Source organism: Magnolia sinica, chromosome 16, assembly GCF_029962835.1.
Source record: "Magnolia sinica isolate HGM2019 chromosome 16, MsV1, whole genome shotgun sequence".
NCBI lineage: Eukaryota > Viridiplantae > Streptophyta > Magnoliopsida > Magnoliales > Magnoliaceae > Magnolia > Magnolia sinica.
This window is the reverse complement of record NC_080588.1, coordinates 48928233-49000321: the sequence shown is the minus strand read 5'-3', so window position 1 is coordinate 49000321 and position 72089 is coordinate 48928233. Positions and strand designations below refer to the sequence as shown.

The 72089-nt window shown below is 40.7% G+C and overlaps 1 protein-coding gene across 1 annotated transcript; it reads left to right on the top strand.

Moving 5' to 3' along the window:
• The first annotated feature begins 27961 nt into the window (after positions 1-27961).
• LOC131228541 (DNA-directed RNA polymerases II, IV and V subunit 3-like) lies at positions 27962-51513 on the top strand. The gene is made up of 3 exons (XM_058224266.1): positions 27962-28522; positions 39126-39363; positions 50954-51513. Exons 1-3 carry the CDS (start codon positions 28062-28064, stop codon positions 51227-51229), a joined length of 975 nt encoding a protein of 324 aa, XP_058080249.1. The 5' UTR covers positions 27962-28061; the 3' UTR covers positions 51230-51513.
• The last annotated feature ends 20576 nt before the right edge of the window (positions 51514-72089 follow it).

Genomic DNA, 72089 nt, shown 5'->3' with positions numbered 1-72089 from the left:
GTCGATTTATGTAACGTCCTAATTTTCAGAACCCGAGTACATGACTTGCATTCCAAAAACCCAAGAGTTAACAGCTAATAGTGGTAATCAATAAGTCAAAGTGCATAGCGAGAACAAAACTTAGTATAAATGTGATTCAAAAATGGGAACAATATTCTAGCCTACTTAGCTAGAGGCCAATTACATAACATCAAGTTTCTTAAATTCCAAAAGTACTGAAAAAATAAAAGGCTAATCTACTGGGTCAGCCCAAAATAGGCAGCCACCTCCTGCTGTGGCTCTTCGTCGTATATCTCCTCATCGACGGCCACCGCCTCCAAGTCTGCCACGTACTCATCGACTCCTATACCTGTGTCCTCTGTACGGTTGAACATTGATGAATGAGTGGCCAGCTCAGTGTGATCTCTCCTCAAGATACACACGTCGCCCTAAACAACTAAACGCATAAAGACATACAGACAATCCAAAACATAGTAGATACAGTCTTGTAAAATGCATGAATGCATAAATGCAATCATCGGCCCGAGCAAAATATCTAGATAGCCTGTGTCCCGGGTAAAATATTCAGACAGACATTGGGCTCGTCGCCCATGAATATGACGGGTCATCAGTGCAACACTCAGCGTAATCACATGGGCATGATGATCCGAGACATCATCATAAATCGAATGATTGGTCATTAGTGCAACACTCACCGTAATCGTATAGGCATAATGATCCAAGCCATCGTAATATACCATGTATGCATGATTGTCAACCCATTATTAGTCTAATTACAATCAGCCAATTTAAATAAGCTCACGGTCACTCTTGGGAGCGCATGGCCCAGCATAGGACAACAGCTCGGACATAGTATCCTATGACTACCATCCCCGGCCCATGAGGCTTCCCTCTTAGGGTGTGTGTAGTACCCACCAACATGTAGTCAATCAATTCAACATGAAGGAGGCTAACACCAATGCCAACTGGGAATGAAATGTTGAAACTACTAAATGTGTCGATTAAAACATGAAAACAAGAATGGTTGAAAGAGGAGTAAACGACGGTATTAGAAGGTTGTGAAGTTCAACCCAAGTCAGTTAGGTGAAACCACACAAAGATGGTGAACCCCATGGTCAAATACCAACAACCAAAACCTCAATGTCAAGGGCCTACCTATATCACAACTAGTCCGATTACACCTAAAGCACGGACTCTTCTTTGCTTAGAACTTCCCATGAAGAGATTCCAATAGTATGTGTGTCATAACAACATAGATCATAATATAAAAGGGGAATAAGAAATAGTTCATGCATTTCTATCAGTACACACTAACTGAGTTTAACATAAGATATATAACATGAATGACTAGATTATTCACCTAGGCAGTTCAGAGAAATCAAGAATCTAAACGATATTAAGCATGAGAATCATTATGTTAAATAGATAGGTCAAGTGAATGCAGTCTATTTCCACACACAGTTTATCATTAGCCTAGCTAGCATTTACATTAATAAAGCTACTATTTCTGGTCTAGTTAGGGATGGAAAGCTTAAGGGGAGGAAAATCATCACCAGGAATGTTGCAGGTTCTTTCTTAGTTCCAGCATTCCTGAGTACTCTTATGCTCGGTGTCATGTGAGTGGATTCCTGGAATCATTCCCAATCACCACAACTCATATTAAAAGGCATTCTCAACCTTGAAATGAATAGGATTGTAAGGTCTTGCTGCTAAAGGAGGGGGCATGGGCCTAATTTGTGGTGGCCAGGCCCACCAACCTCATGCCCAATAAGGAGACCTACTTGGGCCCGCTTTAGCCCGATTGTTAGGTCCAAGAATAGGCCCAATGGGGCTGGTCTATAATCACATAGTGGGTAGCCCACCCTCTCATATGGTGAGGCCCACGGTGACGTGTGGCGTAGACCACTTGAAATGGTCGTGGCCCATCCAAGCTTGCAACACTAGGCATAGGTTTTTACGTGCGGCTTATAAAATTACAAGGTGAGGCCTGCTGGCATCTACCCAAGTGCAGCCCGCCAGACGTTAAGAGCGTGGTGTGGCCCGCCAGTTGTGCAAGGTTCGGCCCATCAGGTAGTTTACATGGTGCAGCCCACTAAGCTACAAGCCCAATCCGCTTGAAGGCTGTCCCAGGTGGAGGTACAGCCCACTTGCAAATCTAGGTGCGGCTCACCAGGGATCCAGGTGAGACCCACGGTTATACATGGTGAGGCCCACTCGGTTTGGCTGTGTGGTGCGACCCTTTTGAGCTTCCCAACTGATGCGGCCCACTGAGATTTAAATCTCAGGCGGGACCCACAGCTATATATGGTGCGGCCCACCTACTTTTAAATAGGGCGTGGCCCACCCCTACTTCCTTGCTGCAATCGGCCTAGTTCTGGGTTAATTTCTGGCCCAGTTCTGGGCTGGTTTTCAGCTTAGTTCAGGCCCTACGTTAATAGCCCCTTGAGCTAGTGGTGTGGCTCATTTGAGCTTTAAAATAACTCCAATGTTTCCTGAAACTCAGGCCGATGCAGCTGTTTGATAAGTTCGGCACAACTGCGGCCCATCTGTATTGTTGGAGGTCTGGGTTGCTGCTTGGCCAGGCCTGCTGCTGTAATAAGATCACACCATGGCCAATTACAGCTGATGGTGATTTCAGCCCATTGCTGAAATGCTTCACCCTAGGATGTGGGTTGATCCTATGGCTTGCAACTGCAGTAGTTAAAACTATCCTCACAGCCTGAACTCTGCCTTCCTTCCTATCCAATGTGGGGCCCAGCTTGGCCCTGAACACAGGTAGTTTGAGAGACATCTTTAGCCTGTTTTCAGCTGTGATTCAGAGCCCAGATAGAGGTCTCGCTGAGGTCAGTTTTCTGGCCTGGTTCGTAGCCATTAAATAGCCCTTATCCCAGTCCTCAAAATGTCACTATTCTAGCTATGGTTGGGTCCAAACTACAGCAATAGATTGGCTTCGTTCCGACCCGAACAACACCGCTGATATCTGCCTAGAAACAGGGTCATTGTTTGGCCCGTTTCAGCTATCGTGCCTCTAGTAACTTGCTTGATTTTTGGCCTAGAACAGTGCTCTTCCTTAATAGTATTGCAACCTGAAGTGGAGCCGTTGATTTGCCCGGCTCTACCCCTCTTTACAACCTGATTAGCGACCCTACTTTAACTGATTTGCTAGCCCAAAGCATGGCCCAAACCTAGCCTATTTTTAGTTCAAACAAAGCTTCTGTTTGGTTCATCCTCAGTTGTCATCATGATCTGTTTCCTGCCACGTTTCTAGCCTAGAGTTCAGCCATCGTTTGGCTTACTCCCGACTTGAAACGGAGCTGCTGCTTTGGCATTGTTTCGACCTAAAATGTAGCCATTACTTGGCATCGTCTTGGTCCAAATCATGCTCATTGTTGGGCTGTATTCAACCCTCATCTAAGCCCTGCCTGAGAGCTACTTTAAGCTTCCGACAGGGCCTGATTCGAGGCCGTTTCCCCTCCATGGATTATAACAGAGGCTTGGCCTAGGGCACAACCATGGTAAGGGCTGAACCGGACCTTGCCTTTTCCGATTACAGATAGGTATAACTGATAGGTGGTCACCTGGTATTGGCTCTAGGAGAAGGCACATCCCACTCCTTTTCTTCCTTAGTTGCGTCAAGTAACAACAGGGCAGTTGGCCCTCTTAATCCACACTCTCTTCCTCCTCTCCTCTCTCCTTCTCTCTCTGGTCCGAATCCCGAGAGCTATAGGGCTCATTTATAGCCTGCGAGAGAGCCTTCAATGGTTGGATCTCCATAAGCCAATGGATGGCCGTGATTGCGCTAGTCCCTGGCTTTCCCAGAGAGGAAAGTCTTCTCTCCCTCTCTCCTTCCACAGGTCGTGCCTCCCCATTTTTACCAACTGGAGAAGCACACTCCCAATAGGAAAATGGACAGATGGGATCACATGATCGGACCGATCGTGAGCCATCCAAACGATCCCTGTTAGGCCCCATCTCGTGGATGCCTCCCACGTGTAATGCATTGGATGGTGATAACCCATCACCTTCTTCTGTTTATAAGGGGTCGAATGGCTATAGGGTTTTGTTAAGCTAGGCCCCATAGAGGATTTGAATGACACAGATGGCCCGGAAAGTGGCCACAGTGGGCCACCTAGGAGCTCAAAGATCAGCCGTTTGAACCTCTATTTTGGCTAGAGGGCGCTGGCTTCCTCATTTTGTGTAAAGAGCTCGGTCAAAGGTCTCTTGACCGAGCCCATCGTCCCTGTGTATGCCGTGTGCACATGCATAGGGTGCACATGCATACCATAAGGGGGCCCATCATGATGTTTGTGATAAATCCAGCCTGTCAACACGTCTTAGGGTCCCCAACCAGGGATCCCGGCCCAGGTTTAGGTGGGGCCAAGGCCCAGGTTAGCCATATCACACGCTTCAAGCCCTGTTTGGCTCAATATATGCTGATCCGATGGCTGGATCAATCCGAGGATGGGTTTCAACGGTTAAATGGGGCTTTGTAGTACAACGATGGTTTAGTTGGTTGCTAGTTGCCTTCAAGGGTCATTAGTGGATGCCTTACCCCTAATATGACTTAGATAGTTTAACTTGAGGTGTTCGTTTAGCCTTACCTCACTGTCTGGTGTTGGGTTACGCTTGGCTCCTATTGACTCTGATGGATGGCCTCGATGTTAGCTAGAAGTCCCATCTTGTACATGTCAAAAATTTAAGTCGCCTAATATTTTAAGCTTGATTGATGCAGATTTTAAGATAAGGTAACACCCGTGTACCAGAGGTATGGGGTGTTACAGTCTACCCCCCTAAAAAAAAGTTCATCCTTGAAATATCCTGTGGTATGCTACTGAACAGGTGAGGGTATTTTTTCTTAACTTCTACTTCTCGTTCCCATGTTGCTTCCTTTTTCCCGTGATGCGACCAAAGAACCTTGACTAGAGGTATCATCTTTATTCGTAGGACTTGCTCTTTGTGGTCCAAGATAAGGATCGGTTCCTCGGTATAAGCGGCGTTATCTGTCAGCTCGATCTGCTCCAAGCTAACGATGTACGACTCATCTGGTGTATACTTTTTTAGCATGGATATATGAAAGACGTTGTTAATACTGGCCAGCGTAGTAAGGAGTGCAAGGCGGTATGCTACAACTCCCACACGATCCAAAACCTCGAAAGGCCCGATGAAACGTGGTGCTAGCTTCCCCTTTTGTCTGAACCTCATCAAACCCTTCATAGGTGACACCTTCAAGAATACATGGTTGCCAACCACAAACTCCAAGTCGAGACGTCGGTTATCTGCATAGCTCTTCTGTCTGCTCTAGGCAGTATGCAGACATTTTCTGACCACGTCAATGACCTGAGTAGTAGCCTAAACTAGCTAGGGACCTAACAATCTTCTTTCTTCAATTTCTGCCCAGCACTGAGGGGCTCGATAAGGGCGACCATAGAGAGCCTAATACGGCGCCATGCTAATGCTAGACTGGAAACTATTATTGTACGCGAATTCTACAAGTGCCAAGTGATCGTCCTAGTTGCCCTAAAAGTCCAGGACGCATGCTCTCAGCATATCTTCTAGAATTTGATTTACCCTTTCAGTCTGTCGTCTGTCTGAGGATGGAACGTCATACTAAACTTGAGTTCCATGCCCAATTACTCCTGCAGCCTCTTCCGGAAGGCAGAAGTAAATCTAGAGTTTTGATCTGAGATAATTTCTCGTGGAACTTTGTAGGATCGCACGACTTCTCGGATGTATAACTATGCCAAATTATCGGTGGAATCTGTCGTGCGGATCGAGAGGAATCTGGCTACTTTTTTCAACCTATTGATAATGACCCAGATCAAATCGTGTTTCCTTTGCGTCCTAGGAAGACCAGATATGAAGTCCATAGAAATATTGTCCCATTTCCACTCGGCTAAAGGTAGTGGCTAAAGGAGGCCAATAGGCTTGCGATGCTTGGCCTTGATCTTCTGGCACACCATGCATTTTGTCACAAAGTCAGCGATGTCCCTCTTCATATTGCTCCACCAGTACTACCTTTCAACATCGTTGTACATCTTAGTGCTTCCTGGGTGGATGGCTAACTTGGAATGTTGGGCTTCTATCATTACTTCCTTCCTTATTTTGGCGTCATTTGGAACACACACTCACTCTTGATACCGAAAATCGCCATCGCTACTAACCCTCCAATTAGGCATCTCTTCATTCTTATACCTTTCTTTCATTTTGATAAGCCATTCATCCTGATCTTGTGCGGAGATCGCGTGTCAGACCAGGGTTGGCTCTACAGTCAACAGAGCCATATAAGCATCAGGTTCATCGAGGGTGAGCTGATATCAAAGTCCAGTATGAATTCCATCATCTCCTACTCCTTGATCATCAGAGTGGCCACTAGCTCATGCTTCTTCTTCCGACTCAGAGCATCGGCCACAGAGTTTGCCTTGCCAGGGTGGTATGGGATATCAAAGTGGAAATCTTTAAGAGTCTTCATCCACTGACGCTGGCGCATGTTCAAGTCCTTCTGTGTGAATATGTACTTCAGGCTCTTGTGATCATAGAATAATTAAAAATTCTCTTCGTACAAGTAATGTCTCCATATCTTTAAGGCAAATACCACAGCTGTCAGTTCCAAGTCGTGAGTCGGGTAGTTCTCCTTTTGCTTCTTCAATTGGTGAGAGGCATAAGCGATTACTTTATTGTTCTGCATCAGAACGCAGCTGAGGCCCAACTTCGAGGCATCGTTATACACCACGAACTTCTCCCCTTCTTGTGGGAGAGTGAGCACCGGTGCAAAAGTTAATCTCATCTTCAACTCCTTGAACGCCACTTCTGCATTCTTATCCCAGGTGAATCGGGCATTCCTCTTTGTCAGTTGAGTGAGTTGTCGTGTGATTCTAGAGAATTCTTTAATAAAGCGTTGGTAGTACCTGGCCATACCTAGGAAACTTCGAACTTCGGTCACTGTAGTGGGCTACTCCCACTTAGATACTGCTTCCACCTTAGCTAGATTGACCGCTATTCCCTCTGATTTTACTACGTGCCCTAAGAATTTTACTCCCTTCTCCCAAAACTCGCATTTAGACAACTTAACATATAGTTGGTTATCCTTTAGCATACTTAGGACCGTACGCAAATGCTGCTCATGCTCCTCTGGGCTTTTGGAGTAGACCATGATGTCATCAATGAACATGATTACGAACCGGTCTAAGTAAGGCATGAAGACTCGGTTCATAAAGTCCATAAAAACTACCGGAGCATTCGTGAGATCGAAAGACAATACCAAGAACTCATAGTGCCTATAACGAGTCCTGAAGGCCGTCTTTGGGATGTCCTCATTCCTGATCCTCAACTGGTGACAACCTGAACGCAGGTCTATTTTGGAGAAGTACTTGGCGTCTTTCAACTATTCAAATAGGTCATCGATACGCAATAGGGGATATCTGTTCTTGATCGTTACATTGTTCAGTCTCCTATAGTCTATACAGAGACGCATCAACCCGTCCTTCTTCTTAACAAAGAGGATCAGCGCTCTCCAGGGAGAAACGCTGGGACGGATAAAGCCCTGAGCTAGTAGATCATCAATTTGACTCCTCAACTCCTCCATCTCGTAAGGAGGCATGAGAAACAAAGGGAGCGATATAGGAGCAGTCCCTGGTTTGAGCTCAATGCAGAAGTCTATCGCCCTTCTAGGGGGTGGCCCTGGTATTTCTTGAAATACTTCTGGGAAATCTCGGACCACCGGTATCCATCTGATGGTGACTTCCACTGACTCAGCTTCCTCTAAAGCCTGTAAGCTCTTGAATTCTCGGCATCTGTCCCTCCCTTTCAAAGTGAAAGAGGCCTACCCTAGGATGGATATTGTCATTATTTTGTCGCGACAATCCATGACCGCAAGCACCAACGTGAGCCAGTCTATCCGAAGGATGATGTCAAACTGCTTGACAGGCATGACAATTAGGTCCACAACAACCTCGCGATTTGCAAGCATGATGGGACATGCTCTGCATACCTTATCGATTTCCACAAATTTGCCCATAGGGGATGCTACAACTAAGGGAACATGCATCCTAGTGGTGTTCAATGCTAGTTTATATGCAATAGCAGAATCAATAAAGGATAGAGTTGTACCGGAATCAAAAAGAGTAAGTACAGGGGTATCGTTAATGTGAGCAGTACTGTAGATGGTCTACAAGGGGTCTTGCATTATGTCCATAGCAGCAACGGCATATACCCTGGCCTGGGGAGCTCTCTGTTGAATTGGAGGCCCTTGTCTGGGCTGCTGAGGCCTGGGCACTGCCCTTGTTGTCGCCTAGTTCTGCGGTGGTCGGTTCATCCAAGGTGGAATACCCTGATCTTGCATCCTCTGAAAGCAATTATGGGTGTTGTGGTTTACCTTTCCATAGTAACCGCAGCCACTGCCAGGAGGCAAAGGCGAAGCTCGAGCAAATTGCGGTCCGGACCTCTCTGCAAGAGTAGGTGGAGTGGGAGGTGCCTATCTTGGTCTGAACTGGGCGTCTCTAGTTGAAGGGCGGCTTCTCAGGGTGCGCTTGATGTCCTTCTCGACCCGTATGCCTTTGTCCACTAGTTCTGCGAAGTCCTCAAAATCCCAGGCACATAGCTGCGACTGGATCCCTAGCCTAAGTCCCTCCTTGAACTTCTGCAATTTGTAGTCGGCATCCTCTAAGGCTTTGGGCACATACCGGGAGAGTTCATCGAACTAGGCCTCATACTTGGCAACTGTAAGGCCCCCCTACTCCAGCTGTAAAAACTGTATGATCTTCTCATTGCAGCATGACCGCGGGAAATACTTTTTTAAGAATTTTACCTTGAATCTAGCCCAGGTCCAAGAGTAGGTGGCCAGGATACTCCGCTACAGGCTTTGCCACCAATTCTCTACCTCCCCTTCTAATAAGTATGTGGCCAAGCTCACCATCTGTGAGTCAGTACATTCCAAGGGCCACATTATTTTGAAGATCCTCGCCAACCAGTGCTCCGCCTGCACTGGGTCTGGTGCCCCTCCAAATGTCAGCGGCCAGAGCTTTTTGAACCGCTCAAAGATATCTGCGCCCTTGCTATATCTTTCCCGAGACGCCTCCCCACGGTCCCTACTCCTCAAGGACTCCATCATTAGCGTGTGCATGTCCTGCTATTGTCGCATGAACATGTCTTGTTGTTGCTGCATAATGGCAGCCATCTGCGCAAATGTCGTTGCTCTCGTTGGCGGATCTACATGTACATCCTCTGAGGGTTCGATCGAAGGGGTTCGCTACCCGAATACTGCAAGGGCATCCCAAAAGTGACTATCCGAGGTGAGGGAGAGTCTCCTACCGCCTCGGACCTCATGTCCCCATTTGCTACTCCAGGCGGAAGGCCTGGCGTGTAGACTGGGCTACACTCCCACTAGAGCTCTGTTGACGGGATGGGGTGGATGTCGACTGTGTTGGTCTGACAAGATCACGTTATTGGTGGCATGGCTTCCTGCGAGATTAGATTTTCATGGTTCAGGCAATAGAAGGGAGAAGAACGATTCTAGTTGACATAAAGTATTATAAGGGTCAGAGATTTTGCCAATTGCGTGACGAGAGGTTCATCCATCGACTAGCATCTTTGGGTTGCATCTTGCAAAGGGGCTAAGGTTTCTATTATTGGTTTCTAAGTTTAGATGACTAACTTGCCGTTTTCCAAAGAATCCTAGGTTCTTTCCTAGCTATTGGGAATCTCTTCACAAGCTCAAACATTTGTTCTTTGCTAATGTCTAAGAGACCTAAGTGTTTTTGTTTCTATATTCATTCGTCCTAGATATTTTTCCAGAGGAGATTCTCTAAGTTTTGCCTAAGTTTCTCTTTCAAGGTTTGTATGTTGGTCCCACAGTCAGGCTGTCTTATACTCTGCTTTGATACTAACTTACAACGTCTCGGTTTTCAAAACCCAAGTACATGACTCGCATTCCAAAAACCCCGGAGTTAACATGTAATAGTGGTAATCAATAAGTCAAAGTGCATACGGGAATAAAACGTAGTATAAATGTGATCCAAAAATGGGAACAATATTCTAGCCCACTCAGCTAGGGGCCAATTACATAACCTCAAGTTTCTTAAATTTCAAAAGTACTGAAATGAAAATAAAGGGCTAATCTACTGGTTCAGCCCAAAATAGGCGGCCGCCTCCTGCTGCGGTACTCTAATCGTATATCTCCTCATTAATGGCAAATGACTCCAAGTCTACCGCGTACTCATCAACTCCTATACATGCATCCTCTGTATGGTTGAACATTGATGAATGAGTGGCTAGCTCAGCGTGATCTCCCCTCAAGATTACACACCTCTGCCCTAAACAAGTAATAGTATAAAGACATACAGACAATCTAAAACACAATAGATGTAGTCTTGTTAAATGCATTAATGCATGAATGCAATCATATGCCCAGGTAAAACATCCAGATGGCCTGTGTTCCGGGTAAAACATCCAGACAGACATTGGGCTCATCGCCCATGAATATGACGGGTCATCAGCACAGCACTCAACGTAATCACATGGGCATGATGATCCGAGTCATCAACATAAATCGAATGACTGGTCATTAGCGCAACACTCAGCGTAATCGCATGGGTATAATGATCCAAATCATCGTAATATGCCATATATGCATGATTAGTCAACCCATTATTAGTCCAATTGCAATCAACCAATTTAAATAAGCTCACGGTCATTATAGGGAGCGCATGGCCCAGCGTAGGTTGATGGCTCGGGCATAGTATCCCATGACTACCATCCCCGGCCCATGAGGCTACCATCTTAGGGTGTGTGTAGTACCCACTAACATGGGGTCAATCATTTCAACATAAAGGGGTCACCACCAATGCCGACTGGGAATGAAATGTTGAAACTACCAAATGTGACGATTAAAACATGATGGCATGAATGGTTCAAATTGGTACATGTATCATTAAATCTTGAAGTAGTATTTTGTTTATTTTTCTTTAAGGGGGGTAGATTGTAACGACCTTAGTTTTGGGTGCCTAATGGCATATGTTTGTACATGTAGGAAAATAATGAATATTATCATCATCCCTAATCATAATAGAAGTACTGAATTTCGCGGATGAAATTGTCTTTAAGGGGGATAGATTGTAACACCCCGTACTTTACAGTACTCGAGTGTTACCATGTAGATTAATTTAATATAAATATATAAATAATACAACCTAAATATATACGCTACGAAGTATATGTACTTTGTAAAGATTTAAAATTTCATGCTAAAATGATATGTACGTGTTTAATGTATATAAATATTATGAAAATAATATTATATTAAATAAATATAAGGAATAATAATTTCACAACGTAAAATCAAATTACAAATAATAATGTAGCAATGAATAACTTTTATAAGTATGTATACAAAAATCATAGATACTTTAATGGAATTGTATATTATTTAACAATATTATCATATACAAATTTAATTTTTATTAAATAAGATATTGTACAATCTTCAATTCATTTGTACGTATAATACGATATTGTATATTATAAATTATGTATATTAATGAATGTGTGAACAACAGCATGTAATTAGTAGTATGTTAGTATTAAGATTATATTTATATACATGTATGAGATATCAAACATTTTAATTATAAATATTATACAAAAGTAAAGGAATCTATGTTAAAATTAGTATTAGTTAGTAAAGTATGACGAAAGCCTTACAAATGGCCCTTTAGGACCCTTTTAACCGTTGACGTCCAACTTAGGGATCATCTGACCACTAAATTGACGAGAAACCACCATACGACTACAAATCACGTTGTGGACCCCAACTAGGCATTTCATTAGCTTGATCTTTAGTCAAGGCCCCTGAATGAGGCCCTCCTAAGATAAATGGATGGTATGGATTTATCACAAACATCACGATGGACCCCACCTGGTGGGGTGCGCGTGCACAGCTGTGGCACACCCACTGTGCACCATACCACCTAGAGCGTTTAGAGCTCCCTTGACCCGCACTCTCTCAGAATAGGAGAGTTTCCTCTCTCTACCTTTGGTAGCGGTCAAACGGATGCCCACTTTTACTTTCAGTGGCCCACCATCCGTGGTCACATCCATGATCCAAACCACCTATCGTGTTAACAGCGTGGGCTCGACCAAAACCCACAAATTTCATGTGATTCAGCACGTGTTTAAGCACACAATCTCTAGCACAAATCGACCCTTCAAACACAAGTTTTCGAAAATGGAAACTGTTGCTGTTGCCCAGCTGGCGGTCCGTATGCGCACGCTTCCTTCGATCCTAACCGTCCACCATAAGCACATCTCAGCCGTCCAGTTTAGTTGTGGTTTAGGGCTTCAAAACCGCGAGCGGTCTCCACTCTACCCACCGTTTTGGAGGCAGTTTTGCCAGAGGAGATCTGAACCATTTGCTGCTCATTCGACGGTCTAAAAATGTTAGGGCAACGCTATAATATGAGTTAAGATCGAGCGCAACAAACCCTACCACTATTTCCACAGCCGCCCGAGAAAAACCATCCGCCTCCTTTGTTCTAGTGAAGCCACCAACCTAAACCCTTTCAAGCTTCATGAAAGCTTATCGACAAGTTCCTCTGAACCCATCCAGATCATCCAACACCTCCAGATAGAAGGAACAGAGCTCCGTTTCCAAGCTGCCATTAACGGCAGTCACCTTCTATCTCCGAAACCACCCCCAAAACACCTCCGGGTCTTCGATTTCAAGCTTTCACTAGCTCTTATAGGTGTATACAAACCATCTAGAGGTAGTGGAATCAAAAAAGATTCGACGGATTAAGAATCACCATTGGAGCTAAGCTCCTTCTTCTCCGTTCAAACCACATCAAGCAAGCTCGGGTCGGGCCGACTCAATCCAGGTAATGCCCAAACAATCACCTTGCTACCAGCTTAGTAACCCGACTCGGTTTCTACTCTCCCACAGGCATAGGTCAGCAATGCCTCTACGTCAGCAGGTAGCTGGCCATGTTTGGATACCACACCTTGAGAGGAGGTAGGGAAGTGGAAATGGAGTAAGGTGTGAGGTGGGGAGCTGTTGCTATTACACCACAAACATCAAAGCAGGCCTCAGCTGGGCCGTTACCTGAGCTGAAAAAGACCATCAGTTGGGTCGTGGCTTAGACTGAAACCAGCCCAACTCCAGGACTTTGAAACCACTGCGGGCCACACCCTGAATATCAGGTGGGCTGCACACTGAGTTCCAAATCTTAGTGGGTCGCACCACAATCAGTGGGTGGAAGACACCTAAGATCAAAATACATGTGGGCCTCACCACCAGATACTATGGGATGCACATTGGCCCCACCATATGTACAGTGAGCCACATTTGAAACTCTGATGGGCTGCACCCTGCAAAACGGATGGGCAACCCCTATCATGAGCCACATTTTTGTCTGGAAATAGTCCTGGATCAGGGTCAAAGTCAGCCCCATATCAGGCCTAAAATCAGGCCCAGTCTAAATCACAGTTGGGCCAAATTGGGCTAAAAGTTCAGGCCCAGTCCAGGGCATCTTGATGGGCCAAGATTGATGGGCCTGATTTCCTTGATACAGGCCCTTATTACACTATTGCTAGTAAGGATTTTATCATTACTACTTGTATTATTTAAAAGATTATTAGACATTATAAGGATGTTAGATAATTTTGGTACCTTCAGATATGAACTTGTGAGTCATCAAAATTAGTATTGATTGATTAATACCTTCACTAGGAATATTAGATATGAATAGCCATTAGTAAACTATCTATATTAATGTTAGTTATGTTAGGCAAAAATAAAATGAAATAAAATAATATCATTATTAAATACTAGTGTATTGCCTTGTCATTCTTAAGTATTATCGTACTAGTAGATCTTAGTATTTATTATCATCATTAGGATTACTATAATTATTGCAATTATTAAATGTGGCTAACCATTGATAGGTTAATTTTGCTAAGTATTGGTTATCATAGATATTAAATATTAACACTAATCATATTATGCCTATTTTGTCATCATAGGATTATTAACAATAAGATTAACATTATTAGAATTAATAGGCAATTATTATTTATTTTTACTCCATTCGAATATTATTACAATTTAATTATATGAGTTGAACTTCAAACCCTAAATCAAAGTCTAAGATTGGATTAATGAATAAAACCCTAAATCTAAATGATCCAAACCATAGGTCATGATCCTAACCATAGATAACATATGAAACTTGGATCTAACCATACAAAAATTATAATTCATGGTAGGATTCGGTTCTAAGGGCGTAAGTACTTAGTGACACTTGAAGGTGATTCGGTTCATCAGGTGATGATTCTTCCCCTTAAGCTTTCCATCTTCTCATTAGCTTAAGTTTTAGTTTTATCTTAATTTATAAATGATATCTCCATTCTATAAGCACATGTGTTAATTGTTGAAATTGAATTGCTATATTTCATGCCTAACATTCATCCTGTATATTTGTTCATGCTTGTGGATTATTAGTAGATTGCTTATGGACTTTAAATTGGTACATTAGTGGGAAACCCCCACCTATAAATGTATACCCATACTTGGGATGTAACCCGACTGGTTGTGATTGAAATGGACCTTTGGCTTAGACGTTATTGAAGGGTGGTTTAAATTGACCATTGATGTGGGCCTACCATCCAGGGTTGTTGTGTCCAATGGTTTTCAAGAATGGTCTTTTATCGCATGGTTTTGACACTCGCCCTATGTGGCCTATTTTGATAATTGCCCTACGTAGCTGTTTTGATATCGCCCTATGTGGCTTTGTTTTAGTATTTTTTCAATATGGGCTTGATGTTTTATACCATGCAACCATGCGATGGTAAACCCTATATACTGTAATATGATTGGCTACTAGTCGACAGGTTTCCATTAAACATCCTAAGATGGTAGCCTCATGGGCCGGGGATGGTGGTAATAGGACACTATGCTCGAGCCGTCGGCCTATGTTGGGCCATGTGCTCCCCGTAGTGACCTTTGAGCTTATCTAAATTGGCTGGTTGTAAATGGACTAATAATGACTTGGCTAATCATGCATACATGACATGTATTGTTCCGACTGGATGATGTTTCCCAGGTTGATGATTCTGACTGGATGATGTTTCCCAAGTTTGATGATTCTGATTGGATGATGTTTCCCAAGTTTGATGATTCTGATTGGATGATGTTTCCTATGTTCGATGATTGCATGGGTGACGGCCCACTGTCCGCACGGATGAGCATCCCCGGGGCGATGATTGCATTCATGCATCCATGCATCTAACAAGACATGCAACATGTATTGTTTTGTTTGCTTTGTTTTCTAACTATGCTTAACTAATGCGGTGGTGTATAATTTTGAAGGAAATTCACACTGAGTTGGCAACTCATCCATCAAATATACAACCGTACAGGTAGTACAAGTGACTTTAGTAATATGTATGTTTAGACTTGATGAGGAGCAGGGTACGATCGCAGGGATGCATGGCTATATTTGCTTGGAGGAGCTGTGTGATCTTACATCTTATATTTATATGGTTTCTATTATTCTTCATGTATTAAATTCTTGTAAATCTTGTACTTGTTAAATTCAGAGGCATTGGTTTGTATAAGTCATTATGGGCAGCTTCTTGTATATTTGAATGATAATGAAATTTTCCTTTATGTCGATTTGTCCACATTACGCTCATTTGCTTACTTTGATGAAATAAAAAAATTATACACTCGAATTTGACCATCCTTTAAGGTTAACACTCAGGTTTTTGGGACACAGGTCATATACTCGGGTCCTGAAAAGTCGGGGCATTACAAAACCACATGGTCAAATACCAACAACCAAAACCTCCATGTCAGGGGCCTACCTATATCACAACTAGTCCGATTACACCCTAAGCATAGACTCTCCTTTCCTTAGAACTTCCCATGGAGAGATTCCAACAGTATGTGTGTCATAGCAATATAGATCATAATATAAAAAGGGAATAAGGAACAGTTTATGCATTTCTATCAGTACACACTAACTGAGTTAACATAAGATACATAACATGAATGACTAGATTATTCACCTAAGCAGTTCAGAGAAATCAAGAATCTAAATGATAATAAGCATGAGAATCATTATGTTAAATAGATAGGTCAAGTGAATGCAGTCTATTTCCACACACAGTTTATCATTAGCCTAGCTAGCCATTTACATTAATAAAGCTACTATTTCTGGTCTAGTTAGAGATAAAAAGCTTAAGGAGAGGAAAATCATCACCAGGAATGTTGCAGGTTCTTTCTTGGTTCAAGCATTCCTGAGTACTCTTATGCCCGGTGTCATGTGAGTGGCTTCCTAGAATCATTCGCAATCACTACAACTCATATTAGAAGGCATTCTTAACCTTGAAATGAATATGATTGTAAGGTCTTACTGCTAGAGGAGGGGGCATGGGCCTGATTTGTGGTGGCCAGGCCCACCAACCTCATGCCCAATAAGGAGACCTACTTGGGCCCACTTTAACCCGATTGTTGGGTCCAAGAATAGGCCTAATGGGGCTGGTCTATAGTCACACAGTGGGTGGCCCGCCCTCTCATATGGTGAGGCCCACGGTGACGTGTGGCGTAGACCACTTGAAATGGTCGTGGCCCATCCAAGCCTGCAGCACTGGGCATAGGTTTTTACATGCGGCTTATAAAATTACAAGGTGAGGCCTGCTGTCATCTACCCAAGTGTGGCCCGCCAAATGTTAAGAGCGTTTTGTGGCCCACCAGTTGTGCAAGGTGCGGCCCATTAGGTAGTTTACATGGTGCAACCCACTGATATACAAGCCCAGTCCGCCTGAAGGCTGTCCCAGGTGGAGGTGCAACCCACTTGCAGATCTAGGTGCGGCCCACTAGGGATCCAGGTGAGGCCCATGGTTATACATGGTGAGGCCCACCCGGTTTGGCCGTGTGGTGCGGCCCTCTTGAGCCTCCCAACTGATGCGACCCACTGAGATTTAAATCTCAGGCGGGACCCACAGCTATATATGGTGTGGCCCACTTGCTTTTAAACAAGGCGCAGCCCACCCCTACTTCCTTACTGCAATCGGCCCATTTCTGGGCTGATTTTCGGCCCAGTTTTGCGCTGGTTTTCAGCTTGGTTCAGGCCCTACGTTAACAGCCCCTTGAGCTAGGTGGTGTGGCTCATTTGAGCTTCAAACTGAGTCCAATGTTTCTTGGAACTCAGGCTGATGTAGCTGTTTGGTAAGTTCGGCACAACTGCGGCCCATCTGTGTTGTTAGAGGTCTGGGTTGCTGCTTGGCCAGGCTTGCTACTGTAATAAGATCACACCATGGTCGGTTACAGCCAATGGTGATTTCAACCCACTGCTGAAGTGCTTCACCCTAGGATGTGGGTTGATCCTTGGGCCTGCAACTGTAGTAGTTGAAACCATCCTCATGGCCTGAACTCCACCTTTCTTCCTGTCCAATGTGGGGCCGAGCTTGGCCCTAAACACAGGCAGTTTGAAAGCCATCTTTGGCCTGTTTTCAGCTGTGATTCAGAGCCTAGATAGAGGTCTTGCTGAGGTCAGTTTTCTGGCTTGATTTGGAGCCATTAAACGGCCCTTATCCCAGTCCTCAAAATGTCACTATTCTAGCTCCGGTTGGGTTCAAACTACAGCCATAGATTGGCTTGGTTCCAACCCGAACAACACCGTTGATATCTGCCTGGAAACAGGGTCATTGTTTGGCTAATTTTTAGCTATCGTGCCTCCAGTAACTTGCTTGGTTTTTGGCCTGGAACAGTGCTCTTCCTTAATAGTATTGCAGCCTGAAGTGGAGCTGTTGATTGGCCCGGCTCCAACCCCCTTTATAGCCTGATTAGAGGCCCTACTCCAACTGATTTGCTGGCCCAAAGCATGGCCCCAACCTGGCCTATTTTTAGTTCAAATAGAGCTTCTGTTTGGTTCATCCTCAATTGCCATCATGGTATGTTTCCTGCCACGTTTCTGGCCTAGAGTTTAGCCATCGTTTGGCCTACTCCCGACTTGAAACGGAGCTGCTGCTTTGGCATTATTTCGACCCAAGACGTAGCCATTACTTGGCATCGTCTTGGTCTAAATCATGCTCATTGTCGGGCTGTATTTGACCCTCATCTAAGCCCTGCCTGAGAGCTGCTTTAAGCTTCCAACAGGGCCTGATTCGAGGCCGTTTCCCCTCCATGGATTATAACAGAGGCTCGGCCCAGGACACAACCATGGTAAGGGCTGAATCGGACCTTGCCTTTTCCGATTATAGATAGGTATAACTGATAGGTGGTCACCTGGTATTGGCTCTGGGAGAAGACACGTCCCACTCCTTCTTAGTTGCGTCAAGCAACAACAAGGCAGTCGGCCCTCTCAATCCACACTCTCTTTCCACTCTCTTCCTCCTCTCCTCTCTCCTTCTCTCTCTGGTCCGAATCCCGAGAGCTATAGGGCTCATTTATAGCCTGCGAGAGAGCCTTCAACGGTTGGATTTCCACAAGCCAATGGATGGTCGTGATTGCGCCAATCCCTGGCTTTCCCAGAGAGGAAAGTCTTCTCTCCCTCTCTCCTCCCACAGGCTGTGCCTGGCCGTTTTTGGCAACAGGAGAAGCACTCTCCCAACAAGAAAATGGACGGATGGGATCTCGCGATCGGACCGATCGTGAGCCGTCGAGATGATCTGTAACGCCCTGAAATTCGGGGGTCGAGCATAACTCAGCTCCCGAGTTCCAAAACATCACTTATGCAACATATTTAATGATGGATGTATGTTGACTGTATTAGTGCATAAAACATGGAATAGATTAAGCCAAAACACAGATATGATTCAGAGACAAGTGAATAAAGTAAGGGGAAGACTTATAGGAAAACATGTGTACAAGTGTAAATCCCTGAATTACATATACAAGCCAGATCATTTGAAAGTGTTATGTAACAAAATTCGAGTATAAATTACATCATTTCAGTTTCAAAAATATAATCCCAGAGATCCCGCGCAACAGACCGAGGCTCACTAGAACCCGTCTAAAAACTGCATATAGGAGAAGGCAGCCTCGTCGTCATCCAGCTCCCGCTCTGCCTCAGACGTCGCATCCACATCTGCAACATCAGAGCCTAAGACAGAGTCTGGTGGGTGTGTAACACCGCCCCAGAAACGTGGGAGTGAGTGATCAACTCAGTGGAACAATAAGGCACTGGTTAACATGTTATCAGTTCAATCAAACAGTAATGATAAAGCAGGACAATTAAATAAATCCTAAGTACTCTTGTTAATGTAGGTATGAATGCAATATGATGCGTGCCCTCACACGTACACTCTCAGCGTCTTCATCTTACGTTACGCATGACATCGCCTCAAAGTGCGCCACATCTACAAAGCACATGCAAATGCGGTGCATGGATATGATTACCAAGTTGTTATTAGTCCGTTTCACACAACAGGATTGGGAAGCTAAGATACCTTCCTCATGTCACCATCCAAACAGTGATCCATACTAGGGTCGTCAATCCTAGTCATCTCATACGATCATATGTTTGAGGTCGTAGCAAAGGGCTCATCACCAATCAATGCACGCCTTTCATGCCTTTACTACCACAATTTGGCTCGTCACCTCCTTGCGGTATCCAGGTATGCTCGAGGTCACTACAAAGGGCTCGTCACCAATCAATGTAGGCCGACAGCACGAATATAGTGTCCCATACCACCATAATCGGCTCACGAGTTTAGTTGCTCATTGGTCACTACGGGGAGGCTCGTCACCCCAGCGTAGGCCGACAGCTCGACCACGGTGTCCCATACCACCATGTCCGGCTCATGAGTCTTAGCGGATCAGGTACCATGGTTATTAGGATGTCATCGGTAAGTTCGGTACCCTAGATTCAAGCAATAGCGTCCATACATGGTTAACATACATCGGATAATCAGGTTATTTGACGAACTCGACTAGCACAAGCGCACGTTGAATTGAGCGACATGGAGTGCACAAACACTCCGCGTGGCCAAACCACTGCCGACAACTCTAATACGACTCGGGTTCGTCTAATACGTCCTACGTGGTGAAAGCAATCTCAACCACGAATATAGGGTCAATTACCGATTTCCTGGACTAAGGCATAGTCCCAAACACTTTACACTACTACAGATATTCATATGGAATGAAAAACAGTAATGGAACAACAGCTTAAATCATGGTACATAAGCACTTGAGGAATATCAACTTAACATAAATGTAAGCACAAGTAGTGCTTGAATTTAAATAACTTGGAATGTAACTGCATAAAGGAAATCATGCGCATCAATAGGAGTATTGAGAATCACTTCTCAACGCCCACAATTAGTTTAATCAGTTACACTTAGATCATTCATGCATTTCTACCAACACTTAGCATACAAGGAACAACATACATGGCGTATGTTGGAATACATGCACTTAGACAATTCCTTTTACCAAGGAGTCGTCATACATGCATCTAGCATACATACAGGACAAATAATCATGGCAAACACAAGTGCGTATTTTATACGTATACGGTACTTTATAAATACACTTAGAATACACAAATCTCAATATAGCACATGCATATCAGGAAAGCAATGTAAACACAACGTTTGGCATGTGAAATCTCATCCATAACAAGAATAAATCACTAACTGGGATTGAAAGCCTTGAAAACCATAACCTATACACTTAAAGTCCTTACCTTAAGCGAATAAAGAACCACCGAACTGATTTAGACGAGTTGTCTTCGTCAACGGCGCTAGAATACCCTAAAATAAGGATAGAAATGAGATACAACAACACCAAGTCTAGTCTAAGCTCTAACACAGGTTAGGGTTCGGTTAACTTACCCCAAAAGAACTCAGAATCGTCGGGAGAACGATTCAAAGTGAAGGTTCGAAGATGAAGAAGAACAAGGAAGAAATCAAGATGATTCACCAACTTATCTCTCTCACTTTCTCTCTCTTTTCCACTCTCTTTCCAAGCTAGGGTTAGAGAAAATCGTATGGAAAAGAGAGCTAGGGTTTAAGGATATAAATAGGCCTAAACTTGACGAAAATAACCCCATGGTCAAGGTATACTTAGGTTATAACCAAAGTAAGCCTTTCTCGATCCAACGAAGCACTTCTGGTGGGCCTATAACCACGAAAGGTTGGACTTAAGCTCCTTGACCATAGATCTAGGTCAAGCTGAGTTTTCATACCGACCGGCTCTTCAGATCAGCCGTGGCGGACCACACTCAATTCAACGGTCACGGAATCTCGATCAGGTCCACAAGCACTAGGATATGCCTGGGCCAACTATCCTGATCAGAGGGTGAAATTGGGTCAGAATCCAACGGTCAGAATGTTTAAAATCGTCGCGCAAGCGACACGACTCAGATTTCAATAAAAGCTTAATAAATTCCAACCGTTCTCACACTCTTCACTCCGAACTCAATCAAATCGACCCAGAACATCGGATCGACTTGATTTTCGAGGTGAAGATCAAGGCCAACTCGGTGACCGCAACAGCCTAAGATCATCGCCATCGGACTTTCGACGCGCGGTCCAGGTCCTATCCAGATCTTCCAAAAATTCCCCAGAACAACTGGATTTAGCGATGGATCCCAGATTTCAGAGTAACGTAGCGCTCACTAATCTACACGTTTAGAGCCATGCAGATACAATTTAAAGTGATTGATGCGGATTTCACAAGCAATTGAGTAAAGCGCTAATTACCCCAAAACAACTACTTAAGGAAAGATTAGCACAAAAATTCCAAGGTCGTTACATGATCCCTGCTAGGCCCCATCTCGCGGATGCCTCTTGCGTGTAATGCATTGGACAATGATAACCCATCACCTTCTTCCGTTTACAAGGGGTTGAATGGCTATAGGGTTTTGTTAAGCTGGGCCCCACAGAGGATTTAAACGGCACAGATGGCCCGAAAAATGGCCATGGTGGGCCACTTAGGAGCTCAAAGATCGGCCATTTGAACCTCTGTTTTGGCGGGAGGGCGCTGGCTTCCTCATTTTGTGTAAAGAGCTCGGTCAAAGGTCTCTTGACCGAGCCCATCGTCCCTGTGTATGCCGTGTGCACATGCATACCGTGAGGGGGCCCATCACGATGTTTGTGATAAATCCAGCCCGTCCACACCTCTTAGGGTCCCCAACCAGGGATCCTGGCCCAAGTTCAGGCAGGGCCAAGGCCCAGGTGGGCCATATCACACACTTTAAGCCCTTTTTGGCCCAATATATGCTGATCCGATGGCTGGATCGATCCGAGGACAGGTTTCAATAGTTAAATGGGGCTTTGTAATACAACGATGGTTTGGTTGGTTGCTAGTTACCTTCAAGGGTCGTTAATGGATGCCTTGCCCTTAATATGACGTAGATAGTTTAACTTGAGGCGTTCGTTTAGCCTTACCTCACTGTCTGGTGTCGAGTTAAGTTTGGCTCCTATTGACTCTGATAGATGGCCTCGATGTTAGCTGGAAGTCCCATCCTGTACATGTCAAAATTTTAAGTCAACTAATATTTTAAGCTTAGTTGATGCAGATTTTAAGATAAGGTAACACCCGTGTACTAAAGGTACAGCGTGTTACAATTTATAAACTTTATGTAAACACCTTTAAGAGTGTAGAGACACTCTTTCAAAAGGATTGTGACTATTGGGTTTAAGCTCAATTTGTGCAACCCTTAGGCTTATGAAATGGTGCAAACCTTTGGACTTGCGTGAAAAGATACATCCATAGGGCACGTGCATACCTATAACTACTACCATGGCTATGGCCCATCCTGACGGAAATTTTGAAATACTTATTTATTTTAAAATAATTTAAAATACAACAGTCATGTGACCATCTGAGAAAGATCGACTACCTCTTCTTGGTAATGGTTTTTCTTTGTGGAATGGTTAGATAGTGCTCTAATACTAAAGTACCTTTAATGGTTACTTGGCTTTATCAGAAAATAACTTAAATAACAAGACTCTTTTGAAAGATACACTTTGTCCTTCATGTATTTGGTGTATGGCCTAAAGATTTCAAATCTGTCACGTGGCTCAATCTATACCATTGACCTAATCTTGCTAGATTTTAGTACCTACACTATCAAATATATATATATATATATATATATATATATATATATATATATATATATATATTTTGATACCTTGAATGGGCTTGGTAAATTTTGATAACTATTATTTTACTGCAAATCTGGGGCAATATATGTTTTGGATTTTATACCATTGACCTAATCTTGCTAGATTTTAGTACCTACACTATCAAATATATATATATTAGATTCATAAGTATTCCACAATGGGCCCTAACAAATAAACGGGCAAAATTGATGATGGGACTATTTTGTGTAAACAATCTTGTCTGTCCATATTAAAGACCATTAGTTATAGGGTTAATACTTGTCAATTTGAAGTAATGTATGCATGGTAGCCAATAAAATGTGCCCCGGAACTAATCAATAGGCTAGATCAATGGATTAGATTCAGTGTCCCAATGCAAGTGCACCCTAACTTAAAATGCAGCATTTCTTAAGTGCACCATAACTTGTAATGAGCGCTTCTTGTACGTGCGCAGGTGGACATTTCATTTTTGTCTCTCCGCTCAGTTGTGCATTTAATTTAAGAAACTCTGTTTCCATATCCAAACCTCATCAGAGATTCTCACTGCATCCCAACCTTCCACTTACGTAGGATAGGAACACGTGTCAAAGTTAAGGCCATTCATCAAATAAGACCTAAAAATTATTAAATCATATTGATTAATAGAGTTACACATGCCCGATGAATTGGACTGTTGAATTGAATGTCTTTTCCAACAACCTACACATGAACTTGGATTTGCATCTCTCTCATTATCTCGGTTTAGCGGCACTTTTGTGCGTATTTGTGAAATAGGATGAAAGAAAAAGAAACAGCAAGCAAGAGGTAATTAGAGGAATTTTTATTTTTATTTTTAGATTTTAGTTTACGGCCATTTTTGGATAACCTAGACCGTTCAAAAGGTCAGACAAAAAAATCTAAACCATTGATCTGATGTGACCCACCTTTTTCACTCGATGTCCCACCATTTTGGGAGATTTTAATTTGGGGACTTTTTATGGAGTCGGAATCCTCTGTTATCAGGTCAACAGAGAATTCCTGTTACCCTTTGATTTCATGGGTCACACCTTTGGAATTGAGAAGAAATTCCATTATTTGACTATTATATTGTTGGAGATTTATTGGACGATTAAGGATAAAAGTATCCAACGGTCATATTTCTGATGTGTACAGTTGCCGGGAAACGGGTTGACTGATGTGCCAGGTGTGGGTACCGACGGTTCAAAGTAGATCAAAGTTGCATGGCCCTAAAATGATGTATTCATTTTATCCACACTGTTTATACATTTTGCAAGATCATTTTAGAGCACTACTAAAAAAAACCGATTCATTAAAATCGTCGCGCAAAGATTTAATAAAAGCTTAATAAATTCCAACCGTTCTCACACTCTTCACTCAAGACTCAATCAAATCGACCCAGAACATCGGATCGACTTGATTTTCGAGGTGAAGATCAAGGCCAACTCGGTGACCGCAACAGCCTAAGATCATCGCCATCGGACTTTCGACGCGCGGTCCAGGTCCTATCCAGATCTTCCAAAAATTCCCCAGAACAACTGGATTTAGCGATGGATCCCAGATTTCAGAGTAACGTAGCGCTCACTAATCTACACGTTTAGAGCCATGCAGATACAATTTAAAGTGATTGATGCGGATTTCACAAGTAATCGAGTAAAGCGCTAATTACCCCAAAACAACTACTTAAGGAAAGATTAGCACAAAAATTCCAAGGTCGTTACATGATCCCTGCTAGGCCCCATCTCGCGGATGCCTCTCGCGTGTAATGCATTGGACAATGATAACCCATCACCTTCTTCCGTTTACAAGGGGTTGAATGACTATAGGGTTTTGTTAAGCTGGGCCCCACAGAGGATTTGAACGGCACAGATGGCCCGGAAAATGGCCATGGTGGGCCACTTAGGAGCTCAAAGATCGGCCATTTGAACCTCTGTTTTGGCGGGAGGGCGCTGGCTTCCTCATTTTGTGTAAAGAGCTCGGTCAAAGGTCTCTTGACCGAGCCCATCGTCCCTGTGTATGCCGTGTGCACATGCATACTGTGAGGGGGCCCATCACGATGTTTGTGATAAATCCAGCTCGTCCACACCTCTTAGGGTCCCTAACCAGGGATCCTTGCCCAAGTTCAGGCAGGGCCAAGGCCCAGGTGGGCCATATCACACACTTTAAGCCCTTTTTGGCCCAATATATGCTGATCCGATGGCTGGATCGATCCGAGGACAGGTTTCAATAGTTAAATGGGGCTTTGTAATACAACGATGGTTTGGTTGGTTGCTAGTTACCTTCAAGGGTCGTTAATGGATGCCTTGCCCTTAATATGACTTAGATAGTTTAACTTGAGGCGTTCGTTTAGCCTTACCTCACTGTCTGGTGTCGGGTTAAGTTTGGCTCCTATTGACTCTGATAGATGGCCTCGATGTTAGCTGGAAGTCCCATCCTGTACATGTCAAAATTTTAAGTCAACTAATATTTTAAGCTTAGTTGATGCAGATTTTAAGATAAGGTAACACCCGTGTACTAAAGGTACAGCGTGTTACAATTTATAAACTTTATGTAAACACCTTTAAGAGTGTAGAGACACTCTTTCAAAAGGATTGTGACTATTGGGTTTAAGCTCAATTTGTGCAACCCTTAGGCTTAAGAAGACAACTTTTCAAAACAGAATATGAAATGGTGTAAACCTTTGGACTTGCGTGAAAAGATACATCCATAGGACACGTGCATACCTATAACTACTACCATGGCTATGGCCCATCCTGACGGAAATTTTGAAATACTTATTTATTTTAAAATAATTTAAAATACAACAGTCATGTAACCATCTGAGAAAGATCGACTACCTCTTCTTGATAATGGTTTTTCTTTGTGGAATGGTTAGATAGTGCTCCAATACTAAAGTACCTTTAATGGTTACTTGTCTTTATCAGAAAATAACTTAAATAACAAGACTCTTTTGAAAGATACACTTTGTCCTTCATGTATTTGGTGTATGGCCTAAAGATTTCAAATATGTCACGTGGCTCAATCTATACCATTGACCTAATCTTGCTAGATTTTAGTACCTACACTATCAAATATATATATATATATATATATATATATATATATATATATATATATATATATATATATATATTAGATTCATAAGTATTCCACAATGGGCCCTAACAAATAAACGGGCAAAATTGATGATGGGACTATTTTGTGTAAACAATCTTGTCTGTCCATATTAAAGACCATTAGTTATAGGGTTAATACTTGTCAATTTGAAGTAATGTATGCATGGTAGCCAATAAAATGTGCCCCGGAACTAATCAATAGGCTAGATCAATGGATTAGATTCAGTGTCCCAATGCAAGTAAGTGCACCCTAACTTAAAATGCAGCAGTGTCCCAATGCAAGTAAGTGCACCCTAACTTAAAATGCAGCATTTCTTAAGTGCACCATAACTTGTAATGAGCGCTTCTTAAGCAAGTGCATCATAACTTATAATGCAGCATTTCTTGTACGTGCACAGGTGGACATTTCATTTTTGTCTCTCCGCTCAGTTGTGCATTTAATTTAAGAAACTCTGTTTCCATATCCAAACCTCATCAGAGATTCTCACTGCATCCCAACCTTCCACTTACGTAGGATAGGAACACGTGTCAAAGTTAAGGCCATTCATCGAATAAGACCTAAAAATTATTAAATCATATTGATTAATAGAGTTACACATGCCCAATGAATTGGACTGTTGAATTGAATGTCTTTTCCAACAACCTACGCATGAACTTGGATTTGCATCTCTCTCATTATCTCGGTTTAGCGGCACTTTTGTGCGTATTTGTGAAATAGGATGAAAGAAAAAGAAACAGCAAGCAAGAGGTAATTAGAGGAATTTTCATTTTTATTTTTAGATTTTAGTTTACGGCCATTTTTGGATAACCTAGACCGTTCAAAAGGTCAGACAAAAAAATCTAAACCATTGATCTGATGTGACCCACCTTTTTCACTGGATGTCCCACCATTTTGGGAGATTTTAATTTGGGGACTTTTTATGGAGTCGGAATCCTCTGTTATCAGGTCAATAGAGAATTCCTGTTACCCTTTGATTTCATGGGTCACACCTTTGAAATTGAGAAGAAATTCCATTATCTGACTATTATATTGTTGGAGATTTATTGGACGATTAAGGATAAAAGTATCCAACGGTCATATTTCTGATGTGTACGGTTGCCGGGAAACGGGTTGACTGATGTGCCAGGTGTGGGTACCGACGGTTCAAAGTAGATCAAAGTTGCATGGCCCTAAAATGATGTATTCATTATATCCACACCGTTCATACATTTTGCAAGATCATTTTAGAGCACTACTAAAAAAAACCGATTCATATCAAAAACTTACCACAGCACAAATAGCAATGGGACAATGATCCTCACCATTAAAATATTCGTAGGGGCCATCATAACGTTTATTTTCCATCTAATCTGTTCATAAGGTCATACAGACCTGGATGAAGAGGAAAAACAAATACCATATTCATCCAAAACTTCCGTGACTCCCGAAAGGGTTTCAATGGTAGACATTCAATCCCCCACTGATTTTTATAGTGTGGTCAACTTGATCTTTGGATCTGTAGTATTTTTTGGATCAAGCCTTAAGATGATCTCTCCAAATGGAAGGACGGTTGGGATATAACACATACATCATGATGGGACCCACAAAAATTTGGTGACGTCAAAACACTAGCCAGATCGTGGTGTGTGGTACACCATCCAATCCGCTTCCCAATTTCTGCGTGTCTGCGCATTTAAGCTACCTGAGTATCATGTAACTACCCCTTTTGCAAGCTTATTTATGTATTTTATTTTTATCGTCCCCCCCATTTAGGGTTTATATGGTCTAGGGAGGGAAAAATCGAGCCCAAGCCAAAACCCTCGAGGGCGAGCGAGGGACGAAGAGAGAGAGTCGGAGAAATGGAGGGCGCGTCATACCAGCGATTCCCAAAGGTGAAGATAAGGGAAATGAAAGACGACTACCTGAAGTTCGAGCTGCGTGAGACGGACGCGAGCATGGCAAACGCCCTGCGGCGAGTCATGCTTGCCGAAGTCCCCACCATCGCCATCGACCTGGTAGAGATCGAGGTGAACTCGTCCGTCCTAAATGACGAATTCATCGCCCACCGACTCGGTCTAATCCCCCTCGCCAGCGACCGTGCCATGTCCATGCGCTTCTCGCGCGACTGTGATACCTGTGATGGCGATGGTGCTTGCCAGTACTGCTCCGTTGAATTTCACCTTAATGCCATGTGCACCACCGAACAGACCCTTGATGTCACCAGTGCCGATCTCCGCAGTCTCGATCCCACTGTCTACCCTGTTGACGCTCTGCCACGGCCTGCAGATCCTGCCAACGGATTCGATCCCTCCGAGCAGAGGTCCCCCACCTTTCCTTTCTCTTGTTATTATCTTCTTCCTTTTATCGTGCTGCTGCGAAAAGATACTGTCGAAAATGAGCTTGTTTTGCCTATGTTTTGACCCTGGATGGGGCAGCATCCATGGCTAGGCCTTTGACACAGATTTTGAACCGTTTGGGGCAGGCCTATTCGATATTTTGCATTTGCTAGGTCCAGGCCTGGCACATGGACAGCTCTCTCTGTAGGGGTGGCTGGTCTGCTCAACCTGAAGGGCCAGGGCTTGGCCAGGGCCAGTAACCCGGCCAGTTCCAGCCCTTTGCTCTAATGTTATACTATATAGTACATAGTTACTACTAATGTAGGCTATAGTGTGCTTGCTCTAGTGTGTGTGTGTGTGTGTGTGTCTCCCTCTCTCTCTCTCTATATATATATATGTATATATGGTAATATGAAGAACTTCAATATTGTGGTATAGTGGATGATATGTAGGCACCTTATAAATTGTCAAAAGTGTGGACCCCAGTTTAGATGGTGAACTGTATGTTGATGCATTTGTTTAAGTTCATGCGATGTGGTGGTGAATTGGGTTGGGCATATGCTTGGTTGATGAATAATCTTGTTTGATATAGGCATGGCAGAGAAAAACCTCAATACTTGGGAAGAGCATGATGATTCATAAACACACACTCACCAATTGTACATGTAGCATGTTTTAATCTCTAAATTACAGGGCCAGCCTGGCCTTGTTCCGGTCCTAGCCCAGCCCAATCCTCTATGGCGAGGGCTAGGGCTGGACCACGGCCAGCCTTGGCCCAGCTCTAGCCTGGCCCGTTGCCACCCCTACTATGTGTCGCCCCATTTGTATTCGAATTGTTAGTATTCTTGTCTTGCCAAAAATAAGCTACGATTCCATAATTGTGCTTCGGTGATAATCCTGACCTATGGTTTTTGGAATGGAATGTGAGCCATTGGAGAAGTTCTTTTCCATGTTCCCAAAAACCATTTAACCATAGTGATGGCCAGAGTCATCCATTCATTACATGGCTAGCGTATGGAAGGGCCAGTGCAAGGAAGTATCCATAGCATGGACGGTTCTGATAATTGGACCGTCCCTGCATGTGGGCCTCAATGGGGTGATAATGCAAGCTAGTTTGTAGCCCCAATGAAATCACAATCGAAGAAAGAAATTTACATGCAGGAAATAAGGAACGTAGACACCAAAACACAAACACACACACACACACACACACACACAGAGACAATGTCTGTGACCAGAGGAGCATCTCTTCCCCCTGTAACTGCTATTGGAAAGAAGTATAAGAATATCTCAGATTTTTTTTTATATTATTTTTTTCAGTAAAAATCATAGCATTACACGTGTATGATTTATAGCTGTGCTTGAAGACCTAAGTACAAGTCTCTTACTGCTTGGGGATCTGAATTTTCCTGAACTAATAAAAAGCAATTTAACAATTAAAAAGTAGTTATGCTCTTGCTGTACAAGCTGTATAGACAGTTGTATGATGGTTGACTTATGGTTTATCTTTTGGGTATATTCTGCATGTTCACCATAGGCATATTATCTGTAGCATGCAATCCAATGTTTAGGAACTGGTTTTAACATGACCATGGTTAGATAGGGCCCACATTAGGCATGTGTTTGAAATGGGGATTGACTATATAAATTTATATTTCAAAGTTTGGCAAGGGACCCGAAACGATGAAAATCTTGAACAATATAGAAATGCCAAATATATTGCTAAGAAAATAGTGAGTGAGACTAAACTTAATGTTTGATATCTTTACAATAGATCGAGGATAAGAGAGTGAGAAAGACATGTGAAAAGTAGGAATCTAGATCATGTTACATGCATTGAGATTTGAGAGCTTTGATTAGAGGGTACTAGTCAAGGATAGTGATATTAGTGAAAGGTGGGGAGGCTACTTTCAAATCTTTTTAGATGGCAATCACTTTGAGAGTATAGGTATAAAAGGAACCATAAACTCAAATGATGTCGAAGTTGATAGAATTTTTGTAGTATTAGGATATCGAAAATGAAAGAAGATGTGGGGTTTGGGCGAGTGGCCAACATCGTGGGTTTGCTCCCTACAGACATGGGTTTGACTCCCCTTCCCGACATTACCCGATGCATGTGGTTGCGGGTGATTGCGTGCATCTGTAGGGAATAGTCTTGCCTAAAAAATGTGGCAGGGACACCCCGTGTTTAAAAAATAATAATAATAAAAAATGAAAGAAGATGTGAGAAAGATGGAAATAGGAAAGGCCCTTTGGACCAGATGGTATACTAATAGAGGCTTAGAAGTGTATGAGAGATATTGGTTATTTTGTTTGATAAAGTTGTTCAACAAGATTGTAAGATGGAAGAAAATGCTAGTTGAATGGAGAAACGGTACCGTGGTACCTAATGTTAATAAAAGAGGTACCGCGATACCTATTTATAAGAATAAAGGAGACATACATAGTTGCACTGACTATCGTGGGATTAAACTTATGAGCCATAAGATGAAACTTTGAGAAAGAGCGAATGTGCAAAGATTAAGGCATGAGATGAATGTATTAGAAAATCAATTTGGTTTCATGTTAGGAAGGTCTACCATTGAAGTCATTGTTTAACTTTTTTTTAGAGATAACAAAAACTTTATTAGAAAGCTTGCAAAAGAGAGAAAAGAATACAACCAAAACCAGCTAGCCTAAACAAATCGACTAGAGGCAAGAATTGCATTAACATAGACAACCCAACTAGAAACCAAAAACTCTACTTTCCTAATAACCTCTTTAATGCTGGTTTTCTCATTTCGGAAGCAACACCCATTCCAAGCACCCCAAATAGCCTATAAAATGATCAAGATGGTTAATCTCCACATAGCTTTACTAGCCTTGCTAACTTCACCCCCATGCCATGCCCACATGAAGTCGACCACTGATTCCTACTGAGATAATTGATGGAGAAATATAGGGATGGAAGGAAGGATCTCCACATGGTCTTTATTGACTTAGAGAAAGCTTACAATAGGGTCTTTAGAGAGTTAATCTGGTGGGTATTGGGAAAGAAAAGAATTTCAAGAGGATGTATTGACATGGTTAAGGATATGTACGAGGGAGCAATAACAAGCGTGAGGACCATAAGTGGTGAAACAAGTGAGTTCCTAATTACTGTAGGCTTACACCAGGGTTAGCATTGAGCCCATACCTTTTTTGCATTGGTTATGATCCGTTAATGAGGCATCTGTAAGAAGAATTCCCATGGTGTATGTTGTGTGCAGATGACATAGTTTTGGTTGACAAGATGAGGGAGAGTATAAACATAAGGCTAGATTTATGGAGGGGTGCTTTAGATTCTAAAGGATTAAAAATTAGTTAGTCTAAAACAGAGTATATGGAGTGCAATTTTAGCGAGGAATTAATTAAGATTGCTGACCAAGAAGTTTCCCAAAATGACCACTTTAAATATCTTGGGTCAAAAATTCATGAGTGGAGAGATTGAGAAGGATGCTGCCCATAGAACTCAAGTGGGGTGGAAGAAATGGATGTGCCTTTGGAGATTTATGTGATTGTCGTGTACCACTCAAACTGAAAGAGAAATTTTATACAATGACTATAAGAACAACCATGCTTTATGGGACAATGTTGGGCAGTTAGGGAATAACATGTTCATAGGGTGAATGTAGTTGAAATGAGGATGTTGAGATGGATGAGTGGCAAGATAAGGATAAAGTTAGAAATGATTGCATTCGAGGGAATTTAGGAGTAGCACCAATAGGTAATAAGATGGGGGAAAGTAGACTTAGTTGGTTTAGTCATGTACAATGAAGAAACTTAGATGGTTTAGTCATGTGCAATGTAGACTTGGTTAGGAGTGAGTTGGTACAAAAGGTTTAAAAGGGCAAGGGGAAGGCCAAACAGGATGTGGGTGGAGGCAGTGAGAAAATATTTGATGACCTAATGGTCTAGTTGAAGTTTTGGGCATTGATTGTAACTAAACATGGGTGGAGATAGTACGAAAAGATGTTTTTTTTTTTGAAGATTAACAAAATTTATTAGAAGTATCATTTAAAAAAAATTATTAGAAGAATGTCAAAGGCAAAAAGAGAATAAGCAAGGCTTGCTACAACCCAAAGAGAAGACAAAAACAAAAATACAAGCCAAAGGCAAAAGAAAATAGGCCAAGCATGCTACAACCCAAAGAAGGAAGATAAAATACATGGGTCAGAGATCGGGAGGCATGACGACTACTTCGCAACCTCCCTTTTGATGAAGGCAAATAGAAGTTCTGGAAGTAGCCATTGTTCCTCTCTTTCCAAATGGCCCAAAGCGTAGCTAGGATGGCCAGACACGAGATAGCTTTGTGGTCCTTCCCAGCTCTTCTTTCGTGCCAAGCAAAGAGAATATCCTCATTGGTGAAAGGCATAACACGAGATGTGGAAAAGAGCTAGAATGTAGGACCACACCCTGCAGGCAAAGGGGCAATGGACGAATAGGTGGTTTATCAATTCTTCATTTTCCATACAGAGCAGACAAACATTGGGAATAAACATCCCTCTTTTCTGCAGGTTTCCAACGATGAGGATTCTCCCCCTAACAAGAAGCTAGACGAACATGACAACTTTCAACCTCCATAGGACCAAGTCTCCATAGGACCAAGTGAAGGAAGGAAAATGGCACTGACCCCCGAAGGGGGATCCATAGAGTAGTGTGAACCATTAGCTAATCGAAAACCTGCTCAAGCTGTAAGGGACCACAACAATGAGTCTTCGACTCTCGGGGAGGGGCAAACGCCACTAAAAAGCTCTAGAAGCCCAAGAAAGTCATCCAACTTTGAATTCGATAGATTTCTCTTATATGTTCAACAAACCAGATTTCGGACCTAGCGTCAGAGAAGCAATTGGCTACAGACCTATCTGAGGCGGCTAGGGGGGGGGGGAGGTGGGGGCAACAATCCATATAAAAACACATGGGACCTTACCAAGAGAGAAGGAGAAGCCTTCTTACATCTGGGTCCTACTTTTGGCAATGGCCTTCCACACTCCAAACGGCTCTGTAAAGAGGAGGATTTGGAAAGCTCGTATTTGCTAGCAATGGCCAACCTTCGAACCGAACCGCCAGGTCCATTTACCAAGAATGGTTGAGTTCATCATGGCCAGATCTAGGATACGCTTACAGACCAGAATTTGCCTCTTTAGTATTATGAAAAAGGACAATATCATCAAAAGATTGAATGTGGGTAACAGAGGGACTAAAATTCACCACCTTGAACCCACTAATGAGGGTAGCAAACACTCCTTTATCTAACATTCTGCTAAAGCCTTCAACAAAAATAACAAAAAGGAAAGGGGAAAGCGGGGGGTCACCTTGCCACCTTTGGAAGATTGAAAGAAACCTTTGGGGGGAACTATTATCTAAAGCATAGAATTTTGTAGAAGGGTTGTAGACCCAAATCCATTTATGCCATTTCGACCCAAAGCTAACATAACGCAACATGTAGTCTAGGTAGTCCCAAAGGGCTTTGTCTTTGTAAGGGAAAATGTAGTAGCTTTGATTTCCTCCTTAGAGAAAGGGGGTTCAGGGGCTTTGGCTTCCTCCATAGAGAGAGTTATCTAGCCTTGGTTGGGACTGAAAGTTGTGTGGGTTCAACCCAACCGACCCGTGACTGACTCGACATTGGGTTGGGCTCGAGCAGGATGTATCGAGTCCGATCTCGGGCTTGGGTTATACAAACACCAACCTGATAAAACTTGGGTCGGGCTCAGGTTGAGGTCTTGGGTTGCCCGACCCAACCCGAACTCGAACAATATATAAGTTATTTATAAATTATAATTGAGTATGGATCATCTATGTTGAAGGCATAGGAAATTTCAGTGCTGTCGGGTCTCATTGGTCCACATCATTTCCGATGACTCAAGCTAACAAGATATGCCGGATTTCTCTCTCCTAAACAAATTGTGTGCTATGCAACACGACTTTTAAAAGGAGTAGTTGTCCTGTATTTTAGCTTGTTTGTTTAGAAAAAAATGAATTTTTTTAAAAAAATTTTATTTATGATAAATAACTACGTATATAATTAATAAAATTATAGATACAAAAAATACCATGTATATTGAAATATAATAGACTAATGTAATAATGGAAATATTAGCATGTATCCACCTGACCAACCCAACTAACCCGACCAGCTCGCTTGGGTTGGGCTTGGGATGAGAATTCCCAACCCAAGGTTGGGTTGGGTTAGGGTTCAGGTATAGTAACCTTGGGGTGGGCTAGGGTTGAGCACCAACCCGACCCGACCTGCCCGACTTTTCCCAACTTTCAGCCCTAGCCTTGGTTGAGTCTAACTTTCATAGGATAATAAGCTAGTATAGAAGGAAACAACATGTTCATAGACCTAACGCTTGCACTCCACTCTATTACCATTTATGGAGACACTAATCCTATTGCATTGGGTCCCTGCATTGGCAATGTAGTGGAAGAAGTGGGTGTTCTTGTCTCCCTCCTTGAGCTATAGAGCACGTGATTGCTGCCTCCACTTTATCTCTTCTTGCTTGACCTTAGCTCCATCCTTGAATTAAAGAGCATGTGATTGCTACCTCCTTGAGCATAGAACGAATCTCGAGACTTTTTCTATAGAGAAAGTTGCCTTCTTCCTTAGCATCCAAAGATTGGATAGCCGAAAGGATTTCATTGATGTTGATGTTGATACTCCCGAACATCTTCTTTCTCCAGAACACCAGTTTATTTTTTAACAACTTGAGCTTTTTGCTAAGGACAAACCTCGGGAGACCTGAAACGAAGGAGGACCACCAGCTATTGACCATGTAGGAAAAATCATCCATTTCCAGCCACGATTGCTCAAATCTGAATGGCTTAGGACCCTTTCTCTCCTTGACAAAGTCCAACAAAATTGAGTAATGATTGGAGGAGGGCGGGGTAAGCCTCGTTGTGAGACTGTTGGAAAGGATTTCAGCCAGTCAAGGGAGACCATGAGTTTGTCGAGGTGAGGGAGGATAGGGGAGCTTGACCATTTGACTACATATATTTCACATCCAGGAGAGGAAGGTCCACAAGTTCGTTTATGCCAACCCAGTCGGAGAAGAGTTTTATGCTTTTAGAAAGATCAAAGATGGCTGCTGTTCGACTTCTCGAAGGAGAACCGAGTGATAGTGAAGTCTCCTCTAAACGTCCATCCGGCTCTAATCCAAGTGTCCTCTTTGACCCAAGCCTTGGTATCCTAGGCTACCAAAATACCACCAACAAACCCCTCCGCATTGAGTGTGAAGAGACTTGATGAAAAGCTCATCCATGAGTTTGAAATTGGCATTAGTCTCTCGAACTTTGCTATAAAATATCTTCAACTGCATTGAAAGACTGATGTTGAAGGCCTCCAAGTTGCCTGAGTGTCGCTTTAACTGAATTGAGCATCATCTTCCTCTTGCATTCTTGTTGCTTTTCTTTAATACTTGCTGCATTGTTGCAGGACAATTAACCACTTGCTCTAAAAGCTCGAACTGTTAGAGTATGGCGAATTAATCCCTTTATCTCATAGCCCAGGCCCCACATCTCATGGGTTAGGACCTCGGCCGAACCCCCCTCGTGGGCTCCAAATCACATGGTTACCGCCTCATATGGGTCGCCCACCTCGAGTGTGTCCCCGCATTCCACAGGCTATCTCACTCGAGCTCGGTGTGAAATGCGCATTAATCTCCCCCTGGTGACGAGTCTCGAACACGAGACCTCCCCCGTGGGCCTCGCCCACCCCGAGTGTGCCCCTGCATCCCACAGGCGATCCCACTCGAGCCCGGTGTGAAAATGCCCTTGGATTATGCATGGGTTGCACGGCTTGCATGGTCACCTCCTTTCATTTTTGGATAGTTATGGCGTCTTCTCTTTCGCTCTCACGTGTCCTTTCATCTTTCCATGGTGGATCCTCTCTCATTGTCTTGAAGATGGTCTCTCTCCTCTCATATGTAAACATGTAGGTGTTGGTGAATCCACAATATTGCATACAATGGTCTAACAACCACGGACGCCCCTACAACACATGACGAACCAACATTGGAGCAACTTCATCCCAAATTGATTCCATGTACTGTGGCCCTAATGAGCAAGTCACTAGACATTGCTGGTTGATTGACATGGATTCCCCACTGAACCAAGTGATCTGTTAAAGTTGTTGGTACCTTTTTGTTCAAAGCTTCAGTTGGTTTACCATCCATTGTGACACGATATTGATGCTTCTGCCATTAGTGATGGTATCCTTGATAGTATTTCCTTCACATGACACATATCCATGGGAAACTGTGTAAAGCCAATTTTCTTTTGTTTCTTCGTTAGGATCTCCTCTACTCATTGAACCACAAACACTATAGGTTCTTCAGTTGATCTACCATCCATTGTGACACGTTATTGATGCCTCTGCCATTAGTGATGATATCCTTGGTAGTATTTCCTTCACATGACACATATACATGGGAAACTGTGTAAAGCCAATTTTCTTTTGTTTCATCATTCGGATCTCCTCAACTCATTGAACCACAAACACTAGAGGTTCTTCATTCAATCCCTTTGGTGTGATCTTTTAGTCATATGTATGGTATGCATCATCATCCTCCGGCTTTTATTGCCATTTGCACAGTCTTCGTCTTCATCCTTTGCCTTCTCTTCTTCGATAGTCTCGTCACGATAATTAAGGAACTTTGAAGGAGATACAGCTGAGATGTGTCCTATACCTTGGCACTAAAATGCGTAAGTGTTGAGGTCTCTTTTCAATGTTTTTCTCTTTTCTCGTGTGACCTAGGACGTAGATTTAACATGTGTGCCCTTTGGTTTTTGCCATTGGTGATAATAGGCGCACCTGGTTTCTCCTTGAAACATGGTACTGTTGCTAGAGGTGGTTTGCTACTAGAAGCAGCCGGGCAACTCTATTTATCTTCATGCAATCATCTCCCCCATTGTTGCGCTTGACAACCACCTTCCTATGATACTCCTGAATTTGTATCACATTCTGAACTCTATTCAACTTCATGCAATCACCTCCCCCTTTAGTTTTAATTTGTTGCAGTATCAAGGAACTCGTTGCAATGCTGTCTCAAATAACTCACATTGAATTGTCAAGCCATAGTACTTTTGTGATTCCTCAGCAATCATGTTCTCTTGCGGCAATGAAAGGCTATCTTCAATAGTCATGTTCTCTTGCGACAATGAAAGACACAAGTTGCCCATATGAAAGCAATGAAATAACACAAAGTCAATGAAGTACTCACTTTATGAATCTGATAATGAGAAGAACAGAAAGGAAAGATGAGTCACCAAAACAGGAAAAAAACAGAAACGAAAGAAGCATTGAGGTGATGACTCGAATATTCCATGCAAGTAGTGAAGTTTCTGTAAGAGGTTGATGGTAGTTGTTATATAATAATCGATGGGGTTTGTTTTGATAGCCCTGATTTTGGGGCTGAAATGACCACGCGTACCATTTATTTGTGTCTGGATAGATGCAACAACCCTCAAAGGCTCTCCATCTGGGCGTAGAAGTGTAGATTGTGCTGTAGACATTGGTGACTAAGTTCAATCATATTTCGAGATGTTGGTATGTCAAAATTTCATGGGAGAAGGTTTAGCTTGTTGGTATTATCATCTTAGTGTTGCAGAGGCCATCAGAGCATCCTTACGTTGTTTTGTCAGATGTGTAAAAAGCGAAGTTTGCTGCCACATGCTTGTCCTAATTCCTAAACACATGGAACTTCTTGTGACTGATGTTTGGCACTCTTGTCTCTATCTACTTTTGGTCCCATCAATTATCTTATGCGTGAGACAGAACTGTTTTCTTTTGGTGCTATGTAATTTTAATTTTTGACTTCAAAAGCCATTGTGGACTGTGGAATTTGTTTATTGCTATCTTATTGTATTCCCTTTCATATATGTAAGATGCAAGATCTTTTCTTTGAAATAGTTCCTAGGCAAGGTGTTCCATAACTGTAATGGTGGCCGTAATGGCCACCACCGTTACCTTTACGACACGGGGCATAACGGCTGTTATGGCCCCATAACGGCCGTTATGGTCTCTCTTTTTTATTTTTTATTTTTATGAAAAACCCTCAAAAAAACTTGTATCTGCCCGGTAGTGTTGATTAAAAAGCATGAAAAACCTGTGTTTGTCTCATAATAGACAATTACGAGGCTATTATGGCCTTTATAGGGGACTTAACGTGCCGTTAACAGCAATTATGGATCATTTTTTTCCACAACGGCTGTTACGGCCATTATGACCCCCTAACGTGTAACGGTTGCCACCGTTACCTTTACGTAGCGGCCTTTACAGCACACCATGTTCCTAGGACTACATGGCACTCATCCACATTTAAGTATCCTCTAACCATTGAGTTCGTATCTTATTTAACTTGTTCTTTGTTTATTTTCGTTTTATTTCTTCCTTGTCTTTTGGCCTTCGTTATTTTATGTGTTTGCAGTTCCATAAATCTTTGTTTAGCTAGCTTTTGTAACCATAGCTGCGTATCATGCTACTGGGGTTTTTATGTATTGCCTTTGTCAATGCTTTCTATTTGTTTTATATTTTATTCTGGAATGTATGATTGTTCATGTTATCATTAGGGGCATTATAATTGTAAAGCTACGTCGTGGGCAAGAATTGAGGTTAAGGGCGATAGCGAGGAAAGGAATTGGCAAAGACCATGCAAAATGGTCACCTGGTGCTACAGTTACTTTTATGTATGAACCAGAGATTCATATAAATGAGGATTTGATGGAAAAGTTGACACTTGAGGAGAAAAGAAACTGGATTGAAAGCAGTCCTACGAAAGTTTTTGACATTGATCCAAATACTCAACAGGTTGGTCAGCTTTGCCATTTTTTCATTGAGATGACAAAAGTTATTTTCTCACATATCGCTAGAACTTGGAAACTATCATATATTATTGGAATTTGGAGATTGGAATGATTTTTTACCCATAAATATTTAGGTCTCAACATTTTCCAAAAATGCTCATTGGTTGAACCGTGGTGTACCATTCACTGAAGCCATGTTAATATATTGTGTCTTTTCAATATATATATTTTGAATGGTCGGTTCTTTTCAATATTGTTAGAGTGGATTTCTTACCAATGAGGATTTGCTTTTGCACATGTCATCTCTTCTTCTTCTTAACAGTATCACACTAACTGTAGTTGTCTTGATGTTAGAAAATGTAGATAGGGTAGATTTGTTCCAGTGTAGCATATAGCTTACGCTATGTAGCACATATAGCTTATGGTACGTAGTGTAGCTTAGCCTTAACACTATTTAGCTCATGAAAATAGCTTAAGTTGCGTGTAGCCCTTGCTACATGCTAATTTGCATATGCTACACATTACATAACCTATGCCACATGCTACTTAGCTTACGCTAAAAGTTATTTTTCAACAAAATATTAAAATCCAGTAATGTTTTCAATGATTTCTGACATTTTTCAACAAATTGCAGCCATAATTAAAGATTTAGAAAGTAGCGTGTAGCTTATGCCTCATGCTTCCAAGGGGTGCATGCTATACTACATGCTATGCAGCTCATGAAAATAGCTTAAGTTAGCCCATGCTACACGCTAATTTGCATATGCTACACACGACATAACCTACGCTATACGCTACTTAGCTTACACTAAAAGTTATTTTTCAACAAAATATTAAAATCAATTAATGTTTTAAATGATTTCTGACATTTTTCTATTTTCAGTAAAAATGAGTTAATTTTTTTCAATGATTTTAGCAAAGTGATACAAGTTAACTATGTTAAATCAGTTCTTTTGCCCTTTCTTTATATTTGTAAATCTTCGCCCTATTTTTCCTATTATTTTAGGCTGTGTTTGGTTGCACCAAATATCATAAAATTTCATTATTAATCAGTAATTTGTGCAACATGTCATGAAATTTCATGGTATCTGGTGCAACAAATCGCAGCCATAATTAAAGATCTAGAAAGTAGCGTGTAGCTTATGCTTATGCTACACGCTATGTAGCGTATGCCTCATGCTTCAAAGGAGTGAATACTACACTACACGCTATTTGCTATTTAAAACAACAATTTGTTCTATTATTTGATGTTGAGAGATTCTTAGTTTCTTTCAAGTGTTTGGTCAGTGTTTTAAATAGCGGTAGCGTGTTGCATAACGTTCAACCCTCTATAGTGTGTAGTGCAAGTAGCATAAGCTACACAATACTTCTATTTTTTAATTTAAAAATAGGAAGAATATGATAAATAGTAAGAAAAAACTATATATATATATATATATATATATATATATATATATATATATATATATATATATATATATATATATATATAATGCCTAAAAGATGATTCTTTTTTTCCAAGTATAAGCATGTTCAAATAATTTTTTAATCATCATTTATTATTAATGTCTACTTGAAGCCACATACATAAACCAAATCAAATTATTATCACATCTACAACTTCTTAAGCAAACTATAATTAATAATGTCTAATTGAAACCACAGGTCACAAGTACGAAAAGAAATTAAAATCCCACAGGTTGAGAGTACTAAGTACAAAATACAAAATATAATTACCTTTGTCAAAAAATACAAAATATAATGGCCACTTATTAAAAAAAAGCCATAGTGTACGCTACACAAGGTGTTTCGTTGCGGTATCGGTGAGCGTAACTGTACCCACCGTTACCAATACGGATATGCCTCGTATCGGCCGATACGGGGCCGAAACGGTCGATACGGGGTGTATAACGGTGCAAATTTTTATTTTTTTTGGTCAAAAAATTATGGAAAAATATCCATTAAATCTGGAATATTCTAAATATTCCAAATATGCATTCATTTATAATTTGGAACATGTTTATGGTGATGTAACGGTCCACTCTTTGGTGAGAAGTTGTATCGGACTGCCTGATGAATTTATGAACCTGACAACCTAGAGATCTTTTATATTTAATTATCTAACTATATAATATCAATATGAATTAATTAGAATGAATCTAATACCAAAATTTCTCATATTTGTAGGTATTGGTGTATTACATACCCTGTGACTTGTGTACATTTTATTTCAACATACAATCTAGGGACTTTATGTCCAATTATGTAATTCATATATCTAACAAATTAATATAATATTTCCCAATAAATCTTAAGAAAAAATTTGAAATTATATTCAAGTAAATAGTGTTATCGATTTAGAGCTGATTTGGTGGACCATTCGATGCCCCAAATCAACATTAAATTCATGCAATCTATTGGCACTTATATCACTATTGGATTGGTGGATATTTATTGAATAGTGAAGAATGAAAACTATCAAATGATCCTATTTCAGAAAAACAAGTGTTTGCAAATTAACGGTGAAAATCATTTAAACAATTTAATTTTGGAATTGTGACTTGGCAACAATAGTACCATAATTTAATTTATTAATTTTTAGTTAATGTATGCGTCATGGACAATTTTTACGGCCATGTACATAGGGCCCACCATGATGTATGTATTGTATACCAATGACATCCATCCGTTTTATCAAATCATTTTAAGGCATGGTCCACAAATGAGGTAGATCCAGATCTAAGGTGGACCACTAGTGGGTGAGGCCTTGAAATTGGGGTCCACCTTGATGTATTTGTATATCTGTGCCGTCAATCTATTTTGCTAGCTCATTTTAAAGCATGATCCAAAAAATCAGGCAGATTTAAACCTTAGGTGGACCACTAGTGAATGATGCCCTGAACATAGGACCCACCTTGATGCATTTGTTGTATATCCATGCTGTCCATCCTTTTTGCCAACTCATTTTAGGGCATGGTCCAAAAAATGAGGCAAATCCAAATCTTCGGTGGACCACACATTAGGGATTGAATTCCCACAATTAAAACTTCTATTATTATTATTATTATTTTATTTTTTTATTTTTAAGCTGCGACTTGTGTTTTTCTTGATCCGGGTCCATGCAACCTTATCAGGTGTTTTGATGGTAAATAAACATTACAGTGGACCATAATAAGTTTTTAACAGTGGGCATTCAATCCTACTGTGCGGTCCACTTGAGATCTGGATCTGCTTCATTTTTGGGACCATGCCTTGAAATGATCAAGAAAAACAGGTGGGTGGCATGGATATGTAATACAACACATAAATCAAGGTGGGCCGCATGCACTAAAACAATGCAAGTGCACAGTGGGCATTCAATCCTACAGTGCGGTCCACTTGAGATATGGATCTGCTTCATTTTAGGGACCATGCCTTGAAATGATTAGGAAAGCATGGATATATAATACAACACATAAATCAAGGTGGGCCACATGCACTAAAACAGTGAAAGTGCACTAAGCGGCATGCGCTGTAGATGACTTAACAAAATAAGGTGCGTGGCTGTTTTACAGCCACACCACCCGTTCATTTTTTTCGAGACTGAGAGAGGGAGAGAGAAATGAGAGGGAAAAAGAAAAATAAAATGAGAGGGAAAGAAAGAGAAAAAGAGATAAGGAGAAAACGAGAGGGAACAAGAGAGGGTGGAGAGGGAGCACACCAGAGGGGAAAGAAGAAGAAGAAGAACTAGGAGGAGTTGCAGCAGCGCCGCGGGGAGTTGCAGCAAGAAGAAGAACAGGAAGTGAAAGAAGAATCAGGTTTTTTTTTTTTTTCCTCCCTATTCTCTTTAAGGGTTATTGTTACGGGCCCACAACGGCCGTTATGCCTTGTAATGGCCGTTACGGCCCCCGTAATGGCCATTTAGGTTCCATTTTTTTAGGCCTCCCTGATTCAGCCTCGTATCGTGTAACGGTAACCGCCGTTGCCGTTAGGTATCGGCCGTTACGGCTGATACGTAACCGATTTGGGACACCGTGATGCTAGATATGCTACGCGCATGCTACGCATGCTATGACGCTACGCGTACGCTACATACACTACACATACGTTACGACCTGTGTGGCATACGTTGCAAGGGATTTACACTATTTGCTAAAGCTACATAGCGTTGTAGCTACGCTACGCTATGGGTGCTATTCAAAACACTGATTTTGATTGATCCAAATGACATTTTCATCATCATCAATCTCATCATCTAAGCCTTATCCCATTCCCAACTAATTGGGGTCGGCTGCATGAATCCTTTTCTGTTTGGATCCATGTTGGAAGTTATGGCATAAGTTTGGCGCCAGCTACAAACCTGATGCAAACCTCCTTTATCCGGGCTGGGGACTGGCAATTAGAGTATAGAACTCCCATAGGCGCAATGTAATGTACTATCATATAGGTTGATTATGATCAAGAGCTACTAGTCTATTACATAGGTTGCTTTCAACCAGCAAGTTGATTACAGTCGGTGAGTTATCTAAATGAAAATTTGAGGGGAAAATATTTGCTTTTCAATCTTTGCATTAATTTTTTTTTTTTTTAAAGGTTGGCATTGAGGTGCCTTTTGTGTTTTACTGTCACAGAAGGGCATGTGGTGACTCACGCTACCCAAGAGTTGCCTGCATCTCCATTTGCCACAGATATGACATCAGCATAACATTGATGCTTAACAATTTTAGAGTTTATCATTATTGGAACAGGAAAAAGTGGGTGTAACATGAATATTCAACCCTAATATACAATTTCCTGTCCTTGTTTAAAAATATTAAGAATGTCAAAAGTGAACATTCCTGTGAAGTTACTGGTGGTTTGATGTTTCATCCATGTGTAGCGTTGTAGGATTTCTCTAGCAAATTATTTCTCAAGGTGTCTGATCTTCTGTCTTTCTTTTGGAAGAGATAACAAGTATTTCTAGAAATTGAAATCAGCAGATTGCAAAGTATATAGGAGGAAACATCAGTTGTATGCCTACAAGAAATGTAGAAATCAGAAAAAAAATGTAGAAGTCAGAATGCTTGCCAAGTCGATGCCTCTAGGTGAACATAGATGCAGCCAAACCATTGGAAGCTTGCATGCAATGGTATCTAATTTATGAACCTGGGCCCCATGGGAAGACTTCTTAGAGATGATAGATATGGTTAAGATGACTTCTAGTCATCTGGTGGGGATTAATTACTCAAATGAAGTTGAAGTTAGAGCTTGTTGTGAAGAGCTTTGCCTCCTTTTGGCTTCTTTATCTGACCTTAAAATTGTTGAAGTTGACACTAACATTGTCAAGTGGGGCCGGGAGGCAGATTAGGAGAGACTTGTTTTATTATAGGTTAGATTAGAAACATCCCTTCTCCTTCACATGTTTTGGTGACTAGGTTGAATAAATTATAGAAGTATGTTGTTCTCTTCAACTCTAGGATGGGAGATGGTGTAGTTGATACTCTTGCTAGAGAAAGAGCCTTTGGACTATATCGGGCGATCTGTCTGTATCGGCATGCCATGATACATGATGCTGGGGTGTATTGCTATCTTGATTCTTGTGCACGTTCACAGGCATATCAGTTCATAGCAGACCATGTTGGTCGATACGCATGTAATGTGCGCTGAGCTGCCAAGGCACATAAAAATGCTGTGCTCTCCCTTTGTACTTTTTATCCCCTTTCATTTTCACTTTTGTTTTCTTAATTTGAGCTAGGATGAAGGATAGACTACGGTTTTTTTTTTTAATTTAATTTAATTTTATTTTTTAAAATTTTTATTATTTATTATTATTATTATTATTATTTTAAACTACAAATATGCCTATTTTTAAGATCAAAGCCCAGGATTCAAGGGAGATTTGACGAGTTGAAGCTAGGAGGATGATTTTGGTGGAAATCTGGAAAATGGGGAAAACCATCAAGTTTTGCGTTGAAACCGAAGCTTCTTAAATGGAGTCAATAGAAGAGAAGCACTTTCGGTAGGTGGAAAAAGCCAAAATCTATTGTTGTATGTGAATGAGGAGATTGATAAAAAAGAGTAAAAGAAACCCCATTAATGATTAATATTAGTTCAAGATATTAAGAACTAAGAAATAGTGAGCCGATATAAGTAGTAACAAGTGTGTGATTGTTACTGTTAAGAAGGAGAGAATTTGAGAAAAGAGAACAATGGAATTGGGATGTCCAACCCTCTTTATTATTATTATTATTTTTTAAGTGTAATGAAATTTATTAAAAAAACTTGCCAACAAAAACTAGTGGGGGAAATAATACAAAATGGGAAAAGCCCCTAAGAGACACTAAGAAACCTAAACAGCAACAAAACACAAAACTACAAAAAAAAAAGGCCCATTCGGATATAAAAGCCCTAGCATTAGCAATCGCCGCCTCCACCGAACAAGAGATATTTCGGAAGTAGCGTCTATTCCTCTCAACCCACAATGCCCACCAAACAGCCAGGATGACTAAATGCTAATGAAGGGGGAAAAAAAACTAAATAAAGGCTAAGGGGCAAATAAGGAAAGCATGAAGTAAAGATAAAAGACTGAAGAGTTAAGGACAAAGGCTCGTAACATAAAAATTAAGGATAAAGGCCTATAACATATAAGACTTGGGTTTATGTACTTGTGGGCCCTGTCGTTGGCCCACATGCACATTGACCCACACTCCTTAAGCTGAGGCGTAGATATCAATGATGTTAGTTTGCCACACAAGTTGTCCGTCTTCCACTATAAGAATCTTTATGAATATATCCGCCAACCACTTTGAGGGTGGAACAAATGGAATGAAAACAACACCCATAGCAACCTTCTCATGAAAAAAGTGACAGTCAGATTCAATAGATTTTGTGCGCTCATGAAAAGCTAGATTAGATGCTATGTGAATAGTAGCTTGATTGTCATAATACATACACACAAGAGTCTTTAAGGAAATCCCAATTCAAAGAGAGCTTTTCAACCACATCATATCATTATCGTATTTGTCATAGTATGATGCTCAGCCTCAACACTGGACTGTGCCACAACTGTCTACTTCTTAGTCTTCTAGGTGACTAAATTATCGCCGAAAAAAGTACAGTAGCTTGCATCAGAGTATCCTTCAATATCAAGTTTATCATGACAGCTAAATAAGAGGCTACATCCAGTAGATGATTTGATGTAGCGTAAGATGCAACGAACTGCTTCAAGGTGGCTAGAACGGGGATCATGTTTCTTTTCGATTTCTTTTCATATTACAAATAACTGTTGCTTTCTCAAAGAAATTACTTTAATAAACAAGCATCAAGAGGGCCTCCTTTCGGATTGGGCGGGATATGTATAGACGCTGCCTGCCCTTTTTTAGTTGTGTTTTGAGTTTCTTTGGGCTGTATTCTTTTCTCGTGTTTCACGAGTTTTTTAATAAATTGTTGTTACCTCTCAAAAAATTGTTGCATGCATGCATACGAGCGTACATCATCATCATCAGCATCTAATTCTTAACCCAATTAGTTGGGGTCAGCTTCATGTGTGCCTGCATGAATGTGTAGATCGAACAATTGCCTTTTGTTATTGCATTGCTGAATTTAAGATAGGGAAGGGTTTAGTGCTGATTGGTAACTTATGCCAAGGTTGTGAGAACCCCTAAAAAATCTATTAATAAGTATTTCAAGTTTTCAAATGAAATACATATTTGCATTTTCCCATGTGGCACGTGAGCTGGAGGAGAAGACTTAGGTAGAGACTTCCAACAAGAGGAACTGAATACAGTAATACACCAATTGTCCTATGAAGAGAAAACCCAGGCAAAAATTCGCATGTAACAGTCCCCAAATTTAAAATGCGTAAAGTCCTTGTTTATGCCAATCGTAATCTAGCTACTGCTTTCAAAAGACGGCAGTTTAAGTTTGTTTCTATCAAATAATATAACCTTGAGACAATGGTCTAGAATATGGATGTGCTCCTAATATTGCAAAGGGAGGGGAGAAGTGGTAGATTCCACACACACCCCCCCCCCCCCGTCATGGAGACCCGTGATACTCAAGTACCTCAAAATAGGTGATGCATATGTATCATATGTTGGCTACCATCCATGTGGGGCCTCCTAGGATGAAGATTGTTGTGAACAAAGTAAAAGAAAAGAAAGGTTTCCTTTGACTGATTGAAAACTGCTTTTAAGTATATTTATACCTTCAATCAGATTGATAATTGACATATAGCGTCAATCCTCACACTTGAAGCTCTAGCCTCCAATGAGTTCTCACACGCCCAATGAGCTGAATTTATCTTTCCTTCTTTGAGGGCGAAGAACCACTTTAGTCTTCCTTTCCTTTCATCATCTCTCCTCTTTTTCACTTAAGTTGATTTTATTTTATTATTATTTTTTTAAAAGGATTTTTCAAGAGAAGAATAAGAGAAAACTTGCATTAGGTGTGTAGTCATTGTGGATATATATACATAAATTTTGGTCAAAAGACCAACTTGCTCTCCTCAAAACCGGTGCAATATATGTGTCATATGTTCGCCGGCATACATGTAGGGCCTCCCAAAATGAAGATCGTTTTGAACAAAGTAAAATAAAAGAAAAAGAGCGCTCTTGGACTGATTAGCATACTTATTTTAATTATGTTTATACCTTCAATTAGATTAATTGTTGAATTCTAGTGACATTCCTTGTATTGGAAGCGCTGCCCTTCAAAGCACTCTCACACCCAATGAGCTGAATCTTCCTCCTCCTTTGAGGTGATGAGCCACTTCTATACTCCACTTTCTTTCCATCTCATCCACTTTTTTGCTTGGCTTTTTTTTTGGACATCTTTTTTTTAATTTTAATTTTAATTTTAATTTTGTTCTTGTCTTTTCCTCTCTCTCTCTCTCTCTCTCTCTCAGACAGGCCATTCACCGAATGCCCGTGGTAAGACTCCATCCCAGGCTCATGCTGTGTCAGTAATGATACACACCAGCTGGGTACCAATTAAGAGAGGAATAGGAGAAGACTTGCCTGAGGCTTGTAATCCTTATTTGTATATATTAGATAAAATTCGGTCAAAAGACTGAAATGCCCTCTCACTTAAAGCTAGGGTTTCATCCCTTCAGTCAAATGCAGGGTCTTTAAGTCCATACTAAATAACCCTTGAAGACCGTGTTACATCGTGTCCTCCAGTCTTCAAGGGCTGTAGCAGGAATAAAATTCTGAAAGTTTGGGAGATGGGTCTTCTTTGTATTTGATGAGATGATTCCTCATCATGCCCTTAGCTTATGTTGTAATTCCTCTTTTTGGTTTTGAATTAATTCTAGTCATATTTTAAAAAGATGGTGTATTTAGGAGATTTCTTAGGAGATTTTCTAGTTTTGGGAAATTTCCCAGGATGTATTTAGGAACATCTCATGGAAAATTAAATTATCAAAATAAATAAAATAAGGGAAACTAATAAGTGATAAAATAAGAGATCTAAGAATACTTGCAAGTCACTTTTATTAGGAAAACTAAAATCACATTATTTTGATATTTGGGTAAATTGAAACATTATGCTTATATAGTCAAAATATTGCTGATATTTGTCACTCTTGACTATGAAAACATACACATACAATTTTTGAACATGACTCAAACCATGGTTCTTAATATCGGTATTGTATAGGCCGATATGAGTGTATCGTATTTGTATCGGCTCGATACGATACGTGATACGGTCCTGTTTCGGAATCGGTTGACCTGTATTGGCCCATATTTGCCGATATATAGGCTGTATTGGCACAGATATTCGTTACCCGTATCAGCAAGGTGTTCTAAAACGGTAACGGTGGCCGTAACGGCCACCACCGTTACCGTTATGATATGGGCCATTACGGTCCCTGTATTGGTTGTTACGGCCGTTTTTTATTTAAAAAAAAAAAAAACTGTTACTGGACCGTTACAAGGCTGTTATGGCCGTACCCCATAACGCGTAGCGGTTATGACCATTACCGTTACGTAACGGCCGTTATGTAACCGATTTTGAATACCTTGCGTATCGGTCTAACTAATACGGGTATAAAAGGGCAAAAACGCCCATTTCTTTCCCCCTTTTGTATCTCTCACCCTCATTTCTCCTCCAACCTTTCAAATCCCTAAAATACATCAACCTAAAGAGATTTTTGGCGCCATTAACATCATCTTGGAGGATCAAAACTTCAGATTTCACCCGATTTGAAGGATCGAAACCATTTGGGGCCGGTTTTGAAAAAATTGGAAAAGAGGCAAAAAAAAATTCCATTTTTTGCTGTCGATCCTTGTTGTAATCCATATTAATGTTTATTATAGCCCCAGATCTACTAAAAGCTTCTAGATTTGAAGATCTATTTGGGCATTTTGGGGTTTTTTTAAAAGCATTTACGCCTGATTTTTGTATATTTTTTGAAAATCGCTTATGTTTTTTTTAGAATCTGATCATAGATCTGTAGAGGCGACCCATTTCCGATCAGATCTAAAAAAAAAGTTTTTTATTTTTAAATATGTCAAAAATCTGTAAAATTTAGAATTTTTTAATTTTTTAATTTTTTAAAATTTGATCATAGATCTGGAGAGGGGATAATTTTATTTTTTATATCAGATCTACATCAAATCTGAAAAAAAATAAAGTGTTGTTTTTTATTTTTTCAAATATACTCGGAGGGCGTTAATTTTGTTGTTTTGGTGTTGACTGCGTACTGAGTGAATAGACCAGTGAGTACTGAGTAGTGATACTTCTTAGACATATTATACTATTAGCAATATGTGATATCAATTTATGACATATCTCAATAACTTATATATATATATATATATATATATATATATAAAACTTACAGTAGGTCAACTCGCTAGGACAACATTCTTACCAAAGAATGGTCCAATACACCATTGAATACATGGTCAAAATACCAAAAAAAAAATATAATGATAGATTCGTGAATATCACATTTTTAATCAATTTTTCTGATATTATTTGCTAATTTTTTGCTTCAAATTTTTTTGTTGACCGATATGGGCCTGATTCCGATATGCAATGCTGTATCATATCATTTTTCTGCGGGGCCAATATGGTGGCCAATACCATCATTCATAACCATGACTCAAACGACCACATGCTTTGGTGTTTCCAAGGAAACAGATTTTTCCGCCAGCTTCTGTATGATTTCTCAGGCTGAAGGTACAAAGATGCAAAAGGAAATTTTCACGCTGAGGAACTTTGGAGTTGGATTCCATATTAACTATTACAAACTATCACATTGGTCACATAACAATAGTTGGAAATGGTACACATTCTCGGATGCACCTTTTGGAAAACCATGCCAATCTACTAATTTGTGTTGTGGCTCGGCTGCCATGCATCATGGTCAATGGTGGTTGGGTTCTTTTGGGTTCTAAGGTATTGGTTACCTTAACAAGACTTGTGTATGTGGATATTAAAAAAATGTCATAGCATTATTGATGTATGCCAGCTTTATGCAGACTTGAATCAGCTTGGTTATTGATAGTCTCATCAAGATTTTTAGACAAAAACACGCTTCAGACAATTGCCATGTTGCTTGTCCAATCTAACCTTTCATTGCATCATTCAACTGTAGAACATGGATTTACAGTGGAAATTGTTTACAGGTGGTCGTAGTTGACCCCGAGGCTTACACTTATGACGATGAAGTGATCAAGAAAGCAGAAGCAATGGGAAAGCCAGGACTCGTGGAGATCTATGCCAGGGAAGACAGCTTTATTTTCACTGTGGAGTCCACAGGTGCCATCAAAGCTTCTCAGCTAGTGATCAATGCGATAGAAGTCCTCAAGCAAAAGCTGGATGCTGTTCGGCTATCAATGGATACTGCAGAAGCTGATGAACAGTTTGGGGAACTGGGTGCACATATGCGTGGTGGCCTATGATGATATCTTTTTGAATAGATTTGTGCTCTGCTCCTTTTATTGCTTCCTAGCTGTTTATACTTGATAGAATTTTGAAACAGGCGCTTCCTTCTGCATCTGAATTCGTTGCGGCCTTGCTTCAAATTTTGTGCAGCTATATCCTGACTACTGCACTGGTATGCTTTTCGTTTAACTTGTTCAGCTGTGTTAGATTGTGGTTTGGGTGGTGGAATACTCCCAGATTCTACCCTCATAATTTTTATGACTTTTAGTTTTCGGCCACAATCTTAAAAACTTTTCAGCTCTGAGCTTGAAGTTGCAATGTCACTAGATTAGGTGGGAATCAATGCTAAATCTTGCAACATTCCACCTTTACTTTTGGATGGTTACTAAAGACAATGCAGATTTTAGGGATTACTCCAAAATTCACTGGGAATTCGGATTTGACCAAATCATGCCTCTGGGAGCTGAATTTCCCGGGTAGCGCTTCTGGAGGGCTGAAATTACTGAATTACTCCCATTTATTTATTTTGAAAAAGTGATAAAGTTCTGAATTGTGGGGTCCATGTGGTATGCGTATGACATCTAAATACACACCCACAATGACTATCATTCAAACCTAAAATCTGTCCGATTGAATCAACAGATGATCTACATGTGAATTTGGATGTTTTTGGGTGGTATATATTGTTTTTTTGTGGTGTGGTCCATCTTATGCTTAGAACCTCCAGATTTTTTGTTCTTCTGAGCTTTGTGATGGGATTTATCTGTTGGACGGGTTGGATGTCATACACATATGGACCGCAAAATTCTTGACTTAATCACTTTTATTTGAGAAATCGAACAAGTGCAATTTGGTAAATTCATCCATCGAAAAGAAGTGTTTTTCATTGGCTGAGGCATTATTTGGTAAAACTCGCACTCTGGAGTTTTCCTGAAAAGTTCCCAAGATTTTAATATTGAGAATTTCATTCTTTAGTCTTTTGTCCAAACACACCCTTAGATGTGCAGTGTATTGCAATACGATATTTGGGACTTGAGCCTTTGAATGTGGGTCGTCTCCCAATGATCTGAACTGTTTATACCATGAGTCTTACCGTGTATCGTGGATAGACAAATGAAAGCTCTCAAAAGGATTATTTCAGCCCTTTTGACAATTTGGCTCTTTTTTTTTTTTGGGTTAGCTTGTTAGTGCACACCCATGTCAGTACACACACTCCATGTTAGCCACCCCCACTAGGGATCGGTACCATGCCCTTAAGTGTTGAAACGAGGTATCTCCACTCAGTCTGCCAGTTGAGCTATGGATCTGGGTGTAACAATTTGGCTCTTTTGCTTTGAACATGGACAGTCACCGTAAACCTTCTATAATTGAAGTATTGAAATATCCAATCTGAGAGATTTTTCGGTCATCCCCCACCTGAGGTGAGCCCTACCATGCAAACTGTTTGGGTGATTGAGAGAACCCCAAACCCAACATATCGTAATGTTAGGTATGTGTTATAGCAGACCTATTTTGACGGTGCACTTGTGAATAATCCCACATGTAAATGTTGCTCTTTCAATTTTGAATCTGTATTTCTTTTGTTAGCCTTTCATTATTGGGAAGTCAGTTGATTTTTCGAGATTCAGTCATAAGAATATTTATATACCTGCACTTCTTATTCCCTACTTATGTTATAAAGGAGACATTAATGCCCCATACCCTGACATTTTGGCCTTTCTGAATTTTGTTTGCCCTTTTGCAATTTTGAATGCACAGTTGATTGCTCTTGTTCTAACCGCTAACAAATATTGCCAAGGATGTAAAAATCTTGTGATTTGCATTAATATTGCAATATTTTGAAATTTTGGCATATCATAATTTTCCATTATTTTATCGTGAAATTATCTTGAAGTTATAGTAACTTTGTAGTTTAGATTTTTGATATTTCAACATAATAGATATCGGATCGTTAAAAAACTTGACGAAAAAACTCGGATAGTAGGCATGAAAACACGGCTGAATTGCTATATAACTTGGGTGGATACAAGGGAGGGTGGATGGGTTGTGTTTTGTGAAGTGTAAAGGGTTAGTAAAAAGATGAAAAGAGGTGAGAAGATGGTTTAGAAATGGGTTTCCATCAACCGAATAATTCAGCACTACTGTCCTGTATTACCTTTCTAATTCAGCACTACTGTCCTGTATTACCTCTCTATTTGGTTGTGTCGGGCTGATATGGTTACATGTATGCATTGGTTTTGGATGAGATTCTTTCAACCTTTGGGCGGAACCCCCCACCTCCTCTAACACAGCAATGGAATTTAGGGCCTGTTTGGATACCACCAAATAAGTTACCTTTTAACTTATTTTAAGTTATTAAGTTACTTTTTATACCTAAGTTAGTTTGATAAGCATAGTCATAATAGTAATTTAATGCTAAAAGTTATTTAAGTTTTTTTTTTTATTTTTATTTTTATTTTTGACTTTCTCACTTTTCTCTCAGTCATGGTCAATGTCAAAGGATCCTCTCTCTCTCTCTCTCTCTCTCTCTCTCTCTCATGGTCCTTGTCAAAGGAGGCCTATGTGATACTACCCTAATTAAGGGTGCATGTTAAAGGTTGGCCCCTCTAATTATATATAGCCCACATCCCAAGTGAACCGGTATAATGGACAACCCACTTAGAGGTGGGGGGCTTACATGATGGATGGTCTCACATCAAAGGTGGGCTTTGCATGATGGGCAATGGACATTGAATTGGGCGTCATGTGGTTGATGACTCACATCGAGGCGGGGCCTAAATGGATGGTCCATATTGAAGGTTGGTTCTTAATGATGAATGACCTGCATCCAAGGCGAGCTCTGCATGATGGATGGCCTACATTGAAGGTGGGGCCCACATGATGGATGGCCCACATTAAAGGTGGGCTTCCTCGGATGGATGACTCACATCAAGGTGGGCCCCACATGATGGATGGTCCATGTCAAAGGGCAGCCCTAATGACGAGTGGCCGACATCCTAGTTGGGCCCTGCATGATGGACGGCTCACATCAAAGGTGGGTCCACATGGGTAGTGGATGTTCAATGTGGGCCCCATATGATGGGCAATAACATTGATGGTGGGCCCTGCATGATGGACGGCCCACATCAAAAGTGGGGCCCGCACAATGAACAGTCCATATTAAAGGTTGGCCCCACATGATGGACATTGAATACGAGGCTGGACCAAACAAACCTGAGGGATGAATATTTATGTAATGTTGGAAACAAAATATGCTTTTCTACATTGTTCGACAATCTTGTTCACGTGGTGCTGTCAGAGTAAGATCTGTGGACATCCCATCATAAGATCAGGACGGTCCGATCAAATCATTCTAACTTTCAATCAACAATTTTGAATTTTCAATCCAATGGGCCCCATCATGTTTCTCTTATGGTTCTATTGAAAGCATCTATTTTATCAGATCTTGGTAACCATCTCATCCAACACACGAAAATGAATGACTATAAAAAGAAGGCCACGTCATGAGTGGATTTGATAATCTCAATCAGTCTGATTTTTATGCACTAGACACCAAATATATATTGTATTTAATGATTGGTCCGTATCTAGTGAGTGAGGTTAGGCGTCCAAGTGCCTCGATTGAATATGATACCATCACAACGTGACTATTTCTCAAAATAAATTTGCTAAAATAATGTGATATTACCCCATCTCAAGCATTCTACTATCGAAGATGATCAGGACCGTTGATCCACATTGCATTAGTTTTAAAATTATTGGAGGGCTAAGACTGTTCTGTAATTGTTTAGGTTGTTCCTCGTCCACGTGATAATCCACTAGATCAATGGTCCCTAAAACTCCGGCTGCTCTGATGATTTGCAAGTTTCAGTAAATTGAGCCCATGTTTGATCATCCAAACCGTTGAGAAAATAGGCCAACGGTTGGATGAGCATATGGAAGACCTATCTATGTGGCGCATAAGTCAGTATTATAGATTTATTAGCTATGATTTCCATTTGCAACAAATGGCACATTAGGACACTTTTAATTCATTGGAAGCTAATAAATTCTCAAATGGAAACAATGGGTATGGTCCTGGCAGGGGCTCCCACTTTGATGTATGAGTTTTATCCGCACCGTCGATTTTGACGGATCACTTTAGGGCACGAGCCAAAAAATGAGGCAGATCTAATGCTCAAGTGGACCATACCATTATAAACAGTGGGGATGGAACGTCTACAGTTGAAAATCTCTTGGGGGCCACAGAAGTTTTGGATCAACCTGATAGTTATGTTTTTCCCTCATCCAGCCTGTCTGAACTTATAAACAGCTTGGATGGAAAATAAACATTTTGGTGGGCCCTAGGAAGATTTCAACGGTGGATGTCGTTGTCACCACTGCTTCCTGTGGTGTGGTCCGCTCAAGCTTCGATCTGCCTCCTTTTCGGGCTCATGCACTAAAATGGTCTGTCAAAATGGATGGAAGGTGTGGATCAAATACATACATCACGGTCGGCCCCACAGAACCCCTGCCAGGACCGTCCGTCTCTGGCTAGGTCCTGGTGGTGTAGCACCCAATCCCCGTCCGTTCACATGGTCATCCTGACTCGCTGGTCAATCAAGCCAAGTCCGAGTTCTTAAGTTTTGGAGAATGCATACGTGCATAGTTATGATTCTATATAATTTATAATAAAGAGAGATGCTCAAGTACTCCTGGAGCATTATAAATTGTAGTGCTTCTAATTGCATCGTGACTCTTAGAAAATCCAATCAATTGATCTAGACCGTTCATTAGGTCCAATGCGTATCTTATGGCCTACCATGCAAACATAACACCAATCTGACAAATATTGACCATTTGATTAGTAGTCTATAAGGTGGACGACAAAAATAGGTCTAGTCAACAATTATACTTCCACAGTTGCCATGGCAACTTGCATCTAGTTCTAAGAGAATTAGCTTTCACAACACTGGGAAAAAAATTGGAGATAAAAAATTTATTACTTTCTTGACTTATACTTTCCCATTTATAATTTCTCTAAAGTAAGACAACTCAAAATAAAAACTTGTTAAAAAGGTAAATAACAACTAATTTAATATTAATTATGCTAGGACTTAGAAATTAAGTTTACTCGGCTTTTAATAATATCCTTTAACTTGACTATTTTTTATTCCCACCGCAATTCCAACTCCCACTTAAGAAAATTTTCTGCCTTCATTGCTTTTGTGAATATAGTTGCACTATGATCTTTGGATATGTAAAACCCGAGTATGATTGTCTTACTATTCATAAGCTTGTAAATGTAATGATACTTGATGTCAATGTGTTTGTTTTTGTAATGAAATAATGAGTTCTTTATATTTACTGGATCTACCACCATTAGCAATCTTGTAAACTTATTTGTCTCTGTCTTCAGACTTAAAAAATACAAGTTCCACTTGAGTCATGTTAGTTACAACAACTGTCATTGCCATTTGAATTGATGTGTGAATTATATACGATGACATTGTTTTCCGGGTCAATTCTGTGCTAAAATCTAAACCTTGCATGTTTTATCTTGACCTTTGGCTTTATATAATAAGTGTATTCTTAATTCTTTTTATTCTTAAAAATTGATTTTCTTGTATCTACTTTTAATTATACATATCCACTAATGGATTATAAATTTGAAAATTTTCCAGCTATATTACATCCGGGAACTCATCAACCTCATACTTTTTTCTAATCAAGGGATCATTGAGACACTGATGGAATTGGATGTTTAATATACTAAACAAGATGGTGATCTTTTGGAGCACCATATCCTATTCCGTCTCTTTGTTAGCAGTCTTGTTTACCTAATGGCCAGACATGATTTTGAATATGCTGTGCATGTTATTAGTAAGTTAGTTGTTGAGCCTGTACCATGCACACGACCACTATCCTGAGAATTATCTAATGTTTGAGGGGTACCATAGATTTGTTATTGATCTTTTCATCTACATCTCTTCTTAAGCTTGTTGTCTATGTCATTGTTGGCTGGGTAGGATGTGCTCTCACTAAACGATCTACTATGGGATATTGTATATTTCTTGGCATTTCACTTATATCTTAGAAGTGCAAGAAGCAAATAACAATCTCCATGTCTAGCATGGAGGTGGAGTATAGAGCTATATCTTCCTTTTGCGGTGAGATAATTTGGCTAGAGAAGTTACTATCAGATTTTGGAATTTCTCTTACCACATTGATTTTTTATTTTTTTAATGTCGATAATACTTGCATTATTCATATTACTTTTAATTCTTTTTTATGAGTAGACAAACATATTAAGGTGGATTGCTATTTTATTCATAAGAAGTTTCAGTTTGAGATTATTTATCTTCCACACGTGGTATCTCAAGATCAAATTGTGGATATTTTTCGAAATACTTTGACAACTACCAAACATTCTTTTCTAGTTTGTAAATTGTTGTTAGTTGATCGCTTACATTGTTTTCTTAAAGGGGGGTATTACGCTACGAAATCCGGCACTTGGGTATATCTGACCTCGATTTTCGTACCTGAAGGCATGACTTATATTTTGTATGTTTACATTTTATAATCCATACATATATTGAAAAAATAATTTTCATTCATAAAATATAATAAATAAATATTTATTTAAAAATAAAATATCCATGTCTCGACTATTGAAGATTATCACCAAGCTCATGATTCAACACATATCATCACTATACTATCATACTAAATGTTTATTATAACTTATTCAAAAAATGTTAAAAAAATAAAAATTTAATTTAAATGTAAAAGTAAATCTCTTTAAGCGCCACCACGAGATCCTGATGTTGAAAATTTTAAAATCCCAATAGGGTAAGCTGCGAAGCCTAGTGGGAAATCTCAACACAGGCTTAAAAAATAACATCATATAATGTACTAAAATATATACTACCTAATTGGGTAAAGTAAACAGATAGAGATATTAATAAACAAAATTTTTCAATGTAAATTCAAAGAAAATGAATGAATGAAATCAACATTTGCTATAATTCATAATAATAAGTGTAATTTATTCTTTTTAACACCAGGGCAAGTTTACACCGGTTGGTCAACACCCGGGCTAATACAACACCTAGCCTAGCAATGAGAACCTCTTGTGTGACATGCTCACCCATCCAAAGGGCATTTGGTGAGGAACCCATTTGTACATTAGTTGGTCAGGCTACTAACCTACTGAACGTGATAGCAGAAACCTTTTGCAATCCCAACATGCTCACCACCCAGAGGATACAGTAGAGGTTCTAAGAGGTATCAATTGAGATTTTGAGACTTTCAAACTAAGGATCTAAGTTTCCCCACCTATTTACGATTTAGGAATTTTCAACACAAGGGAATGATTGCCCCACCTATTTTTGACGTTCCATAACTATTTCAATGATGCATGATTTTTATATTGCATGAATTAAATTTTTCTAAAAACCTTCATTTGCTTGCTATTCTTCGATCAAACCATAATATGTGATGTCCATAATTTATCAAATTAAAAACAAAATTTTCGATCAGTGTAAATTGTTCGTACATGATTAAAATTATACAAAAAAAAAAAAAAAACCACTAAACATGCAACGTAATCAATTAGATCTTAGAATCTATAAAAAAGAATATAAATATAAACTCAAGATTCCTACAATAATTTTTTTTAAAAAAACTAAATAAATAAATAAATAATTTTCAAGGTATGATTAACAATAAGACGATATAAAAGTCGAATTGAGGCATATTAAAATAACGACAACCGTAGTAAAAAAAATTAAACACATTTTAGGGAGCATACTAAGTAATTACATCAAATTAAAAGAACATTTAAGATGGTAAAAATTAGTTATATGTACAAATGAATAAACAAAAATATATAAAAAAAAATAAATTTTTCATACAATCAAGTGAGAGAAGCTTACCTTTTTTTTTTTTTTTGGTTTAATTTACTTTTATTATTTTATTCTTCCTTTTCTTTCTCTCTCTTTCCTTTTCTCTTTTGTTTTCTTTTTCTTTTTCTTTTCCTGTCTCTCTATACCTTTTCCTCTCTCTCTCTTCTCACGTGAATGACCAGCTAGTGTTTTTTTTTTTTTCCTCCCTCCCTCCCTCCCTCCCTCTCTTATAAGCTCCTCTTTCCACATGATGCATGTGTGAAAGAGAGCACTTTAAGTACTCTTACATTTTTTGTTTCTTAAGTTTTTTTTTTTTTTTTTTTCGTTCAAAGCACGTGCTCCACGTTGCTTTGATTTCATGCACATGTTGTGCATTGCACGTGTGCCATATTGTGCAATGTGTGTGGACGTGAGGTAGGTGTATGCATAATATGGTACATGCATGCCATATGTGTGAAAGGTGTGTGTGAATGTGATGGTTGCACATGGTGTGTAAGCTATGATGCATACATAGATGTGTAGATGGATGTATAAACATATGGCAAGATGAGCTATTGTTTGATCGGTGGTGGGACGGCCAAATGTACATATGGATTGAAGGTGATATGGATGGATATGATGTGAGAAAGGGTTAAATGAAAGAGTGATGAATGGTGGCTTCTAAAGGAGGTGATACGTACACCTTTGGTGTAGACCCCACATTGGGTATGTGGTCAGATAGACAAGTAGAATTGTGGGTGGCCACATGACCGGCAAGATATGGACAGTCAGTTTAATTAGTCGGATGACAAGTGTGTTGACGATTTTCAGCAAATCAATGGTTAGATGAGTGTTTCTTTGGATGGATTGTCAGATGCATGGTTGATTTTATTCATTAATGGATGGTTGGTTTGGATATGTTGAAATCAACGGTCAAGATTGGATAGGTTGATCATGTAGATCAACGGCCCTATTGGATTAGTTTCGCACATTAATTAACGGTTAAAATGGGATGGTTAAGATTAATTCAGGTTATTACATTCTACTTTCCTTATAAGAAATTTCATCCTTAAAATTTATATACCTAAAGTGCGAACAGGTGAGGATATTTCTCTCTGATCTCAGCCTCTCATTCCCAATAAACCTCTTCCTCGCCATGGTGACTCCACTAAACCTTTACTAACCATATAACTTTGGATCAAAACACTTGGTCTTTCCTATCAAGAATACAGACTTGTTGTTCGATGTATGAAGCATCTTCCCGGATCTCTAATGGTTGCCAGTATATAACATGAGAAACGTCTCGCTCATATTTCCTTAACATCGACACATGGAAAACATCATGGATACCGAACAACTGAGGCGGTAAACCAAGCCTATATGCAACAACACCAACCCTTTCTAGAACCTCGAATGGACCTATATACCTTGGAGCCAGCTTTTTTTTTTTTTTTTTTTTACCGAACCTCATGACGCCCTTCATAAGAGAAATCTTTAAAAAGACATGATTTCCTACTGCAAACTCAAGATCTCTTATGTGATTGTCTCCATAACTCTTCTGACGACTTTGAGATTTGCACAAGTGGTTTCTAATGATAAAAATCTTCTTTGTTGTCTCTTGCACAATCTCTAGCCCAAGCAAGATATCTTCTCCAACTTCTACCCAACAATTTGGAAATCTACTATGCTGATACTCGTTTGGTAGCTATTATTATAAGTGAACTCGATCAATGATAAATGGTTATCCCAACTCCTTTTGAAATCAAGCACGTAAGCTCGGAGCATATCCTCAAGGATCTGATTCACTCGTTTAGTCTGAGGGTGGAAAGCGGTGCTGAAATCAATAGTGGTTTCTAGTGCCTTCTGTAAACTTCTCCAAAAATGAGACATGATCCTGGAATCCCAATCGGATATGATAGATATAGGCACTCCATGCAGTCTAATTATTTGTTTAATATAGAGCTTACATAATTCTTCTAAGGGATAGGTAACACGTATAGGAAAAAAATGTGCGAACTTAGTTAACCGAACGACAATGACCCAAACTGCATCATGATTATTACATGTCGACTGTGGCAATCCCATAATGAAATCCATGGATATGTGCTCCCACTTCCACTCAGCAATCGACAGTGGCTGTAACATCGGCGATGGTTTCTGATGCTCTGCTTTCACTTGTTGACATGTGAGACATTTGGCCACAAAATCAACGATCCCCATATTCATATTATTCCACCAATATTTCCTACGCATATCGCAATACATCTTCGTACCTCCAGGGTGGATTGTGAACTTGCGATGTGCCTCGTTCATAATTTCCTTCTTTAATTTAGCCACATTTGATATACATAATCTTCCTTGGAACTCTAATCCACCATTGGTACCAACTTTCTATTCCGACTTACCACCTTTTTCACCTTCAATTACCTTGGCTTGCAGCCATAAATCTTGTTGTTGAGCTTCTATAACCTTACTAATTAAGGAAGGTTGAATGGCTAGGTTAAAGAGATGAGCTACAAACATTCACGAATTCAATTGGACATCAAAATCTTTAACTGTATCTAACATCTCCCACCATTGAATCATGAGGTGAGAAATTACTTCGTGCGGCTTACGACTTAAGGCATTTGCTACTGCATTAGCTTTACTTAGATGATATTGGAGGGTGAAGTCATAGTCCTTCAAGAATTTCATCCACCTACGCTGCCACATATTCAATTCTTTCTAAGAGAAAAATACTTTAAACTTTTATGGTTTGAAAATAGCTTGAACTTCTCCCGATATAGATAATGCCTCCATACTTTTAGAGCAAAAACCATGGCTGCCAACTCCAAATCATGAGTAGGATAATTCTGATCATACACTTTCAACTGCCTATAGGCATAAGCTACGACCTTACCTTGTTGCATAAGGACACAACCTAAACCTCTATCCGAAGCATCACTTAAGATTACAAACTTTTTACCACTCGAAGGAATGGTGAGGATAGGAGCCGTCGTCAACCTAATCTTTACTTCTGAAATTCTTGATCACAAGTATCATCCCAAATGAACTTTACACCATTCCTGGTTAATCGAGTTAATGGTGCTGCAATCCGAGAGAATTCTTCGATAATACCCCACTAAACCAAGAAAACTACGTATTTCGGTCACACTCATGGGCTGTTCCCACTTCAATATTTCTTATACCTTTGATTGGTCTACCGACACGCCCTTCTTCGAAACTACATGGCTTAAAAATTTCACTTCCTCCTAGAATTCACACTTTTCAAATTTAGCTTGTAACTGGTACTCCTGTAGGGTTTGAAGAGTAACTCTAAGAAGTTGCTCATGCTCTTCCTGGGTCTTATAATATATGAGAATATCATCTATGAATACTATGATAAACCAATCTAGGTGAGAAGTTCAAGATAAAAACGAGGTGCATAATGCACTCCCACCTCGTACTCTACGTGATTATTTACAACTGATGGGGGTATATACACCTTCCTGCATGGTCTTTCCACTTAATGCAGGAAATGTGGATATCAAACCTGGAGTAATACAACTCCTTCCTGAGTTTCATAGATTAGATTCTGAAGTCCATATTTGCACATCAAGGAGTTTGATGAGATAGTCGCAACATAGGGGTGTACACGAACCGAGCCAGCTTAGTCAACTCGCTCAACTCGCCCCGAAAAAGCTCGACTCGACTCGAAACGAGTTCGATTTGAGTCGAGCCATTTTTTACGGCTCGAAAATGAGTTCAAGCTGAGTTCGAGCTGACCCCAGCTTGACTCGACTCGGTATTATATATATATATATATATATATATATATATATATATATATATATATATATATTATAATTAAAAACCTTAAAACCCTTTTCATTTCTCTCCCCTTTTTAATTCTCGTCTTGCAGATTTGCGTAGAAACAATGATGCATTTGACTTGCACAAACATGCTAGTGGAGAAGATCGACCATGCTCTGGATACCATTAAAACTAATGGCATCGAGAATGTTTTGGCTCTTAGGGGGGATCCTCCCCACGGACAGGACAAGTTTGTTCAAGTCGCTGGTGGATTTGCTTGTGCTCTCGACCTGGTATTCATGCACTTTCCTTGACATAAACTTCTTTTATGCCTTTTTGGATGAGGATTTTTTACATAAAGGAGAAAATTTCAATAATAATAATAATAAAAAGCATGTAAAGGGACCTGTAGGATCTCACTCGTCTATTGATTATATCTTCATCAGGTTATCCTTACATGTGCCATGAAGTGTCTTCAGATGAGCCATCTTGCTTTACTAGTCTATTTTCTTATCTCCACACTTCTCAATTAAGACCAAGACACCGGACATTGTTCTATTGTAATTGGGACATTGAGAATGATTTTCTAAAATGGAAATCTTTTGGTAGGATGATGCATGCAAGTTTTATTATTTCTAATGTTCTTTTTTAATATTTTACACACTAGTATCTATTGGTGGTTCTACTTTGTATTCCTCAGTTTAACCATAACTTGCCTGATTTTTTTTCTTTTGTAGGTGAGGCATATTCAAGCCAAATATGGCGATTACTTTGGCATGACTATTGCTGGTTATCCAGGTGAATTGAATTGTTGCATTCTTAAATTATCCTTGTCTCATGTTTTTTAATCGCTTCTACTAATCAATTGTTTCATGCTTTGAAATCACTTTCCACATCTCAGAGGCACATCCTGACATGATACAAGGAGATGGTCTGGCGACTTTAGAAGGATATCAAAATGATCTTACTTACCTGAAGAGTAAGGTAGGACAAGTACATATTCTTTTCATTTCATTCACACATACACCACCTCAAATTTGAAAGCTCGAAACTCAGCTCGAAAAACTAACTCGAACTTGGCTCGAAAGCTCAAAAGCTTGAAACTAGCTTAAACTCAGCTCGAAAAACGTACTCAAACACAGCTCGAATGCTTGAGCTCGAACTCGGCTCAAAAGCTCAAAATTGGCTCGAACTTGGTTTGAACTAGTCCGATTGCTAACTAACCTGAGCCGAGCTAGACATGCTGGCTCGGTCATCGAGCTGAGCTGAGTTCGAGCTGGGTGTGCCTGGTGACCGAGCCGAGCTGAGCCTAGCTTGACTCGGTTCGGCTCGATGTACACCCCTAGCTACACTACACTTTCTAAACGTGTCTGAGGACACAGTGCGACTTAAATTGTTTCCTTTTTCATTGAAAGAGAAGGCTAAGACGTGGATGCACTCCTTAAAGCCGAGATGACTTAGGATTTCTCAAAAAGTTTTTCCCATTTCACAAAACTAACACTTTAAGAAAGGTAATCATGAACTTTGCCTAAAAAGAGGAAGAGACCTTCTTCCAATGCTGGGAAAGGTTCAAAGATCTCACGAATTCCTGTCCACATCATGGGTACGAAGTATGACGAATAATAAGCTTTTTCTATAACAGATTAACTTCACCAATGCGCTAGTTCGTAAAGATGATGTGTAATGGTGAATTTATGAATAAAGAGGCCGATGATGCATGAGATTACCTTGATTAATTAGCAGAAAACACGCAATCATGGAACACCTCTCCAAGACTCACCACTTTTAAGCCTACTCAATCAAAGGAAAGGGGAGGAATTTATATTCTAAAAGAGGAAGATGATATGAGTGCAAGAGTGGTCAATCTCATAAGAAAAGGTGAGGCCATGGAACTTAAGAAGGCTATATTTATCAAATCCGACAAGGCTACGGAAGTTGTTTGTGGTATTTATGCTCGCAACATATATACCACTGAAAATTGCACAACAATTCCTGCTTTTTAAGAGATATTGAATGAGCAATCAAATGCCATGAACAATTACCAAAGACCTTTTAAAGGACCCACCTCAAACACATACAACTTTAGCTGGAGGAACCATTCAAATTTTAATTGGAGGAATGGACAAACGACTAACCCTCAAGAGGCCCTTACGTAATTCTTATATTACAAGAGGCCTCAATAAGATACAGTTAAAAAATTCATCCAAAATCAAGAGCTATTCAACCAGAATATGGTGTAAGCATTCCAAGATCTCAAAACAACAATGAGAATATTTGCATCGTCCATTCAAAGGATTGAGTCACACTTACGAGTGGGGAGAAAGGCATGCTTCTAGCCCAACCCCTCCCCAATCCAAAACCACAATGTGAAATTAGTGACTCAAGTTCATTAAATCAAATGGAGTAAGCCAAGTCTATCACCACTCTTAAGAGTGGAAAGAAAATTGACAAATTTATTCCAATAAGGGCTGAAAAGCATAAGGACCCAGAAGAAATTGAGAATGATAGACCTAGTAATGCCCTACAACGGTTGGAACCGAAACCTCAAAGTAAGCCGATTGCGCCATTCCCCCAGCGGTTGATTGTACCAAAACCTCTTTCTAATTCTTAGAATATTCTAAAGGTGCTTAAACATGTGAAGGTCAACATCCCTCTATTGGATGTCGTTAAACAAATCCCTTTATATGCTAAAATTTTGAAAGATCTATGCACTACCAAAAGACGGTAAAACATACAGAAGAAAATCTTTTTGACAGAAAAAGTGAGTGTAATCCTCCAGCAAGATGTGCCACAAAAATACAAAGATCCTGGTAGCCTGACCATCACTTGTGTAATTGGGAATTACCAGATTGAGCATGTACTTCTTGACTTGGGGGCAAGCGTAAATCCGATTCCTTAGTCAACGAATAACTGGGTCTTGATGAATTAAAACCCACCTGGACCACATTACAACTTGCTGATTGATTGATTCGTGTACCGAGAGGGATGATCGAGGATGTGTTGGTCCAAGTTAATAAATTCTACGGTCCAGGTTGATAAATTCTGGATACTTAACCCATCATAGATGTGAGCACTCATATACCCGTCATTCTTGGTTGTCCATTCCATGCTACATCAAATGCTATCATTAATTGTAGTAATGAGATTATGAATCTATCTTTTGAAAATATGATATTGGAGCTCAACATCTTTTTCAATATGAGCAAACAGTTAGAGGATGATGAAAATACCCATGACATTAACATGATCGATTCTTTCATGGAAGATAAAACACTATTGACTCTATACTCTGACACTCTAGAGACGTGCTTGGCCCACTCCCTTGATTTAGATGATAACACGATTAAGGAGATGGATGTCATGCTTGATGCTACGCCAATACTTAAAGTTAACTGATGGATGCCACATTTTAAAGAATTACCTCAAACTAATGTAGTGCCTTTATCATTTAGCCTCAAAGCGCCGAATCTTAACCTAAAACCTTTGCCCTTTCATCTTAAATATGTCTATTTAGGTCAAGATGAGGCATACCTGGTAGTAATTTCTTCCCACCTTGAGCAAGAACAGGAGAGTATGCTTATCTCTACTCTTGTTGAGTATAAAGGAACCCTTAGATGGTCGATTGCGGACCTCAAGGGAATTGACCATTTGATTTATACTCACCGCATTCATCTTGAGGATAATGTGAAAACCCCTTAACAATCACAATGCTGATTAAATCTAAACATAAAGGAAGTGGCAAGGGTCGAGGTACTTAAGTTGTTGGATGTGGGTATCATATACCCCATATCCGATAGCTAATGGGTGAGTCTAACTCAAGTGGTTCGTAAGAAGTCCTGAATTACCATCGTAGCCAATACCAACAATGAACTTATGCCAACTAGAGTTACTACTGGTTGGAGAATGTGCATTGACTACAAAAAATTGAATACCGTCACGAGGAAGGACCACTTTTCTTTGCCCTTCATTGATCAAATCTTAGAAAGGCTAGCTGATTACTCTTACTATTACTTCCTTGACGGATATTCGGACTACAATCAAATAGAAATAGCCTTTGAAGTTCAAGAAAAGACTAACATTCACATGCCCCTTTGGCACCTTTTCTTACGGAAGGATGCCATTCGTACTGTGTAATGCCCCCACTACCTTTTAGTGATGCATGTTGAGTATATTTTCTGACATGATGGGGCAATATTTAGAGGTTTTCATGGAAGACTTCTTTGTCTTTGCTCCATCATTCAGCGAGTGTTTGGAAATCTGAAAAATGTGCTGAAGCGATGTGAGGAAAAAAATTTGATATTAAATTAGGAGAAGTGTCATTTCATGGTTCGTAAGGGAATTGTTCTTGGACATATCATCTCATCCAAGGGAATTGAGGTAGATAAGGCTAAAATTGATCTTATCTCTAACCTACATCCACCTAAGAGCATACGAGACGTGTGATCCTTCTTAAGACACGCCGAATTTTACAGACGATTCATACAGAAATTTAATCACGTCTGTAAGCCTCGTATCCTAGACCGTACCGTTCCATAGGCTTCCGCGGTCTTCCCGGTCGAATTTCGGCAACCTTCGACCCTTAATCGGTATTTGCGCGTGACCTGTATTCTCGTGCCGTCAACCTGAGTCGACTCAACGCAGGGCTTATACCTTAGCGATCGCGTCGTCGCCGCGGTTCCGATGCCGCGACTCGCGCGCTAATGCGATGCTCTGGTTGGGAGTTGTGGGCCAGCGTTCGGTGCGAGGAAACGCCGCGCGTGCGAATCTTGAGAGAATCTCTTCAAGGTGTCACATCAATCAATCAATCCCATCAATCCCATCATGTCAAGTACACATCAACTTTCACCCTTTCCCAAGCAAGCCCCAAAAGTCAAAAAGTTTCTTACCAGGCAGCTACCAATTATTCTGGATGTTCTAGTAACTTTCGGCTTGATTGCGCCTTTTCCCATTATCTATAAGCTGGGGTTGGCCGCGGGTGTTGCCTCATGCGAGATACGCCAGATCTTGATAGAGTCACATTGATTTAATGTTTGACCCCTAGCACGCCGACCTCAACTTTGTTGCGATTATACATTTGTCTAATGGGGCATAGTATCTGTCACGCAAACCCTAGGTACCATCTCCACTCTGCAGTGATAGAGCCCTGTGCCGATTCGGCATTGCCTTTCTTGTCGTCGTTTGAGGGGGTGCGGCTACCCAATAAGGGGTAATCTAGGAGGATCGGGATGGGTCCATTGGAGCGGCCCATTCCCACGATAGTAGGTTATCACCTTATGCGAGGGGCGCAATCCCTGATGCAACCTGATATCCATTGAATTGTTGAATGTGATTGATAGATTTGATCTGGGTTCATTGATCTGCCTTGTGCGACATCTTTGACGCATGCCTTATCCTAAGGATTTTGGACTCAATGTTGATTACTGAATCGAAACCATTTACCTGCTCCTTTCACCCCCTCAAGTTCCATAGCTTATGACGCCCTACTTGGAGTTGGATTATGAGATGAGGGGCCATATTGATTTTTGGAGTTTTTGAGATTGGCCCCTTTCGGAGATCTCTCACTAAAGTTTTTGATTAAGATGACTTATGATTTTGGTGTTTTTGGTTGTTTGGTTTGTTTTAGAATACATTTAATCCCTGAATCCAGGATGGAATGATACCGACCAATGGGTTACTGAGGTGCCTTCTAGACGAATTTTGTGAGTCCGGTTTCCGAGTTTGGGGCGTGACAACGTCTCTCATCCTTTATGCAATCTGCTTCAAAAGGATGTACCATAAGAGTGGACTGAGCAATGCCAGAAAGCTTTTACTAAGCTCAAGGGCATGTTATCTACTACACCCATCATGCAGCCACCCGATTGGAACATCCATTTCAAGATCATATGCGATACATCTGACTATGCTATTGGGGCAATGTTAGGCTAGAGAAAAGACAAGAAGCCCTACGTTATTCATTATGCAAGTAGAACTCTAAACTCTGCCCAAATAAACTACTATACTACATAAAATGAACTCTTGGCCGTAGTGTTCGTTTTGGATATATTTAGATCCTACTTGATTGGATCTAAGATCATCATCCGCACGGATCATGCGGCGTTCAAGTATCTTCTTTCTAAGAACGATGCTAAGCCTCGCTTGATAAGATGGATTCTTCTAATTCAGGAATTTGATTTAGAAATAAAAGATAAAAAATAAGTAGAAAACGTGGTGGTTGACCATCTTTCAAGGCTTGATCTTCCTAATCCCCTTGAGACGACACCTATTAATGACATGTTCCCTAATAAACAACTGTTTAAATTCTCCCACTTACCTTGGTTTGCTGATATTGTTAATTATCTGGTCACAGGTTTCACGCCAACACATTGGACTACGCGATAAGAAAAAAAATTCTTCGCGAGGTTTGTAAGTTCTTATGGGATGACCTATATTTATTTAAATATTGCCCAGACCAAATTCTAGGAAGATGTGTGCCAGACAATGAAAGCCAAAGTGTCATCTCCTTCTGTCACTCTTATGCCTGTGGTGGTCACTTTTTTGCTAAAAAGACCACGGCCAAAATCCTTCAGTGCGGCTTCTATTGGCCTACTATGTTCAAGGACACTCATGAGTTCTGTAAAGCTTGTGAGCATTGTCAAAAATTGGGAGTGTTTTCCCATTGAAATATTATGCATCCGAATCCTTAAATGGGGCCATTCCCCAATCCTTTAGATCTATACCTTCTATCTTAGTGGAGAAGGGATCTCAACCGTTGGATTTCGATTTCATGGATCCACATGTAATGGGACCCACTTGATGTATGATTTGGTGCAAGGGAGGGCCCATAGTGTCGGGGTCCCTCCATCACGCGGGTCCCACTCTATCTCTCTCTATCTCTCTCCTTTTTTATATTTTATTTTATTTTATTTTATTTTTGTGATGATAATGAGATTGTATGGCCCACTTGAATGGACCCCACCACAGGGTATGTATTCCATCCAAATCACCTACAAGTGGGGCCCACTTTGTGTGTAGTATCCACACCATTCTCCATGAGGTGGCCCACCTAAGCAGGGCCCACCTCTAATATATTTGCAAGGGTCCAGCATCCAGAGACGCTGGACATTTTTGAAAAAAAAAATGCAAATTTTAGCTTGCAAGGGGGGTGGTCCACTTGTGTAGGCTCCATCTTGATGCATGTCTTCAATCCATGCCGCCCATTCCGTTCCCATCCTTCTTTTAGGCGTTGAACCAAAGGATGGTGTCAACCCGAGGTCTTGGCGGGCCATACCATACCAAATGGCGGTTTTCACCATTGAAACCTCTCCTGATTTTCTATACGCCAAAATATGTCCGATATTGGACTTATTTTGCTCGTGCTGAGCCATGGGATGCCATTGGACGGTGTGGATTGTAAAAATGTGGACCCCACCTGCGAAAACCGTGGGAAATCAGAAAAAAATTAAAAGAATAAATAAGCAACATGCAGCCATTGCTGCTGTGTCAGAGCAGGCAGAGCCTGTTGCTGCCTGAGCATGCTGCGTTGACGGTCGGCCAGTAGGGCCCCACCTTGATGTTTATATGCTTATCTAAACCGTTCATTGGGTGGGCCACTACCTGACTGAAAGGTAACTCCACCCTTTAAAATCAGCTTTGATCCAAGACTTTCAGGTGATGTCACCTACACGTAGCATGGAAACTAGTGGGGATTAGACTGCACCTTTGAAATCCCTTTGGTGGTCCACGAAGCTTTGGATCGGTGAGATTTGTTTTCACCCTTCATCTAGGCCCAAGTGGCCATCGGGTTGGATGGCATAGAAACATTGTGGTGGGCCCCACATGGAGCCCACAGTGATGTATGTGTTTCACCGTCCACCTGGACGGTGGACGTGGAGCCCACTGTGATGCGTGGTGCCCACTGTAATGTGTGTGCGTGCGTGTGTGTGTGCGTGCGTGCGTGTGTGGTGTGTATGTATATTTATATATTTATATATATTTATATATATATATATATTATATTATATTAGATATAATATCATATGTATATATATATATATATATGTATATATATTATATTATATCATATTTAATATAATATTGGTGGGAGGCCCACCTCAGTTGCTTGTGGCCTGTGATTAAGGCCACCTTGATATAGATGTAAGGCCCATGGGTCGAGGCCCATAGATGTATTAGGGGCCCATGGGTTATGGCCCATTAAAAGTGTTTTGGGGCCAATGGGTTTAGGCCCATTTGACGTACATATGGGGCCCAATTGGCGAGGCCCATTTTGATACACAAACGGCCCATAAAATTAGGCCCATTTAATGCATTCTAAGGCCCACGGGTTATAGCCCATTGCAATGGACATAAGGCCCATTGGTGCGGCCCATTGATGTGGCCCACTTAATGAATATAAGGCCCATGTGATTTGGCCCATTTGATGTATTTAAAGCCCAATGGGATGTACCTAAGGTCCATTGCAATGTGTGATCCCAACATAATTTATGTAATGATATTTGTATCAGTCGTGCCTTGGGAGCAATGTTGGTTTGACGTCCACATTGCAAGTATAGTGTGGTTAAATGTCCGCATTATGACTTTCCCTAGGGCCTATTGTTAGGCTCGTACGTTTGATGTGTAGGCCGTCTAGGCCCATCTTTGTTATGATTATCATCCATCCCATATAACATGTTTAATTCCATGATTCATAATCATATGCATCATACGTATGCTTGATATGAGAAATGACTGATCATAGCATAGGCCTTCGGGCAGATGGTTTAGGGGCTCCCGTACAGGGGGTGTTGCCCTACATGAGCGCACGATACGCGCAGGATTGCTGCATGACGGATAGTGTGATTCATGCATTCGCATTGTGTGATATGGTTCTGTACGCCCTGACGACATCAGGGCCGTAGCCTCCATGAGCGAATCGTGGTTGGCGGGATTGGATACCGGAAATACTGATCTACATGGGGTGCGATAGATATCCCACTCGGGTGAAAGTCCCTAAACCCTTATGGTACCAGAGGTTGCTCCAACGTCTAGACCGAGATGGATGCATGAGCGCCGAGTGCCGATTACGAGAGGTCACGCTTTCCACTGTCGTGGTCGGTTGGAAGGGGGTGCGGCCTTAACCCTCGAGAGTATCAGGGGTAATGCTAGGAGCGACTCGAGAATGGCCGCTAGACAGAGCGATTGGAGGCGGATAGATGGTCTATTTCACTACCTTATTGCCGCGCAT

Coding starts and splice junctions, on each gene's coding strand:
- LOC131228541 (XM_058224266.1), top strand. CDS start 28,062: ATGGAGGGCGCGTCATACCAGCGATTCCCAAAGGTGAAGATAAGGGAA. Junction 28,523..39,125: donor TTCGATCCCTCCGAGCAGAG/GTCCCCCACCTT, acceptor TGTTATCATTAG/GGGCATTATAATTGTAAAGC. Junction 39,364..50,953: donor TTGATCCAAATACTCAACAG/GTTGGTCAGCTT, acceptor AATTGTTTACAG/GTGGTCGTAGTTGACCCCGA.